The following is a 72089-nucleotide window of genomic DNA, read 5'->3' as shown; positions in this document are numbered from 1 at the left end:
TGGAAAGAAAGACAGTGAGAAGCAAAGGGAGGCTCACCATCAGTATGGTCTTTGTGTACCTCCTCAGGTTCCTTTCCCTAAAGGAGGTCTTGTTGTGTTCACTGCTTATATTTGTTCTCTCCTCTGTTCCTGGACTACCACCAGGGAAATTCCTCTTCAATAAGATTTTCAGCTTTGGAAGATTTTTTTTGGCAACAGTTTTCTCTATTTTGTTCCTTGTGATAGAATGAAAAGGTAGGTGCCACATTGTCAGGACCTCTGCAATCACTTGATCTCCTTGTTTCCAACAACTTTCAGAACTGTTTCTACTTCCTAAAACTGCTAGTTGTGGTGTAAGGCAGAAGAGTGGACCATAAGTGAGTACTTGAAAGCAGGTAATTTAGGTTTAACCTAAAGGCTACATTTTATTGTTAGGTTAGATAGAGGTACACAAGAAAAGAAAAGCCTCCCCTACACCGTTTCCAATCCAAGGCAATGCATGAGGTCACGGTGGATTTATATGCAAGGTATTCTAACAGTACCTGGCTGAACCATGTGGAATTGAGGACAAATGGGGAAAATTCTTGTGGGGTTGGGCACAGATTGATGGGACACCAGTGAAGACCTCCACCTCCCAAGTTAGTTCCTGAACAAAGTGACAGGTCACTCCAATGCAGATACCCTAGATCTTCATGTGCTGATGCCCAGAAACCTTAGCCATTCTTCAGGCCTGAGAACAAAGGTGAAGAGGAAGATGGCCAATAGTTCATTATATTCTAAAGATGTGCTGATGTGCTATCTCTTAATTGCTTACATACAATAAATTTCCTTTCTCTTCCTTCTCTGTGTATCTTTATTTGATAAAATGGGAAAGTGGCCAGATTCAAGTTGGGACTTCAAATTAATAAAAACCCACCCACAACAGCTCTAAAGTATTGAAAGAATGAATTTGTTGCAAGGATTGCCTTGGAAAGACAGTTTTGCTGCTCTGGTTAGCCCAGGAGCCTGGAGAATGGTAGGGCTGAAATTCCTTTCTCATCTGGAATTTTGAAGGCTCGCAGAGGCTATTATAACCACGGTTCAAACAGGAAGAGACTTTAGTGTGAGGGCTAGTTGTGATAATGCCCTCATCAAGGGAAGTTGGCACACTGTTTCCTTTCATGTGTCCCTAAATATGTGTTATGAAAGAGCAGGCTGGAACAGTGATGTGCAAAACAGTCACAATCAGTAAGTGTCATATGTAATTTCTAAATTCCTAATACCTTACTTCAGTAACTTAAACAGAACCAGGAGATATTTATTTAAAATTGTTTTATTAAAACAAAATTATCCAACTTATATCACTTGAACATGTGTCAATTCAAAACAACTATGGAATTTTATATCTTAATTGTGTATCACATTGTTATTTTTGGATTTAACTGAATATATTGTGTGTATTTTATCACTCTATTAAATCTTCATTTCACTACCTCATTCTATATTTTTTTACATTTTCTGATTTAATAGTATGTTTTTGTAATAATTTTATTGTATTTTTATATGTTTGCTCATTATGGCATTAAATACACAAAGAATAAAATTTATTCTTACTAGGATAGGACTCAGTGTCTTTTGGAAAATACAGACTTAAGGATGTAAAATCATGAAGTGTGCAACAATGTGAATCACTTTAAAATCACTTTCTAAAACAATTATTCAACAAAACTCTTTCTATCTTTCCCAGATTCCATTGCAAAAAACTTTTGCTTTTGTTGTAGCCCTTATCATGGACCCCTCCTTTCAAATGTGCAGCTTTAATCAATTTGCCATTGTTTAGCTTTTATTTTGGTATTCAATAAGGAATCTCACTGTATAATTTGAACACAAAGGGAAATTCCAGTTTTTGATAAAGAGTCCAATTTTCTGTGACAAAGGGAGACCCATGAGTAAACTGCCATAAAATACTCAATAATATTCATATAAAATATAAACTTATTCAACAAGTTTATATAATTACCACATAAATGTACTTCATAATATTTTTAAAACACAATACAATTACACATCTATGTCATAAAATAATTCAGATCACAAGTATAGGATACTAATCTAAATCTATTGCATCATCCTCAATATATCCTTATAAAAATTTTTGTTTTTTCATTACCCTTCACCTTGGGCCACTTTTTTCTCTTGCAAATAATGGTCTGGTGATGCCCCTAGAGTTTGGCCACCTCTCAATAGCCTCTTCCCTTTTCTGCCTCTAGGTAGTCACTCACTTATAAGACCTGAAGGAATGTTCTCAGTTGACTTGTCCCAATGTGTCTGTCCCAATGCCTCAATTTGACTGACTGTGCCCACTCTTGCTTCGGCTGGTTGGGGTCTGTGGTAAGAGCAAAAAGGGTGACAGGGACAGGCTAGAACTGTGGTATTATGAATTAATGGTAGCAGAAGAGAGTAATTGAAACTAGACTACCAAGGAAAGGATATAGGTGACTGAGACACAGGCTTGGAGGGGCATGGAATTGGGTGGCAGAATTATATGTGCAGGGATTGGGGTTGCAAATACAGGCATCTGGAGCAGTTTATCAAAGAAAGGGTAGCAGAGACAGAGTGGCAGTGAATAAGTTGTCAGGGATTGAGGTAGCACAATCAGGGTAACAAGGACATGGGTGTGGGATCAGTGTAGCCAGTACAAGGGTACCAGTGATTGGCATGGCAGTGAATAGTGTGGTGCAGAGCTCTGGGCTTGCTCTCTAGTATTGGATATTAGAACTTTTGAGACCTCCAACAGCTCATCATCAGCTCTTTGGAAGTGAGCATGTGTCATCTATCAATGCACATGCTAGGTGTTTCAGGTTCTTGGGAACCAGCTGTAGGATCTTGCCCTTATGACCTTGAGAATCCAAACCCCACAATGCTGCAAAACAGGCTCCACATAGTGAGCTCTAATCACCTCTTGCAAGCCATACTACTCCAATCTAATGTCAATTATCATGGTTGCACTATGTGCCCTGAGATGTGCTCAGGGCACATTGTGCTCTGGGCAGCTACCAGCTTCTCACCCATTCTGGGGTTCCCTGGCAAAGGACAAAAACAGATCCTGCTACTTCTCCATTCTCTCACTGTTGTCCTGGACAAGCAGTCTGTGCTACTTTGATCTCCATATCCTCTTCAAGCCTCAGACCTTGCTCTGTATTTTCTCTTTAGGCACTCATTTGTTCAAACTGCCCCTCCTTTTCCTTCCAGGTGGTGCCCTCCATGTTCCCATCTTTGTTTTCATCTTGCAATCAACCTGTGGCTTTTGCACCAAATCCTTGAAGTTCCTCAGCTCCCCCTTCAGTTGTGACTGATGCATGAAAAGCTTCATCTCCCTTTTATGTCTGTTTGTCAAGGTTTGTTCTGGAATCCAAGGCAGTACTAGGTAACTAAGAATGTGGGTGGAGCCTAAATACTCCCCTACTATTGGTTGTAGAGAAAGATGCAAATGAGGTGTCATCACTCTCACCTACTCAACCCTTAGCTCAGCAGAATAAAGTGATGTCACAATGGAGACACCACCCAGCAGCTATAACAGTATGTGACCCAACCATAGATAATTTAGTTAGTAGAGAGTAGTCAAATCTAGTGGAGTACATGCACAGATTTATAGAACACTACTAAGGGCATCATAAATGAAGTTAGTTTATAGACAAAGTGGCAGGCCAATCTTAGGCTTTGCTCTACATCTTCCTGTTTGGCAGGACCCCTAGACACACCTCAGACCTAACGACATGGGTGAATAGAAAAGGAGGTGAGTATTGCTTAGTATTCTGAACGTGTGCTGAGGTGCTGTCTTGTCATGGCTGCCATCTAATAAATGTCCTTTCCCTGACCTTCATGATGTCGCTTTATTTGGCATAAGAGGAAAACTAGAAGATCTAACAAGAATACCTTGATTTTGGGCCAGGGGTTGTATACTCCATTTTGAGATCATGATAATCCCACCACTTACTGAGCCAGGAAGTTGGGTTAGGAATTCACAAGCTGATAATTGACTCCAATTTCCCTACCTAAAAACATCCCTCAGCACCCCTCATAATCCCACTTCCCAAATGTGTGGACAGCCTTAAACTCTGTTCTCCTGGAGAAGGATTTGAGTATGGGATATCATCAACTTCTCATGTGGCTGCCTTATAAATGCAGATTTTCTCAGGCTCAAAACAACTTCAGTGGTGGGGATACTCTGTAACAGGTTATACAGAATTTGGTCAATGGTTCATACCCCTAGGTACAACTGTCAAGTGCTAAGGACTACTGAGGGCTCACTTGCTGTCCATGGTATTGCACCAAGGACTTCACTGTCAATGTTGCCCACAGTGCCTAGGCCAAGGCCTCTCAAAGACTCCAAGCCCACGCTGCCATGGCTGAGTCTGTGTGAGTTAATTATCATTGAACAACTATGTTTCACAGTCTGTGAGCCACTCACTTCTATAGGCATATGCATTTTAGGGCCTAAGTATAACTCTTTAGAACTCCTTTTACTTCCTCCTTTGTTCTGAGAGCAACAGTTAGTACAGTGCATCTGTCTCCCAGGGGCTGCTTTTCTCTTCACAAATTTCTTAGAATAAACAATAGGTGGAAGCTGCCATTAAAGCAAACAAGTATGAAATAGCACACAATGCTTCCCCTGCATTCCTTGACCTAAGAAGTTCCCAATTCTGAGCACAAACTGTTCAGGGTTGAGTTCTAAAAACTTCACTGATTGGTGAACTTAAAACACTTTTCACAAGGCAGGTATCATCCAGTACAATAGTTGCCACCTATAATCCTAGTTAGAATAGCTGAGATCTATTAGATCAATGAACTTACAGACAAATCAACACGGAAAATTCTAAGATATTAATCCCAAAAGAAGAAACTGAGACAAGGAGAGACAAGTGGAAATGGTGGAAGTCTTAACTAGGAGAATGTTTGTCTGAGAAGAGACATGGATAGTTATTCCAACAAAGTTCTAGAGTTGTAGCTCATCAGTAGAGACTATCAGGTCAAGCCTGATTAAAGCCAATAATAAAACATATAAAAATAGAAACTTAGCTGGGTGCTCACACCTGTAATCCTAGATAATCAGGAGGCTGAGATCTGAGGATAGCACTATGATATCCTCTTTTAACACACTATGTGCTTTATCTAAGACTTAGTTAAGGTTCCTGTGTGCAAATCTCACTCTCACAAGTAAATGTTTGTCTGTCAAAAATAACAAAGTCTACAAAATCTACCTAATGTATCATCAGTAAGTTTACAATAAATATTTGTTAAGTGTGAGTGTTCAGGATTTAGACTAATTCTTTAAAAAATTATGTTGTCCTTCTTTCCATTTCAACAATTGAGTAGAAAATAGAGGCATCTCTGAATTCCTTTGGTTCTTTCTAAGTCTATATTTTCCAGATTGTTTTCCATTGATGCAGAAAACTCCAAAACTGTTGTTACTATTATGTATCGTATTGCTAGCATGTAGAGTAATTTTAAGCATTGAAAATGGATCTAAAGGATTTCAAACTTCATTTTTTGAAAAACTTCCATTCATTATCTAAATTCAAAAAACAACAATTACTAAAGGAACTATTGCTTTGGTGAAAAGAAGAACATGCTAGTCAGAGATGGTCTCTTCCATGTAGGAATCTTGGAGGAGTTGAGTTTATAGTGTGCTGACTTTGAGAAGGAGGTTGCCATGATGTGTCTTTTTTAACACTTACTTTTTGTTTGGCAGTAGAGGCCTGGTTGAAAAACACATTTGTCTCTGATTGATTCTCTTTCAGAAAATCCATGGCTAAAATTGATTGCATAAGATAATAATTGTCCTCCTACCATTTCCTTCTTAGTAATTGTACTTATATTTGTTATTTTGGAACTTTTACCTGCTTATATGTAAGAGTCTTCTGTGGAGCGATTTAAAAAGATAAATGTCAGTATCTCTGTTATAAGGTAGTGATATGGGTGTTTCTTATACTTTACAATATAAGGTCAGTAACAATGATTATTTTAACAAATCTAGTTTAATTATGTAATCATTATGGTCTGGGAAGGTGGCTCAGTGGTAGAGCACTTGCCTTGCATGCATGAGGCCCTGGGTTCAATTCCACAGCACCACATAAGCAAAAAAGAAAAAAGCCGGAAGTGGTGCTGAGGCTCAAGTGGTAGAGTGCTAGCCTTGAGCTGAAAAGCTGAGGGACAGCACCCAGGCTCAGAGTTCAGGCCCCACGACCTGACCCCCCCACCAAAAAAAATTATGTAATCATTACACATTATGTTAATAGTGTATGAGAAAATTCAAGGTCACTTTATTTTCAAGAGAAAGTCAAAGTAATCAGAATATTGATATTTTTGAAATGTATACAATGAGGCATGTATATTTCCAAAGGCAATGTTACCCACAAGACATTTCCAGAGTTTCTTATTTTGTCATGTATTTCATATAATTTTACTTTTTGTCTAAATTAAAACTTACTATGTATTTTTCTGCTATTTATTTGTATTTATCATTAAATTGTATGCAAAGAAGTTTCAATTCAATGAGTTTGGTTATTAGTACAATAAATCTTGATTATTGTTGACTCTTCCATTGTTTTTCCCATCTTTCCCACTACTACCCATCCTCTCAAGTAATCTGGTTCCATTTTACATATGTACCATCAATGTAACGATTGTATTTGGTATCCAGTCTTTTCATTAATCAGTCCCCTTTTTTCTTAAACGTCTTCCCCAGCCAAATATGATTTCCCTTTGTGCTATTTATTTTCTTGCACTCTTCATTTCTTGTTATTCAAAGAACTTCCATCACTGAAATACTCTCATGAGTATACCAAGTTTTGTGTTTTTTAATTTTGTATTTATTTCAACTTGTACACAGGAGCTGACATTCAATACATTAGTGCATGTGTACAGTGGATTTTGATCATTGTCTTCTCTTTCATAATTTCCCCAACCTTCTCAATCCCACCTTTTCCTCAAGTTTCTTCATTTGGTAGAATATGCATTAAGTCATATAACTGCATTTTCTCCCACTTTATTGCTTCATTTATCTTTTTCTCCCCATCTTGATCCCAGCCCTACCTCTGAGTACCTGGTTCCTTGTGTTTATTTTGTTGGAATATGAGTTAGCTTTTCTAAGGAATTATATCATTTGAATTCCTCCCCAAATCTACCACATTTCAGTCCATATCTATTGTATACTTGAAATCCACCCAAGTGTGTATGTTGTATCATTATAGATTATATCTAACTTCCTGGGCTTGACTTTCTTCTCTTAGTTCACTTAACATGATTTTTCCCCAGGTCCTTCCCTTTCTTTGCAAATGATAGAATATCATTGTAATGCATGAGTAAAATTCAACTGTGTGTATACATATAGATATGCATTTATATCCATATACCTATCACATTTTCCTGATCTACCTGCCAATTGAGTGGAATAATCCATGTCTAAATGTGATTTCTTGCAGTTACTGATGTAAAACAGTAGTTCACTGCAGCATTTAACTTTGTGCAGTTCTTGTCTCTTCTTACTTATAGCCATGTGTTTTATGTTTTGGTTTTGTTTTTATTTTGGTTGCCATTTGTGGGACTTAAATTTAGGGCCCTTTACTCTTGCTTGACTTTTATTCAATCAAGGCCAGCATTGTACCCCATGAACCACAGGTTGATTCCTAGATTTTTGCTAATTAGTTGGAGATAAGTGCCTTATGAACTTTCTCTTCTTTTTTTTTCTTTGTGACAGTCGTGGGGCTTGAACCTTGGGCCTGGGTATTGTCCCTCAGCTCTTCAGCTCAAAGCTAGCACTCTACCACTTGAGCCACAGCACTGCTTCCTGTTTTCTGGTGGTTTATTGGAGATAAGAGTCTCATGGATTTTCCTGCCTGGGCTGGCTTTGAACTCTGATCCTGACATCTCAGCCTCTCCAGTAGCTAGGATTATACGAATGATCCACCAGTGCCCAGCCTTATGAACTTTCTGCTAGGCTGGAGTTGTACCTGGATCCTCACATGTCAACATCCAAAAATACCTTGGATTAGACACAAGTGCAACCAGTACTTGGCTACTTCTCATTATTTTATGCTTTTGTTTTCAATGTTTTAGGAACTAACAATATCATCTGTATAATCTTGTGTATACAGTCTATTTTCTAACAAAAATCATTCATTTTGTCGTCTGATACTTTACATTTTTATATATGTCGACTCCTATAAATGAAATAGTTTCATAATTGTATATGAATCTGTTTCTAACAGAAAGACTAAACATGTGCTTATATATATTACACTTTGTAATATTTTAATATATAACTATATACATATATATGCATAATAATTTATGTATAATATATTAAATATATATCTTTATACATTTATGTACATATATATGTGTATATATGGTATATTTGTGCTAGTATTAGGACTTAAATTCAGCGCCTATGTGCTTTTGCTTTTCTTTTTTGTTCAAGGCTGGCACTATTCCAATTGAGCCACAGTTCCACTTTTAGCTTTTTGGCTCTTAGTTTGAGATAAGAGCCTTATGGTTTATTATACTTGGTCTAGCTTGAAACTATGATCCTCATCTTTCAGCCTCCTAAATAGGTAGGTTTAAAGGCATGAACTACTAGCACCAGTCCTATTATACTTGAAATGAAAAATATATTTAAAGAACAAAGATTTGTAGTATTTTCAAATTAGTATCTTTTCATTTACATTAAAACACATTGCTTTCAAATTGATTTGTTTTTGTTATTCCAACTCACTTACCAAGGAAGGAAAGGAAATGGAAAAGGAAACATTAAAAACCAAGGAACCTCTGAATATACCAAGGCTCATGCCTGCTAGCTATTATTTCTTTGCTAGAAAATATAACAAGATGATATAGTCTACAGGTAAAGAAGAAGAACAAGCTCTCCACTGAGGCTGCAGAAAGGCTGTTGAGGATGAGGCAAACAACTTTATCTAGGAAGTTTCACAAAGTGTTTGCTGTGGTAGGTTGAGTCTAGTAGGTAAATGTAGCCAATCTTAGAGGAAATTCATTGTAAAAGGACATATAGAGATGAGGAGAATAACTGAAGGTCAATATGCGATTAGAGGGGCTTGCTTTCTTGAAGATAGATGTTTATAGAGTAGGTTTTAGACTGTTGAAAATGAGACAGTTAAGGAAGGGATGCTTGTTTATTTTTTAGGTTCAGGAATTAGAAATATTATAACATTATCTTTGAAAATTGATAGTAAAGTAAGTGTATTTACAATTTCTATTGCAACATATAGTTTTACCCAATAAGTGGTTGTTTATTCTGAATGGGTTTAGAAATGAAACATCATAGTATATTTGAACACACAAAAATAATGACATACAACTTGCCATGCATGGGATTAAAAAATATGTAACAAGGCTCATGTCTGAAATCCCAGGTGCTCAGGAGGCTGAGATCTGAGGATAGCTGTTTGAAGCCAGCCCACGCAGAAAAAAATTGTGAGACTCACACTACCAATTAGCCTCCAAAAAAAAGTAGGAGATTGATGTGTGGATCAAGTGGTAGAGTACAAGACCTGAGCAATGCAGCTCAGGGACAGCACCTGGGTCCTAGTTCAAGCCTCAGGACTCATACAAAACAATAAATTATGTGACTAAGGCATGTTGTGCATATTAAATAGAGTTCTCATTCCTTATGCCCTTCATAGTATACATAACACAAAATTCAGTTTTGTACATGTATTAATTATAGTTACTATAGTAGTATCAATTGTTATAAACATATTATACATATATTACTTATATTATATATTACATAACATTAATGATATTATACATATATTATTCCTACATTATTTATAGTAATTATAGTAATATCAGTAATATAGATGTATGTTTTAGAAAAGCGAATACATTTTCTTTGTTATAACGAGGAAGTAACAGTCACAAAAATTATTCCTTTTGGATTACATATATATGTATATATATAAATATTTCTTTTGCCTTCAAGATACTGAATGATAAAAGCATGTTCATATGCACTGGTGTCATTGGCATGGAGTTGTTCTCCTAAAGCATTTACTCCAGGCAGAATAAACAGTGAAAGCCTGAATAATTGTCATGCAGGAATTTCTTTTTTTTTTTTTAATTTTTTTTAAAATTTAATTTAATTTTATTTGTGAACATACTGTACAGAGGAGTTACAGTTACATGGGCAGGATAATGCGTACATTTCTTATCAAGCATTGCAGCCTCCTCCTTTGTTTACCCTTCACATCCCTTCCCAGCCTCCCCCCTCCCCCCCTAATCCCAATCCTTTTCCTTCCCCCCCTTCCCCCCCTTCCCCCCCCCCCCCCGCACCAACGTTGTAAAGCTCGTTTTGGACATGACAACTTGTGGACCTGTTGCAACAATAAGAAGGAATTTCTTTAGAAAATTAACCAATCTTGTTTTGATTATTAACAAATTTGTGCCCAATAAATTCCAATTTTATTGCCATTATAACTATAATTAGAAAGATAGTGTGGATTCATCTGCTCCATATCTCTTAAAAGGTAAAGTGACATTCACAGAATATCCTCTGATAAGCAAGATGGAAAACTGGATTGGAATTCTAGGTCTACAACTGGTCAGTCTTAGGTACTTGGGAAATTTGTTTGGCCTTGCCTGCCTAGTTCTTTAGGTAGGTAGGTAGGTAGATAGATAGATAGATAGATAGATAGATAGATAGATAGATAGATAGATAGATAGATAGATAGATAGATAGATAGATAGATAGATATAGATATAATGAAGTACTGAATAAAAAGAACAGAATCTTTTCTCAAGTATGTATATTTACATTTTGAAAAGGTAATTTAAAAAGTGTAGCCATTATTGTGTATTTCTTTGAACAAACGAGTGCATTTCAGGAGTATTTTTACTTCGGCTTCTATAAGAAGATGGGAAATTGTATCTTTTGTATGTTTGCCACTTGGTTTTGCATGTGTTTTCAAAAATACATACACATTTTAAATAATGGTATTTATTTCATAGGTCACAAACCAAATAATTGGAGTGGATGACCCTAATGTCTTATTTCAGTTGCCTGAATCAGACTCACAAGAGTCTAAATTTCCTAGTTATGAACATTTCACCATGCAAACTTAACAACATAGAATGGAGTGTGAAGGTAGAGCCTTCACATACCTCTAAAGCTTTATATATATATTAGAGTCATATGCACCTACACTAGTCAGCATTCATGAAACACTGATATATTATAATTATGTTCATATCAGAAATATGCTTTAACTTAAAGTAAAATGAGATGGGTTGTATACTCTCAATCAAAGAGCAATGATCTCCCACTGCAATTTTTCTCAGTGGGAAAACTCTCCCATGCATTTTACTGACTTAACTTCTATTTTGTGCTTTTCCATTATTGGAGAGGTCCCATTGTGTCTACATAACAATGCTGTAACAGCCTGAGCTGCCTTTCAGTTATACCTCCATTCTTGTGATCATGGTCAACTCTGCAGCTGTGATCACATATTTAGTGGACACTTGATCTTGTCAAGTCCTGATTTAAAATCCAGCTTTCACTTCTCATTGTCACAGTGTTAAAGATATCACTCCTCTAGATTTATTTTTTATCTTCTTATATTTCAGACACTGCCTTGGATGTTAGATTTTGAAGTAGAATTTTTGTATGTTTTTATTGTAAAAATACTGTACAGAGGGGTTACAATTAAATTAGCAAGGTAATGAGTACAATTCCTATCGAACATTGTTGCCTCCTCCTTTGTTTTTCCCCTACCATCTCTTCCCTCCCACCTCCACAACTACTCCCTCCTCCCCACCAGTTTTAAAGTTCATTTTCAATATAGTGTCTTGTACATCTCATTGTTACAATGGGTCTACCTGTATCCCTATTTAAGCATTTACTTAACATCATCTTATATGGTCATATGTACATAGCTTTTGACCTTTTCTGCTAGTCCTAGAAAGAAGTAAAAATTTTACTTTGCATTTGATCTGTTGAGGTGTTAGTGAAACCTGATGAACTGCATATATAATAATGTTAATAAGGTGATGTTTGGGCATATATTTGTTTAATTTTTACAATTGAGGAAGTAAATACACATCACTTACAAAACTGTTTTCATGCACTTTGGTATTGCTTTATTGTGACCTTCCTAAATGCCAGGCATGGCAGCACATATTCAAAATCTCATCACTCTGTGGCTGAGACAAGGCTGGAAAGTTCCAGGCCATCTGGACTACATAGCAAAAAGAACAAAAGAACCTTTCAAAGGTTTTATTACATACTTTTTACACTTAGCCATTATGACCACCATAATGGAACTCCACTTCTTCACTAATAACTCACAGGATGACTGCTGATGATTGGTATCTTGCTAGGTGCTCATATATGTTTGTGTGTCTTCTTTGATAAAGTGTGTTTCCACAGTTTGTATTGAGGAGTTCAGAATATCAGGTCTGTCCATAACCACAACTCTGGAACATCACAGATGATGGGATACCTGGCCAAAGAACTGAGAAATCACAGAGAGGAATAGGAAAGAGGGACACCGGGGGACCCAAAAGTTCATCTCAATTTTTGGTGGTCTTGCTTAACAAGCTTTTTATTCAATTAAATATAGGGGTGTGGCCAAAGGTATGTCACAAACTAGGTCATCCATCTATCGTGGTTACAACCACTAACATGAGGTATACTTTGTATACATAGTGACAATTAACTCTCTTACTGTTTGGGAGCAGAAGGGAGGAATACATATTTTAGCCATAAAATATCTCGTCTCATCTCCAAGGTCTTACTATTTTACTGTCCTAACAGCTCTAACTTAACCACACTTAAGGTAGTAACTTATACCTCTATCTTGCATGACCGGTTGACCTTTCCAGGGTACAGATCTCAGCCTTCTGAGTCCTGTTTGAGATGGCTTTCTAATCTTTTATCCCTCTCCAGATCTCACAACTCAGCTCTAGAATCCTTCACAAGTACTCTTACAGTTGTACTTTTTTGGAAATGATATTTTTTTCGAGGACAGGCTTCACTTTTTAAACTCTTAATATTCCCTCTTCCTCTCCCTGTTCCTGTCTCTCCCCTTTGTGCTTGTGTTTGTGTGTAGGTTGTGTGTGTGTGGGGGTGGTGTAGTAATGAGATTTGACTTCGAGCCTCGAATTCTTTCTTGGTGTTTTCACTCATGCCTGATGCTGTACCATGTGAGCAAATGTCCCACTATGCCTTTGACTGATCAATGGAACATCAATGTCTCATGGATCTGGTTACCCCAGCAAGCTGTGAGCCATGGTCCTCCAATCTCAGCCTTCTGGGCATTTAGGAATAGGGATGAGCCACTGGCATCCAGATCTATTGCCAAGTGGTTTTTGGTTTGTATTGTATTGTTGTTGTTGTTTGTGTTCTTCCAAAATCTGTAAGGGAAACAAATCATTTATCATCAGGACTATTCACATAAAATGTGCAGTGTTGAAGGATTAATTATGTTTGTCATCCTGTATGAGTTTTATCCGTTTGCAACTACAGTATGTAATTTGAATTTTTGAATTCTTTTGTTGGAAACAGTTGAGTCACATATAAAATTTGATTCTTCTTGACTTAGTTTTATAATGTGTTGTTTCAGAACAGAATGTATCAAGATCTAATTTTTCATTTCTGAAACAAGATTTTATGTTTATTCAATGTCTTGTAAATCAGAAGTTCATCGTTTCTTGGCATCATGTGAGTGCTGGGTAGTTTCCTGTAATCTCTCCATGTGTTTTAGGCACAGTGTCAGACATTTTTCTGAACGCATTTGAATTTACTGTTCTGACAAATATGCAAGGTTGTCCTTTGTAATTCTGGTATTTTCACTGTACTTCTCTGAATTCTGCAGTGATAAGTCATGTGACAGTTACGTTGATTTTCTCCCATGTTACATTCGTCATTGCATCTTGGGAACTACTTATATGCACTATTGTACTTCATTCCATTCAGGCCTTGGCCCGTACCCCTCTCACAGCAGAGAGCCAGAGATTTGAAATATTTTCTTCACTGTTTATCTTGGACATCTGTCTTTACTTTCTAGCAATACATTAATTGAATTCACTCTCTAAAGCCTAATAATGCTTTGAAAATGATTACTGTATTTTCATGGCTTTTTTTTTCTTATTTGGCTTCAGGGAAGAACTTAGGTCAGCAACTGTAACTTAGGTTAAAGAAGATTGCAATCATGCCTCAATAAATGTTATGCATTAGATAATGATTACTTCATGGTCTGACTGCCTGCTTCTTTTTCATTTTTGATTTTTCAACATAGCATTTTCTTCTGGAAAATATTTCTGTGCCAATTGAATATCAATTCCTACTGTAAGCAGTAATTAATTTTATTCCAACATAAGTTCACAGTACCCTGTGAGTTTCTTCAGGGTATTCTTTTAGGGTACTTCACATTCTTGGCTATCTTTTAACCATCAATGTATCCAATGATAAAGGCATATTGCTTAAATCATCATTTTAATCACTGAAAAGGAAACCATACTGCAATCTCAGTATATGGCAAACAATTTTCTGGTTTTAAGTTATTTTAGATTAAAATTGATGCTGCAAGAATGAACATTCTGTGTATAATTTTATTATATTTTCCTATTTATTTTGTTTTAGTATAGGTTCCAATATAGAAGTATAAAGTTAAAGCATTACTATTACTTAGTTTAGATTAATATTTCCAAAAAGTTCAAGAAAAATTTCTATTTATTCACAATTTTCAGTCAATAGAGTGTCCATTATGACCAACGGAGAGAGTTTAAAATTTTTGTGTTCCTTAAAGGTGTTGCTGGGTAATCAAATCCAGTGCTTCATGTGTCAGTCTACTGTGTGCCTATGAGCCTGACGTGGCCTGTGGTTTTATTCTCACTCAATTAATACAAAGAAAAAGTTCAGTAGGAAGGAATTATTACTTGGTTACTTTATCTAATATCTCTCTCATATATATAGAAATTGAATTAATTATACACTGACTGAAAATGGTATTCTTGTATTAAATTTATTAGTAGTAGCTGTTTTTTATAGCCTCTCCCTTCACCCTCGAAGTCCTGCCTCTATCCTACCTCCTCTCACAAGCACAACTTGACCCACTTCCAGTCAGCCTCCTCCTTCGAAACCCTGTCCTGCTCCACCTGAAATCTCACCCTCAAATAACCTACACTCTAGTAGCCCTGCTATAAACTTTGAAAGCCCTGCATGCAAACAGCCTCCTTCCTCAAATCCTTGCACTGCTACTTGGAAATCCCTCTTCCACTCCATCTCCTCCCTTCTCTGCCACACCAGAAACCTATCTCCTCCCTCAATGCCCAACTTGCTCCACCCAGAACCTCACCTCCATTCAGCTCTTCCCTTGAATGCCCACTCTTATTCTCTGGATGCCCTGCCACTAACCCTCGAACCCCACCCTTCCCTCAACCAGTCTTCTCCTTCAAGCTCCCTAGAGGCTCCAGGGGAACATCCCCTCTTTCTTCTCCCCCCCATAACTAGCTACTCCTACAACCCAGCCAATCCTCTTAAAACTCTTCCCTGAACTAAACTCCTCCCATGAAGCCCTGTCCTGCTACATCAAAATCCATCCACCACCCTATACTTGCCCTTGAAGCCCGGCCTTGTTTCACTAGAAGCTATGCATACAGCCCACCTCCTCCCTGGAAAGCCTGCTGTGCTCCACAAGATACCTTCCCACCTCCCCATCCACTCACTCCACGTCCTGCCTTTCTCCCCCATTAACCCAACCCTCAGCTGGGCTCCTCATCCAACCCCTAGTTGGGCTCCTCTGGAGAATCCACACTCCATTCCATAGGATACCCTGCATATAATTATCCTAAACCCTTGTAGCCCTACCACCTTCTGAAAGCCCCACCTTAAACTAGCCTCTAGGCTCCAAGTCCTGTCCTTCTCCACCAGAAAACCCCATCATCCTTGCTCATTCTGGAAGCCCACATTGCTCCACTGGAAACCATTCCACCAGTTGGCCTCCTTCTTGAAGCCTACCAGGCTCGACTGGACACCCATGTCCTTCCTTATTCCCTTCTTTGAAGGTTTGCCTTGCCCTACTGGAAACCCTGCCCACAGTAGGCTCCTTAAATATCCTGCCTCATAACTGAAATCCCCAATGAATTTTACTCCACCTTTCCAAGTCCTGGCTGGATTCACCGAAAACCTTGCTCTAACTAGTCTGGTCCTTTGGATCCTCACCCTGCTTTCTCAAAGCCCTGTACTGACAAGGCTCATTCATTCATTGCTGCCCCCTTCTGCTCTGTCAGAAACCCTTCCACTATACCACATGCCAGAAAATACAGGGTTTTCCACCAGAAACCCTGCTCTTTACTAGCCCACTTCTTCATAACATGCCCTTCCCTCTCAAAGCCACACCCCTCAAAAACCTCCCCATCAGCCCAGCCTTCCTCCACCAGAAACCCTGCCTTCCATCAGCCTCTTACCTCAAATTTCCCACCCTGCTAGACAGAAATCCCACCCTGCCTCTCCCACAGCGCTCCACCATTAAACCCTCCTCTATGTAACCTCTGTGATAGCTTGAGGGGCCAGGATGTCCTGCCCCATGCTGATGCCACCCTCATGTATGCCAGGCCACTTGGGGTAGCAGTGTCAAAGGGTGGCTTGGGGGACAGGCCACCGGATATAGGAAGAGGGGCTTCCAAGGGGATGGAAAGAAGGAGATGCCATAAGAGACACGTGACAAGAGACATGGCTCCTGGAGCAGAGCAGTGCCCGGCTCTCCTAAGGCTTGAGAAGAGCCCGGGATTGCCTGAGGAAGCTGGATCAAGGAGAGGTCTGGGAAATCCCAGGCTGCCAGAGAAGGCCAGAAAAGGTCCAGGCAGGCAGGGAGGCCTGGGGAAGCCTTAGCCAGCTGAGAGGACTGGGCAGAGCTGAGAGGCCTGAGAGAAGCAGAGGCTTGAACAGAGGCCAGAAAGGCCTGCAGAGACCTCAGAAGCCTGTGAAGAGTGGAGAGGAGTTCAGCGAGCCCAGAGGCTTGTGAAGACGTGGAGAGGCCTGTGGCAAGGCAGGAGGCCTGAAAAGAGGTCAGTGGAGAGTGGAGAGGTGAGTCTTGCAAGAAGGAGGAAAAAGGAAAACAACTTGCCCCCTGGAGTTTGCAGTTGCTCCTAATTTTAGTAAACTAGGACAAGGTTGCAGACATATTAGTAAAACACCGTTGACACCTTTAGCTGTGCTTATGTGGATGCTCTCGCTCACAGGTCATTACACCTCCTCACTTGCAGCCCCATTCTTCTCTTAGCCAGGCCCTGCAAACAACATCTTCCCTTTTACCCTGCCGTTTTGCACTGGACACCGGGCTACCTGTCAGCCTCCTTCCTAAAGCCCTGTCCTGCTCCACCAGAAACTCAGCCCCTGACAAATCCATTACTTCCTACCCCCTCCCAAATGTCTCAAAGCCCTACCCAGACTGGCCTCCACTCTCAAAGCCCTACCCTGCTCCACCACAGAGGCTTGGCAGTACAAACTCCTTCCTAGAGAACAGAGAGAGCTTCACGGGAAACCCCACACCACCTCATCCACGAAGGTCTTACCTAGCAATTGTTTTATTCCAAATGTGATTTAAAATTGGTATACAATTCATACTACTCAACACGATAAAATAGTTTTCCAAAAAGGAAACATCCAAGTGTGATAGTTATTAGATGCCTTAGTTTAGTTTGGGGTTATAGTACCAGACAGATACATATTGTGCGAAGGTGTTATCTTATACTGGAAAGCATTCTTTGCAAGTATCAGTAATGTTTATTTCTAAAAAATTTATGCACATTTGTGCCCATTAACTTTAAGAATATTAGCTATTTTGGTTGAGGAAAGAGTATTAGTGTGCAAAAGTATAATTTTAGAGTTCCTTTTCATACATGTACTGGAGTTTTAATAACAGAAGTTCTCTAAGTACCAGAATGAACTTTCCATTTCCTTCTTCCACTAAGGTGCCCTTTGGAAAAAAATGAATTGAGATTATACAGGTAAAATGTTAGAAAAAAAAAGTATAATCATATAACTACATAATTATATAATTATTGCATAATTATATAATTATTATTGGGTGAAGAACTCACCCAATGTGCTTTTCATTTTCCAACAAAAGGAACTCAGGAATATTTAACTGTAGACTTTCTGAGGGCTAGAAGACAAAAATATAAGAAATGCCCTGTGTATTTCTGAAAAAGAAAAACAAAGAAAGACAAAGACAAAAAACAAAGAAGGGAATCAGGAACTTTGTATGTGTGATATATAACTGGAGACTTTAAGAAATACAACGAATCAGGTAAAAATATCTTTGGTCAAAATATCATGTTGTTCAATCTATTTCATTGTAAATATTACTTTTGGTAACCTCTGACTGAATATTTGTTTCAGCAGTGATATGCCCAGGGAACTATGTGGTTAGGCAATTTCATCATTGCAAGATCATTAGGTTCATTGACTTTACCATACCTGAAATAACACTAGATATGCAATCCTGTTGGTCCTGTAAGCCAGGCCTGTGTTTTACCAAAGCTCTGTATATGTATGCTGTTGTTTTATTTAGGCTTTATTTTTGTTTATTTGGATGTTTTCTGGTCCAGGAGGAGGCAGCAGTAACAGTTCGTGGATGGTGAACACATGCATGTATCCATGGCTGAAATCTGCTCTTGTTTTATCTAGGCTGCCTCTAGAAATAAATGATGACAATTATATCTAACATGGTGTAGTGTCACTATTAACATCTAACACATGTTGACTATATGTTTTTTATATTTCTTTTTACCATTCTCTTTCCCTTTCTCCCTTCTTCCTTTCTTCTTTCCTTCCTTCCTTCCTTCCTTGCCTCCCTCCCTCCTTCCTTCTCACCTTCCTTTCTTCCTTTCTCTTTCTTTTAATTTTAATTTACATATTTTGTTTGCTAGACAGGTATTCTACAAATAAAGACACATCAACAATCTTTTTATTTACTGACTTTGCCAATACATTATCAATTTTGTTGATGGTCAAACAAAGGCTAGGCTAAGCTCATTCTTACTTTGGTCTGCCAAGTATTTTGGATCACGAATGCATTCCAACCTGCCTGGCTTTACGGTGATATGGAAATCTTATTATGTCCCTTCTCAGACTAATTCTGAACTGTGATCCTCTCAAATTCTACTTCTTCAGTTAATGATGTTAACTCCAATAGCCTGCCCTCAGTATAGGTGATCCAAAGGAATGATTAAAGGCAATAATAGTCTCTTTTTCCAGTCTTGGGGATTGAACTCTGGGTCTAGTCAGTGTTCCTAGGCTGCTTTGGCTTGACACTTGAGCCACAGTGACACTTCAGGTTTTTTCTGTGATTAATTTTGGAGATAAGAGTCACAGACTTTCCTTCCCAGGCTGGCTTTGAACCATGATGCTGGGGTCTCTGCCCCCCAAGTAACGAGGATTACAGGTGGAAGCCACAGTTGCATACCTGAAATTTGAGTTTAATCACTGGCATAAATATTAAAATATGTTTTTTATGTTAAAATATAGGGTAAGATTGAAAATATAATTGCAATAGTCAGATTTTTTTTATAAACTTTTTATTTGTGGGTCCGGTCGTGGGGCATGAACTCTGGGACTGGACGCTGTCCCTCAGCTCTTCAGCTCAAGGCTAGTGCTCTACCACTTGGGCCTCAGCACCACTTCCGGCTTTTTGTTTCTTCTGCTTATGTGGTGCTGAGGAATCGAACCCAGGGCCTCATGCATGCAAGGCAAGCGCTCTACCACTGAGCCACCTTCTCCGCCCACAATAGTCAGATATTTTAAAAGGTAATTTTGTTTCACATTAGAAACTCATCTTTACCAGAATTAAGGGATTAATTTTCTGTTTGTCATCTTGTATTTCATTTGAGAAATTAAACTTCATGTCTTCCAAGTGGGATAAAGGACTTTGAATGGCCTTATGTGCCAGCTCACATCTATGATCACCGTCAGAAATCAGAGATCAAGAGTATCACACTTTGAACATAACCTAGACAAAACTTTACAAGACCTAATCTACACAAATAAGTGAAGCATGGTGACTCATGCCATTAATCTCAGCAACACAAGAGGCATAGATAGGAGTAACATGGTCCATGCATTTTCAACACAACAAAGAGATTGAAAGAACTTAAAAGCACAAAAGGCGAGAGGTACAAAAAAACTAGAGTTATAAACAATAAATATATGTAAAATTAAATGCATATTTACAATAATTAATTTTAGTTGCAAATTTGATTTTATAGCGATTTCTCCACATTGTTTTTTTTGTCAGGGGCCTGAACTCTCGGCCTAGGTGCTGTCCCTCAGCTCTCCAGCTCAAGGCTAGTGCTCTACCACTTGAGCCAAAGTGCTACTTTATCTTTTTTCTGCTTATATGGTGCTGAGGAATCGAACCCAGGGCCTCATGCATGCAAGGCAAGCACTCTACCACTGAGCCACCTTTTCAGCCCCTATTTCTTCACCTCTTCATTAATTTGCCTTTTTGCTCTTGATCTCACTCTCACCTATGATTACTTGATTCCTAGTGTTTATTTTGTTGGACTATAAGTTAGTTTTTCTAATAAATTATATCATTTAATTTCTAATATGAATCTATCATATTTCAGTCCTTACACTTATATACACCAAGTGTACCCAATTGTCTATTGTATATTTAGAGATTAATTCTATCTTCCTCAGGTGAGACAAAACACAAATTCTTCGTTTCTCTTGACTTAATCTAGTTTTTACCAGGTCCTACCATTTCCTTAAAATGATGCAGTATCATCCTTTCTAATGGATGAGAAAAATTCAATTGTGTATATACCACCTTATCCTGGTTTATTTTTCAATTGAGTGAAAATGTCATTTCTTGTATTTGGTGTGATCCATCTCTCAATGTAGCATTTAAGTTTGCATAACTTTTGTCTTTTTGTGTTTCCATGTGATTTATGTTTTGGTTTTGATTTTTATTCTTTATGCCATTTCTGGCATTTGCATGAAGGGACTTGCACTCTCCTTTGACATTTTATACTCAAAGCTGGCATTCTATTACTTGAGCCACAATTCCATTTCTGGATTGTTGCTGGTTAATTGGAGATGAGAGTTTTATGAACTTTCTGTCCAGCTTCGCTTCACACATCAATTTTCAGATATCCACATTCGAAATATCTAGGACTATACACAAGTGTCAGCCTCACCAGGGAGATTCTCTGTTTTATGTTATTCTTGTCAGTATGATAACAACTTGTTATCTTACTCATACTAGGTAAATGAAAGCAACCTGTTATCATTTACCTAATATTGTGTATGCAATCTATTCTACAACAAAAGGTGCCTTTATTTACTCCTTGGCCTGATGGCTTACATCTTTAAATATGTCTATATATAAATCATTAGTTCAGTATGATACACGAATCTACTTTAGGAGGAAGGAATAAACATTTGCTTGTATTTAGATGACCTTTTCTAATATATATACATATATATTGTTTTACCGTATATATTTCAAATATATTTAATTATCTTATATATGTAGTATACCATTACTTATTATATAATTGTGTATATCATATGATTAGTATATGTAATATATAATGTATTTATAATATAAATTTATAATATACTATAAAATATATAAAATACATAATAAAATATAATAAATATAATATAACCTAATGAATATATAATGAAAATAAATGATTATAAATCAAATAGATTAATTAATAATAAATATGTTTATAGAATTGTCACATTCATATACTTTTTATACAATATTATTTAGATGACAGTGCATAATATTTTATTTCTCTATAAATTTAATTAATTAATTTTTGCTAGCTTTGGGTTTTGAACCTGGCGTACAGCTGCTTTCCTCAACTTATTTTCTGAAAGCAGGCACTCTACAAATTGATCCATATCTCCACTTCTAGCTGTCTGGTGAAGAGTCTCACAGAATTCCCTGTCAATTCTAGCTTCCAACTGTAATGTTCAGATCTCAAAGTCCTGAGCAGCTGGAATTAAAGGATTGAGACACTGTTAGCCCCCTTCTATTATAATTGAATAGACAAATGAATTAAGAGAGTTGTAATTTTATCAAATTTGTATATTTTCAGTAGTACTAAATCACACTGTTTTTTTTCTATTTTTTTATTATTATGAAAATACCCTACAGAAGAGTTACAATTACATGGGCAAGATAATGAGTACATTTCTTATCAATCATTGTTGCTTCCTCCTTTGTTTCCCCTTCCTATCCCTTCCCATATCCTACCTCCTTACCCCCTCCCCCCGCCCACTCTTATCTCCCCCTCCTCTTCCCTCCCACAACCCCTCCCCCTGCCAAAGTTGTAAAGTTCGTTTTTCGACATAACGACTTGTACATCTCATTGTTGCAATGGGTCCACCTGTATCCCTATTTAAGCAATTTGTTTTTTCCCTTCCCCTGCACGAATTATACCAACATCAAATGCAGTGAAAGCAGGGGTTATATGGTGGGGGAGGGACATACAAAGCAACAAAGAAATCATCTTATAAATATGTTAGAAACAATCGTATGAAAGAAAAAAACATTTGAATAATTATCTTGGGGTTCATTTCACCTAACTTCAACATATCTGACCTTTTCTGCTTGTCTCAGACATATACTAGTTATTGCAAATAAGGGAAACCATGGGGCCTATGGTTCTTTGGGCCTGGCTTACTTCACTTAATATAATTTTTTCCAAGTCTTTCCAATTCCTAACAAATCCCAATTTTGGGCATTTACCCAAAGGATCATAAACAAGATCATACAAAACTACCAGCACAACTATGTTTATTGTAGCATTATTTACCATAGCTAAGATATGGAACCAACCCAGATGTCCCTCAATAGTTGATTAGCTCAAGAAAATGTGGTATATATACACAATAGAATTCTATGCCTCCATCAGAAAGAATGACACTGCCCCGTTTGTTAGGAAATGGAAAGACTTGGGTATTTTTTGTCACTTGTGGGACTAGAAACTGGGCCTGGGCACTGCCTTTCAGCTCTTCAGCACATGGCAAGTGCTCTACTATTTGGGCCACAGTGCCACTTCTCCCTTTTTTTTTCTTTTTGCTTATGTGGTGCTGAGGAATCGAACCCAGGGCCTCATGCATGCAAAGCAAGAGCTCTACCACTGAGCCACCTTCACAGCCCTATGGTTGTTCTTCTTATGGGCAGTGTTTGGATCAATTTTAGTGCTTAATGTGTCAAAGTCTATTCTGTGCCTTCCAAGCCTGACATGACCAGTGGTGTTATACATATTGATCAGGAATGAAAGTAATTAATCTAACTCCTCATGTATACAGAAATAAAATTATTTTAAACACATGCTGAAAGAGAACTTTTTTTGTATTATTGGTAAATGTTTTATTCCAAATTTTATGTTGCTTATAGATTTCAACTAATTGCTAAGACAAATAGTGTTAGAAAAAGGACATCCAAAAGTATGGTAGCAGTGGGGCAATGGAGGATTATGCCTGTAATCTTAGTTACTTAGCAGGCTGAGATCTGAGGATAACAGTACAAAGTATGCCCAGGTAAGGAAAGTCCATGAGACTCTTATCTCCAATTGACCAAAGAAAACCAAAAATGGTGCTGTGGTTCAATTGGTAGAGCCTTTGCCTTTAGCTGAAGAGCTCAGGAACAGGGCCCAGGCCCAGAGTTCAAGCCCCATGACTGACAAAAAAAAGTATGGTAGCAGATACTAGATTCCTTAGCCTAGTTTTGGGTTATGCTACTGGCAGATACATGTATGACATTGGGTGAAGGTGGTGCCTTACACTGCAAATAATTCTTGGAAAAATCTTGGATTATATTTTTAGACCATTTATGTGATTTTTGCACATTAGCTTTAAAATGTTAATTATTTTAAATTCTTTAATTTACTTGAGGGAGGAGCATGAGTGTGTAGAAAGGTGACTTTCAAGACATCTTTCGTTTTTTATTTATTATTTTATTGTGAAAATACTGTACAGAGGGGTTACAATTACATGGGCAAGATAATGAGTACATTTCTTATCAAGCATTGTAGCCTCCTCCTTTGTTTCCCCTTCTCATCCCTTCCCAGCCTCCCCTCCCCCCCACTAAATCCTCCCCCCCACCAAAGTTGTAAAGTTCATTTTTGACATGACAACTTGTACTTCTCATTGTTGCAACGGGTCCACCTGTACCCTTATTTAAATGACTTGTTTTTCCTCTTCTCCTCCACAAATTATACCGACATCAAATACAGTGGAAGCAGGGGTTATACTGTGGGGGAGGGACATACAAAGCAACAAAGAAATAATCTTATAAATGTTAGAAACAAATCAGAAAGAATGACATGACCCCATTCGTTAGGAAATGAAAAGACTTGGAAAAAATTATATTAAGTGAAGTAAGCCAAGCCCAAAGAATCATAGGTCCCATGGTTTCCCTTATTTGCAATATCTATTATATGCATGAGTCAAGCAGAAAAGGTCAGATAAGGTGATGTTAGGAAAATGAACCCTCAGATATGTATTTAAATGTTTTGTTTCTTTCATGCATTTGTTTCTAATGCATTTATAAGACATATTTCTAATGAATAGTTTCAGAATTCCATTTCCATAAGACTTATTGAAGTGGCTAGTAACAGAAGCTCCCAAAATAACAGAATGATCCTTCGTTTTCTCCTTCCAATAAGGTATCATTAGAAAATATCTGTGAGATCTACAGATATAAGTCTAGAGCTGAAAATATACTTGAAATTATAAAACATATTTTGTTGACATATGAAGAGCCAGATTAGACAATATCTTTTTCATTTTGTATTGAAAGGAATTTTACCTAAGTATGTTTAATGGAAGACATTTTGAAGAATAGAAGACAAGAAATACTCAGTGCTCAATGTAAAAAAAAAGCTGAAGGGAATCAGCAAGCATATAAATGTGATATGATGTTGGATACTTTAAGAAATGCATTGAAGCTGGGCGGCAGTGGCTCATGCCTGTAATCTAGCTACTCATGAGGCTGAGATCTGAGGATCACAGTTCAAAGCCAGCTTGGGCAAGAAAAGTCGGTGAGACTCTTATCTCCAATATTCCATTAGAAAACCAGAAGTGGAGCTGTGGCTCAAGTGGTAGAGCACTCGCCTGGAGCTGAAGAGTGCAGGGACAGTGCCCAAGCCCAGTGTTCAAGCCCCACAACTGACAAAATAAAAAAAAAGGAAATGCATTGCTTCAGGTAAAAAGTTATGTGGAAAGGCATCTGTTACTGAATTTATTCATTGGAAAGGTTATTTTCACTTGTGAATCTATATGTATATATGTTCCAGCAGGATCTGCCCAGTGAACTGTATGTTTAGGCAATTTCATCATGACAAGTTCATCAGAAGGATGGACTTCCACAAACCATAACACCCCTGCAATGTGGTTCACTGCACATTCAAATTTAAGTGGCCACCATTGTATGTCACACCTGTGTTTTACCAAAGCTTTGTATTTAGTCTGTTATTTTTCATGTAAGCTTGACACAAAATGTGTCTTCCCCTAGAAACAAATGATGGCATTTATAGCTAAAATAAGTATAAATCTTCACGTTTAACACATGGCTTAATATGGGCTTTCCTTTCCTTTCCTTATTTTATCTTCAGGACATTGATTTGAGTTTAGATGTTGTGTTTGCAAGACAGGTACTCTACATCATTTCTTATTTAAATTAGTTTGCTCATATATTAGCAATTTTTGCTGCCAGCTGTACAGAGGCTATACTCCTACTTACCTATGTCTGCCATGTAGCTGGGATCATGGTTGCATTCCAAAATCCCTACCTTATAGTGTGAAATGGCTGATAATTTCCTTCCTAGACTCTTTTTGAACTGAAATCCTCTCAAATTCTATCTCTTTAGTTAATGGTGTGAGCTCCAGTGGCCTGCCTGCCCCTAGTATATATTACTGAAATGAAATGATTAAAGGCAATTTGAGCTCAGTCACTGGCATAATATATGTGATTTGATATTAAAATATAGGGTAAGTTTGAAAATATAATTATAGTAGTCAGATATTCTGCTAAGTAATTTTGTTTCACATTAGAAACACATCTCTAAACATTTTGGGTTTTTTTCCCCTTACCCTCCCCAAATTATACCAATATCAAATACAGTAAAAACAGGGGTTATACTATGGGGGAGGGACCCATTGCAACCATGAGATGTACAAGATGCTATGTTTAAAAATGAACTTTACAATTTAGGTGGGGGTGTGGCTGGGAAGGTGGCTCAGTGGTAGAGCACTTGTCTTGCATGCACAAGGCCCTGGGTTCGATTCCTCAGCACCACATAAGCAAAAAGAAAAAAGCTGGAAGTGGCACTGTGGCTCAAGTGGCAGCGTGCTAGCCTTGAGCTTAAGAGCTGAGGGACAGCACCCAAGCCCAGAGTTTAGGCCCTATGACCATACCCCCTCCCCCCCAAAAATAAATAAAATAAAATAATAATAATAACTTGCTAAGAAAACCAAATTAGGTGGGGGTGATGGGTGGGGGGTGTAGTTGAGGAGGTGGGAGGGAAGTGATGGTAGGAGAAAAACAAAGGAGGAGGCAACAATGCTGGATAAGAAATGTATTCATTACCTTGTTCTTGTAACTGTAACTCCTCTGTACAGTATTTTCACAATAAAAAACTTATTTTTAAAGAGAAAGAAACACATCTCTACTAGAATTAAGGGATTACTTTTGCTTCTGTTAACTTGTATGTCATCTGGGAAATTAAACTTCATGTCTTGCATGTAGGATCAAGGACTGAATGGCTGGATATGCTGGCTCACTCTATAATCACAGTCAGTAATCAGAAATCAATAGGATCACAATTTGAACATAGCCTAACCAAAAATTAGGAAGTGCCAATCTCAACAAACAAGGGGATCCTGATGAATCATTCCATTAATCTCAGCAACACAAGAGACATAGGTAGGAGTAACATGGTTCAAGCATTGCTTACCTAAAAGCACAACAGGGAAGAGGAGTGACAGAAGTGAGGCTATTTACCTATTAAGATAGAAGGCTTGATCTTATTCTCTGTTACCAAGGAGGAAAAGGTTAAGCAGCCAGCGTTGCATGCACATCCGTAGCTGCACACTACTCAGCCCCAGAGCTGCACATGCACATGGGAGGTGCAAGGTGAGTCCACCTGACACCACAGCACTGACTGGAGAAGGAAGGCTGCCATGGCTCCTCTCCTGGCCTTGGCGCCGGCTTTCTTGGTTCCACCGGTCCATAGCCGTCATGGGACTGGGGCCGATGTCCTTTCCGCTTTGCCCAGCTGGTGCTGCACCCTAGGCGGCGACATGGCACCGGGCCTCTTGTGTGTCACTGCCAGGGTATTCATGTTTTTGTTTTGCATGGGCCTGCATGCGGGGCCTGCGGAGGATGCACCAGGTAGCAGTAACTTCCGTGCTTAGAGGTAACCACGTCTTGCCTTGTGAGCCTCAGCCCTCTGGTGCCCTCAGGACCACAGCAGCCCCTTCCCTTTTTTCCTTGGGTTGGGTAGCTAGGCTGAGGTCCTCTGTGCTAGTCCTAGGGCTGGGGTTCAACTAGGGATACAGCGCATGTGTTTCTGTAGAAAGCCCTGGGTTTGATCCACAGCAGCTCCCATCAACATAAAGAGCCATACCAATAACTCCTCTGATGTCGGCCTTTCTTTAGCAACATCTCCATGCTTCTCCCTTATTTTTTTCAGCAGTGACCCATGACTTGAATTTGAGTCGAAAGATATATAATTTCTTCAGATGGTGAATATTGTTAATAAGTGACAAATTTTTAATTAAATTCAGAAAAATCAAATCATCCATGCCCCTTTGAATTATTTAGAACTCACAAGTTAGAATTAAATACATGAAAGTGGATGACTTTTCAACAAATATAGAGAAAATCCTTTAAAATATCTTGCTCCTAAACACCATTTTTTTTGCTGTACCCATTTAAAAGAGATAAATAGTTCAAGTCCTTAATAATCTGAACTAAATCTGTTGTGTTGTCATTCTCCTCATTTATCATCAAGTGAAATATTTTTATTGCTTAGATTACATTGTGTTCTGTCCTTTCAAAGTCCATACACATTTTATTATTATCTTTCACATATTTTGTTACCTTAATGACAGCTATTTGCTCTCATCCTTTGATAAATGTGTTTACTATTTTACAACGAGGGTATGATATTGATTACAGTCCTCATTTTATGTGCAAGTGTAAACAAAAGTACCTTCAGACCAAAGAGAAGAATATATAGCTAAATATATCGGTAACTTTGAACTTCTGATTTGGAGAAGTGCTATTAGCATTAGCACAATTCAGAGATATGAGTCTTTCATTAATAAGACCTTTCTAGCTATAGAGAACAGAAACCAATTTGAGGAAAAATAATGAATAATTTAATAATTAGAAATTTGCAGGACATTTATTATACAAATCGACTTGTATTTTATCAACCAAAAGTAGCCATGTAACATTTGACTACTGACTTTCTTGGCCAATTTATTAATTATTTCATTGAAACAATTTAGGTAGGTTCTCAATCCATACAAAATAATATGTCCAGTAATGAATCTAAATTTGCATAAGAAATTTAAAAAACATAAAAAATACAACCTATAGTTACTAATTCCAAATATCTAAAAACTCTGATCAGTCCAAGTTATTATGTCTAGGTTGTAATTGTTTTAGAGTAGTCATATAAAAGATCAAGTTTAGTTTCCAATTTATATTTTAAGTAACTGTATGGGAAATTTGCACTCAGTGTGGAACATATTTTCTGTAATACACAAAATCTATTTAGTTGATCATGGCTTATGTGAAAGAACAGTTTCACTTTTACTTGGGCAATAAAGAAAGATAATTTATAGGTGTCAAGTCCATTTGCACTATATAGCATATTATGATGCTTATTGAAATGTTTGGTTGTGAATGTATTTTTTACCTAGAAGGATTATTATCACTTACATTTCAAAAAATATACTGTTGTATAGATGAACCATCCAGTAGCACAATAGGATGATCTGTAATGAAGCTGCAGACCCTGCCTCACATTCAAATTGCCATAGCTAATTTAGAGCCATTAATCCTTGTCTTTCCATGATTTCTTTTCTCTCTTAAATTTGCAGTTTTTTATTTTATTTCGTTTGAAGTATCACTATGTTATGGAGTGCCTTAGTGTCTAGAATAAGCTCAGAGACTACACTCCCTGTGAGGATACACCACAATCCCTTCATTCGCCACATCTTGCCAAATACTCATTATAAGTGGAGATTAAGTACAGTGTTATAGTGAAAAAAACCACAGTGTAGATTTCTACTTGAAAAATACTTAGGTTTGACTGTTATGTGTGTGTGTGTGTGTGTGTGTGTGTGTGTGTGTGTGTGTTTGTGTATCCATTCATCTACTGAGGGACATCTTGGAACTATGCAGTAAGCATAGTTGTACTGGTAGCTTTAGTGTGGCCTTGTTTGTGATCATTTGGGTCAATGCCTAAAAGTGGGATTGCTGGGTCATAAGGGAACTCTCTGTGTAATATTTTGAGGAATCTCTATAATACTTTCCAGTATGGCTGAAAAAGTTTACACTCCCACCAACAAGGTGGTAGGGTTCCCTTTTGGCCACATCCACTCCAGCATCTGTTATTAGATTTCTTGATTATAGTCATTTTAACTGGGATTCGGTGGAATCTCAATGTTGTTTTGATTTGGATTTCTTTTATGGCTAGAGAAGTTGAACATTTCTTCATGTGTATATTGGCCATTCTTATTTCCTCTTCAGAGAAGTCTCTCTGTAAGTCTTTACTCAACTCTCTCCACAACTCTTCAATTTAGTATTAGAATGCCTAGCTAGAGCAATAAGGCAAGATGCAAACATAAAGGGGATCCAAATAGGGAAAGAGGAAACAAAACTCTCCCTCTTTGGAGATGACATGATCTTGTATTTAAAGAACCCTATGGATTACCCTCCCAAGTTACTTGAACTGAACCAAAACTTTGGCAAATAGCAGGGTATAAAATTAAACCTCAAAAATTAGTAGCTTTCCTGTTTGCCAATAATGAGAAGAACGTGGCTGAAATCAGGAAAACAACTCCTTTTGTAATAACTCTACAAAAAATAAAACACCTAGGAGTTAACTAAAGTGAAGGACCTCCATGATGAAAACGTTAAATATGTGAAAAAGGAAACTTAAGCAGAACTAAGGAAGTAGAAAAACTTCTCATGATCCTGGGTTGGGAGGATTCACATTGTGAAAATGATAATACTGCCAAAGGCTATCTATAAATTCAATGTAATACCTATCAATATCCCACCCTCATTTTTCAATGAAATAGAAGAAGCTATCCAAAAATTCATATGAATTTACATTTTTTTTTGTTTTTTGTCCTTCGTGGGCCTTGAACTCTGGGTTGGACACTGTCCCTAAGCTCCTCAGCTCAAAGTGAGCACTCTACCTGTTGAGCCACAACACCACTTCTGGATTTCTAGTAGTTTTTATTGGAGATCAGAGTTGCATGGACTTTTCTGCCCTGGCTCGCTTTGAACCATGATCCTCAGATCTCAGCCTCCTGAGTAGTTAGGATTACAGGTGTGAGCCACTGGCACCAAGCTTTGAATTTACATTTATAAACAGAAAAATTGTAAAAATCTGATGATTATTCCATTATGCTGTATAATACAAATGATGTCCTTAAAAATGTTTTTAATTGTAAAGTAATAGTTATCCATGAGTGTTTACCATTTTGTAATATACTATTTTGTAAAAAAAAAAAAAAAAAAAAAAACAGAACTTTAAGAACTCAATAAAGCAAATGTTGTTGGTTTGATTGCTTATTGTACCAATCAAATATGCACCTTGGAAAAGAAGGAATATAACATAGCAAGAAGCAATATCATGTTCTGGTTGAAGAGATTGTTAATTCTCTTATTTTATTTTATTTTTCTATGAACATCTAGGGCTGGGAAGATGGCTCCCTGGTAGAGCACTTGCCTTGCATGCCTGAGGCCCTGGGTTCGATTCCTCAGCACCACATAAGCAAAAACAAAAAAGCCGGAAGTGGCACTGTGGCTCAAGTGGTAGAGCGCTAGCCTTGAGCTAAAGAGCTGAGGGACAGCACCCAGGCCCAGAGTTCAGGCCTCACGACCGGACCCAAAAAAAAAAAAAATCATCTAAAGAAAAAAAATAGCATCAGCCATAGTTGTTTTGACAAGGACACTTTAATATGAAAGATGTTTTGATGAAACTCTTTCAATCATGTAAAATACCACATTTTTTACCCCAGAAATCAGTGCATCAGCAATGTCTTAAAAGCAATATTTAAGAGAAAAATGCTTTCTGAATTTTAATTAAAAAGTGTTACAAAATACAATTGTAATATAAATGAGTAAGGGACCTAAAATTTCAGGAATATGTAGAAAAATACCTATGTATTAAGTTTTTAAAAAAATAAGTATATATAAGTTGTAAAAAATATGTGTTTATGTCTGTAGATAAATGAAAGATAAATATCAATAGCTATAGAAAACCCCAAATTATTGACATAACACCAAAGAGAATCTATTCATCAGAAATCCTTTATGAGCAATGGCTTGCTTTTGTACTGTCCGGGGATGAAATGGGATTTAGCCTCTATCCACCAGTTTTCTTGGACTCCAATCAACTTTCAGGCCTGCCTGGACGTAAATGTTCATGAGATGTCTTCATTGAAGGGGAGATGAATGTGATGGCACTCATTGTGGTTCTAGCCATGAGAGAAGCCTCAAATAGGTCCATCCTGAATCAGGCAATTCTCAGGATAGGAAGTGAGACTCTATCCTAAAGTATGGAACCATCCCAGATGCCCCTCAGTAGATGAATGGATCAAGAAAATGTGGTCTATATACACAATGGAATTCTATACCTCCTTCAGAAAGAATGACATTGCCCCATTAGTTAGGAAATGGAAAGACTTGGAAAAAATTATATTAAGTGAAGTAAGCCAAGCCCAAAGAAACATAGGTCCCATGCTTTCCCTTATTTGCAATAAATACAATCTGTCAGACAAGCAGAAAAGGTCAGATAAGTTGAAGTTAGGTGAAATGCACCCCAATATAAGGGCTCAATGGTTTTTCTTTCTTGCGATTGTTTCTAGCATATTTATAAGATTATTTTTGTGTTGCTTTGTATGTCCCTCCACCACGGTATAACCCTGTTTTCACTGTATTTGATGTTGGTATACTTTGTGGAGGGGAAGGGCAAAAACAAATGGTTTAAAAAGGGATACAAGTGGACCCATTGTAACAATGAGATGTACAAGACATTATGTCGAAAAATGAACTTTACAACTTTGGCAGGGGGGAGAGGCGGGGAGGAAGGGGAGTAGGGAGGGAAGAGTGCGCGGGGCACGGTGGGGGGGGGCGTGGGAACAGGGGAGGAGATGGGAAGGAATGGGAAGGGTAAACAAAAGAGGAGGCAACAATGCTTGATAAGAAATGTACTCATTACCTTACTCATGTAATTGTAAACCCTCTGTACAATATTTTTACAATAATAAAAAAGAAAAAGAATCAAGAAATGGACCTAAAACCTGAAAAAAAATACTAATGAAAAACAGGGCGAGTCATCCAGCATTGTCCCAGCCTAACAAGTATGATGCATTGAGTCAAAACATAAATCTTAGATGCTTAGAAAATGCCTTTAGAAATCTAGCTTACTGGGCTACAGGTATGAAGGCATTTATTTTTTAGAATTAGAAATGCTTGATTCAATAGATAAGCTATTTTCCCCCAAGTTATTTCAGTTTCTAGTTAGACAATTAAAATACCTCATATGTAAAAAAAGCAAATAAATGCTAGAAGCACAGCTGAATTTCCTCAGTTTGGTCATAAATTAGAAATTATTAATGAAGTAAAGGATAGGTATAAAAATATAGTCAATACGAAAATAAACAGAAAGCCAAGCACTCATGGCTCATGCCTATAATCCTAGCTGCTCAGCTCCTCAATCTGAGTATTGCTATTCAAAGCCAGCCTGAGCAGGAAAGTCAGTGAGACTCTCCTCTCCAATAAACTACTCAGAAAAAAAAACCAGAAGTGGTAATGTGGCTCAAGTAGTAGAGCGCTAGCTTTGAGCACAAATAAACTCAGGGAAAGCACTGAGGCTCTGAGTTCTAATGGCAGGACCGTAAAGAAATAAACAAAGAAAGGAAGGAAGGAAGGAATAGAGGAAGAGAGAGAGAGAGAAAGAGAGAGAGAGAGGGAGGGAGGGAGGGAGGGAAGGAAGGAAGGAAGCAAGGAAGAAAGGAAGGAAGGAAGCAAGGAAGGAAGCAAGGAAGACAGAAAGGGAGGGAGGGAGAGAAAGAAGGAAGGGATGGAGGGAGCAAGGAAGGAAGGAAGAAAGAAAGGAAGGAAAGAAGGAAGGAAGGAAAGGAGGAAAGAACAGAAAGGAAGGGAGGAGGGAGGAAGTAAAGAAGGAAGGAAGGAAGGAAGGAAGGAAAAAGGAGAGAGAAAATAAATAAACAGAAACTAGCAGACAGGAAATTAATACTGATGTAATAGGCAAGACTCATTAAAATTGATGTATACCATTTTAACCAGCTATTCGGATTTCACTTTAGTGAGTACAGTGTCCTATCTGCTATTCAATGTTACTGCCAATTCATAAAAATTACTGGAAAAAAGAGATCTAGAATAATTTTAGAGGTAGAGATAATCGTGGTGTAGGAAATTTGAATGGACACAACCGTAACAATTATCCACTGTGCTTTTCACCAATAAACCTCCAAATCGATCATCTCTGAAATAAGCATTTTGCCATCACTTGAATGATTCAAATTTCTCTGTCCCACCCATAGGATGAAACTGAACAATCATTTCCAGTACAAATAAGAAAATAATTTCATGTCTTGTTTTGATTCCCTCTTGGTGATAAAGCAAAAAAGAACTAATCATAATTTGCCAGTTAAGTGGAAAGGAAATTACAAATTACTCTGCATTTATTTTGCTTCCTTTTTCAAATACTGTACCTTGACACTTTGATATTACTAATTTACAAACAATTTCCTTATTTCATTTGCATTCTTTTATAACATACTATCATGTATTAATTGTACAAGGGTGTTGAATTGTGATACTTTATATATGGATGCAAATGCACGCCTTTATCTTGATACCTCGTCCTTCTCCCCATTTTACTTAAAACAATTTCAACAAGTTTCATTCTTTTGTTTTCATACATGTTGAAAGGTATTTTGACCAAATTTACCCTCTTTCATCTTCTCCTATCATTCACAATTGTACCTTCCCCTAAGCAAACCTATTTTATATTCTTATTATTCCTTTCATTTTTAATGCATATCAATTAAGGGATTTCATGTGGTATTTCATATGCACTTATACATTAATCTTGTCAATGTATCCACTCTATCGTTCTCTCATTGTCCATCCTTTCCACTCTCCCATTATTTAACAGTTTCCAATAAGTATGCTACTTTCACACATATATTAAGGTAAACCAGTATCATTACTCACACTTGACTGTTCTCCCATTCACCTTTTTCCTCATTCCAGTACCATCCCATGTTTATATTCATCTTTTTTTATAAATCCATATGTAGTAAGAATAAAAATTCAAGTATTTAAATAAAGTCAGAAATGAAAGTGCATCTGAATTACTCCCCCATAAACTTGTATAAAAACAGCTCTCAGCTGGGTGCCAGTGGCTCTTGACTATAATCTTAGCTACTAAGGAGGCTGAGTTTTGATGATTGCAGTTGAAAGCCAACCCTGGAAGAAAACTCTGTGAAACTCTAATCTCCAATGGATGCCACCAAGCCAGAAGTCAAGTGGTTAACTGCCAGCCTGAGCAAAAAATAAATCTCAAGGACAACACCTACGCCAAAAGTTCAAGCCCCAAGACCAGCACACACACACCCACACGCACACACACCCACACACACACACACACACACAAATAGTGTGTGTGGATACAGCCCAGAGGAACCCAAAAGGACGTGCTACAGAGACAAGAGGCTCTTCTACTAAATCCCTTTCACCTCATCCATGGCCTTCTTATATTGCTTCTTCATTTTTTTTCCTCCAGAAACCTATGTATCTTGATGGTTCAATTAGTGAAGATACTCATGGAAATGTAGTGAAAACGAAAACACTGGTGAAATGGACTTTCAGCAAAAACGTGGGCTAGAAGGTGAGAATCTGCGGCATCTATCTTTCTGTGTATGGTTTATTTTTGTTGGCATCATGAACTTTGGTTTTATTCATGTTTTTACAAGTAACAGGAATTTATTCTTCTTTATGGCTGAGTAAAGTTCTCTTATGTATACCTTGGGTATTATATTTATCCTTGAACCCTCTGAAGGGCACTGCACTTTATACCATGGCTTAGCTATTATGCAAAGGCCTTCAATAAATATGGCAGGCAAGTACTTTGTGAATATCATGACTTTCTGTTTTGAGTGAAAAATCAAATTTCACAGTAATGCAATTGCTAGATCATCTGGAAGTTGTATATTTAGGGTTTTTTAAATTTTTTTTTCTTTTGGGTGCCATTTCTGGGGCTTGGATGATGTCCCTGAGATTTTTTTGCACCCAGCTAGCACTCTACCACTTAAGCCCTAGCTCTACTTTCAGCTTTTAGGTGCTTAATTATAGATAATGGATCAAGAAAATGTGATACACACACACACACACACACACACACACACACACACACACACACGCACATGCACATATATTGGAATTCTAGGCCTCCATCAAAAAGAAGGACATTGCCCCATTTTTTAATTTAAAAGACTTGGAAAAAAATATATTAAGTGAAGTAATCCAGACTCAAAGAAACATAAGTCCCATAGGTATTTCTTATCTGCAATAACCAGTATATTCCTAGAACAAGCAGAAGAGGTCAGAAGCTATGTACATATAACCATATAACCTGATGGTAAGTGAAATGAACCTCAAAATAGGGACACAAGTGGTGTTACCTTTGTTGGTGTTCTTCTTTTTTTTTTTTTTAATTTAATTTAATTTTATTTGTGAACATACTGTACAGAGGAGTTACAGTTACATGGGCAGGATAATGCGTACATTTCTTACCAAGCATAGCAGCCTCCTCCTTTGTTTACCCTTCACATCCCTTCCCAGCCTCCCCCCTCCCCCCCTAATCCCAATCCTTCTCCTACACACCCCCCCCCCCCCGCACCAACGTTGTAAAGCTCGTTTTGGACATGACAACTTGTACTTCTCATTGTTGCAACAGGTCCACCTGTATCCTTAAACAACTGGTTTTTCCCCATCTCCTCCACAAGTTATACTGACATCAAATATAGTGAAAGCAGGGGTTATACTGTGGGGGAGGGACATACAAAGCAACAAAGAGATAATCTTATAAATGTGTTAGAAACACATGCATGAAAGAAAAAAACATTAAAATACACATCTAAGGGTTCATTTTCCTGACATCACATTATCTGACCTTTTCCGCTTGACTCATACATATACTAGATATTACAAATAAGGGAAACCATGGGACCTACGTTTCTTTGGGCCTGGCTTACTTCACTTAATATAATTTTTTCCAAGTTTTTCCATTTCCTAACAAATGGGGCAATGTCATTCTTTCGGATGGAGGCATAGAATTCCATTGTGTATATATACCACATTTTCTTGATCCATTCATCTACTGAGGAGCATCTGGTTTAGTTCCATATCTTAGCTATGGTAAATAATGCTGCAATGAACATAGTTGTGCTGGTAGCTTTAGTGTGGTCTTGTTTGTAAACATTAGGGTAAATGCCCAAAAGTGGGATTGCTGGGTCATAGGGGAGCTCTATGTGAAGTCTTTTGAGGAACCTCCATACTGCTTTCCAAAGTGGTTGAACAAGTTTACATTCCCACCAACAATGAAGTAAGGTTCCTTTCTGTCCACATCCCCTCCAGCATCTGTTGTTGTTAGAGTTCTTGATTTTTGCTGTTCTAACTGGAGTGAGGTAATATCTCAATGATATTTTGATTTGCATTTCTTTTATGGCTAGGGATGTTGAACATTTCTTCATGTGTCTATTGGCCATCCTTCTTTCTTCTTCAGAGAAGTTTCTCTTTAAGTCTTTCGCCCACTTATTTATTGGGCAGTTGTTTCTTTGAGTATTTGTTGTTGGGGGGTTTAATTTTTTGAGTTCCAAGTATATTTTAGATATGAGACCCTTGTCCGTTGTATGGCTAGTAAAGATCTTCTCCCAATCCGTGGGCTTTCTATTGATCTTGCTAGCTATGTCATTTGCCCTGCAGAAGCTCTGCAACTTTATGCAATCCCATTTGTCCAACCTTTCTTTGATTTGTTGTGTTTCCGGGTCTCTATTCAGAAAATTTCGGCCTGAGCCAAGGAGACCCAGGGTTTCTCCTATTCCATCCTGTAATGTTTTCAGAGTGTCTGCTTTGAGTTCAAGGTCTTTGATCCATTTGGAGTTGATTCTGGTGCAGGGTGATATATAAGGATCTAGCTTAAGTTTTCTACATGTAGTTAACCAATTTTGCCAGCACCATTTACTGAAGAGGTTGTCTTTCTTCCATTCTATTGCTTTAGCTCCCTTATCGAAGATTAGATGGCTATAGGTCTGTGAGTTCATTTCTGGGTTTTCAATTCTATTCCATTGGTCCTGAGGTCTGTTCTTATGCGAATACCAAGCTGTTTTGATTACTATGGCTTTATAGTAGAGTTTGAAGTTTGGTATTGATATTCCTCCAGCAGTGTTCTTTCTATTCAGGAGTGTTTTTGCTATTCGGGGTCTTTTATTGTTCCATATGAATTTTTGGATTGCCTCTTCTATTTCCTTGAAGAATGAGGGTGGAATTTGATAGGTATTGCGTTGAATTTGTAGATAGCCTTGGGAAGTATTGCCATTTTCACTATGTTAATATTTCCAATCCAGGAGCATGGGAGGTTTTGCCATTTTTTAAGTTCTGTGTTGATTTCCTTTTTCAAGATTTTAAAGTTTTCATCATAGAGGTCCTTCACTTCTTTAGTTAAGTTAATTCCTAGGTATTTTATTTTTTGTGGGGCTATTACAAATGGAGTTGCTTTCCTAATTTCAGCCACACTTTTCTCATTGTTGGCATACAGAAAAGCCATTGATTTTTGGGGGTTAATTTTATAACCTGCTACTTTGCCAAAGTTTTGAATCAGGTTGAGTAATTTGGGAGTGGAGTCTATGGGATTCTTTAAATACAAGATCATGTCATCTGCAAAGAGGGAGAGTTTTATTTCTTCTTTCCCTATTTGGATCCCCTTTATGTCTGCATCTTGTCTTATTGCTGCAGCTAGGCATTCTAATACTAGATTGAAGAGAAGTGGAGAGAGTGGGCATCCTTGTCTTGTTCCTGAGTTAAGAGGAAATGGCTTTAGTTTTTCAACATTGAGTATAATGCTGGCTGTAGGTTTGTCGTATACAGCCTTTATTGTATTGAGGAATGTTCCATGGATTCCTAATTTTTCCAAAACCTTCATCATAAAGGGGTGTTGGATCTTGTCGAATGCTTTTTCTGCATCTATTGAGATAACCATGTGGTTCTTATTCTTGCTCCTGTTGATGTGATGAATAATATTAATTGATTTGCGTATATTGAACCAGCTTTGCATCCCTGAAATGAATCCTGTTTGATCGTGGTGTATGATTTTTTGGATGAATTGTTGAAGTCGATTGGCCAAAATTTTGTTGAGAAGTTTTGCATCAATGTTCATCAAAGAAATGGGTCTATAGTTCTCTTTCTTTGATGAGTCCCTATCTGGTTTTGGGATGAGGGTTATCATGGCTTCATAGAATGTGTTCGGTAGTAAGCTTTCTCTTTCAATTTCATTGAAGAGTTGGAGGAGTATTGGTGTGTGCTCTGCTTTGAAGGCCTTGTAAAATTCCGCTGTAAAACCATCTGGTCCTGGACTTTTCTTAGCTGGGAGGTCTCTTATTGCTGTTTCTATTTCAATGCTTGATATGGGCCTGTTAAGCTGGTTTAACTCATCTTGGTTTAGTTTTGGCATGTCAATATTTGCTAGGAGGAGGTCCATTTCTGTCAAGTTCTCAAACTTATTAGCATAAAGTTTTGAGAAGTATTCCCTTATAATGTTCTGAATCTTGGTTGTCTCCGTGGTGATGTTTCCATTCTCATCTCTGAGTTTATTACTTTGGGTGTGTTCTCTTCTTTTTCTGATAAGATTTGCTAAGGGTCTGTCAATTTTGTTAAGTTTTTCGAAGAACCAACTCTTTGTTTTGTTGATCCTTTCTATAGTTTTTTTGGATTCTAATTCATTTAATTCTGATTTAATTTTGATTATTTCTTTCCGTCTACTGGATTGGGGTTTATCTTGCTGCTCTTTTTCAAGGAGGTTTAGGTGTGTCATTAAATTGCTAGTTTCAGATCTCTCCAATTTGTTGATGTAGGAGCTGAGAGCTATAAACTTGCCTCTGAGTACTGCCTTTGCTGTGTCCCAGAGGAGCTGGTAATTTGTGTGTTCATTTTTGTTGAATAGCATGAACATTTGAATTTCCTTTCTAATCTCTTCCATGACCCACTCTTGATTCAACAGTGTGTTGTTCAGCCTCCACGTGATACCGGACTTTCTTTGGTGGCTTTTGGTGTTGAGTTCTAATTTTATTCCCTTGTGGTCAGAGAGAATGCAAGGTATAACTTCAATGTTTCTGAATTTAGACAAGTTTGCTTTGTGGCCTAAAATGTGGTCTATTTTAGAAAACGTTCCATGTGCTGCTGAGAAAAACGTGTATTCTGATGCTGCTGGGTGAAATGTTCGGTAGATATCTGTTAAGTCTAGTTGATCTATGCATCTGTTTAGATCTGCGGTTTCTCTGTTGAGTTTTTGCCGAGTTGATCTATCTAGTGGGGAGAGTGGTGTGTTAAAATCCCCAACAATTAATGTCTTTGGATCTATATGGGATTTGAGGGAAAGTAGTGTTTCTTTGATAAATTTAGGTGCTCCATTGTTTGGCGAATAAATATTTAGAATTGTAATATACTCCTGAAGGAGAGATCCTTTAATTAGTATGTAGAGACCTTCTTTATCTCTTCTCACGAATTTTAATTTGAAGTCTATTTTATCTGATATTAAGATTGCAACTCCCGCCTGTTTGTGGGGCCCGTTTGCTTGGTAGATTTTGTTCCAGCCTTTAACATTGAAAATGTGTTTGTTTTTACGGGCAAGATGTGACTCCTGCAGGCAGCAGATAGAAGGGTCTTGTTTTTTAATCCAACTAGACAGTCTATGTCGCTTAATTGGAGAGTTCAGTCCATTAACGTTAAGAGATAGGACTGAGAGGTATTTGGGAGTTCCTGCCATGTTATCTACCTTCTTGGGGGCTGCGAAAACTGGGTTCTTCCTATGGTTCTTGGATTCTCAGTTTGGGTGCAGTTTCTTGGCCTTTATTGTGGTCTTGTTGGTTTTCTATGTGTAGGACATCTTTAAGAATCTGTTGTAGGGCTGGTTTGGTGGAGATGTATTGTTTCAATTTTTCTTTGCTATGGAAGGTTTTTATTTGGCCTTCAGTTATGAAGGAGAGTTTAGCTGGGTACAGTATTTTTGGTTGATAGTTGTTTGTTTTTAGGTCATGGCATACATCATTCCAGGCTCTTCTTGCTTTGATTGTCTCTGCTGAGAAATCTGAGGTGATTCTAATTGGTTTCCCTTTATAGGTGATTAACCTTTTCTCCTTGACAGCTTTAAGGATCTTTTCCTTGGTCTGAGTTGATCCTGTGTGGATTATAATGTGACGGTGGGATGTCCTATTCTGGTCTGGTCTATTTGGGGTTCTAATGGCTTCTTGTATCTGAATAGGCCTATCTTTTTGTATGTTTGGGAAGTTCTCTGCTAGAATCCTGTTAAACAAATTTCCTAGACCATTAACTTTTGTTTCTAGGTGCTCCTCTACACACATTATCCTTAGATTAGGCCTTCTGATGGTGTCTTCCAGGTGTTGGATAGATCTATCATACTTCCTGGACTTGTCTTGGATGGTTGTATGTTCTTTCTCTATAATATCTAGGCTGTCTTCAATCCCTGAGATTCTATCTTCTGCATGGTCTAACCTGCTGTCAAGACTCTCTACTTTGTTTTTTATCTCTTTTCCTTCTAATTGATCAGCTTTGATGGCTTCAAGTTCTTTGTTGAAGCTCTGTTTTAGGTCTTGTATGAATTTCTTTACTTCCTTAATTTGGTGTTCAGTGTTTGTTCTCAAATCACTTAATTGATTGGTTATGGTTTCTTTGGACTCCCATTCCTTCTGTTGGGTTCCATTCAGCATTCCCTTTGTGGTCTCCCTGACTTCCTTCAGCTCTTTGTTATTGGATTCCATGAATGCCTTTAGTGATCTTTGTGTGTTCTCTACCTGGTCTCTCAATTTCTGAATTACTCTTTGATTAGCTTCCTCCCCTTTGTGGGATTCCTGCAGTTCTCTTTCCTCCAGTTCGTGGGATTCCTGCAGTTCTCTTTGAGTGTTCTCAGCCTGCTCACGCCATTCCTCCCTTTCTCTTTGAGTATTCTCAAGTTGTTCACGCAAATCCTGTATCAGTTTTTGAGTAGCTTCCTCACACTTATGATATTCCTGTATAAACTTTTGGGATGCCTCCTCTCTCTCCCTATCACGCTCATACAGAGTCCTTTGTAAGTTGTCAAACTTCTCATTTATCATGTTTGCCACCAGTGTTTGTAGAGCTATTTGGGAACTCTCCTCTGGATTGTTCATTATCTGATCTGACCCCTGATTATCAAGATTGGGAATTGAGATACCCGGATTTGCCATTTTTCTTGTGTTTTTTCGGCTTACTCTGCCCATTTGAGATGAAAATAGCACCAGTTTTGTGCTAGAACACTATCTTAAGGCAACCATCAACCAACGTTTGCATTTATACAGTCAATAGTCTACAGATACAATCTAGTTCAACAGATACATCTATTCAACATCAAACAACTATATGTTAATGGGCTTCGAACCGCAGAGAAGAATTTGGAAAACCAGAAATTTTTAGGGTTAGGGGAGATGTGGGTAAAAATTAGGAATAGATTGGTGTGGGGAGGCACAGGGAGAGTTAACTATGTCCTAATCTCAATGCAGGAAATAGGTTGGGTAGGATGCAAGTAGAGAGGGAGAGAAAAAGAAGAAAGGGAAAGGGAAATGAAAAGAGACCAGAAAAAAAATTAGAAACGTAAAAATTAATATAGTTATGGAGATTGAAAGACCATCTATTTAGAGAGGAATGTGAATATAATGAGAAAACAGGAGGGAGATAGAGGAGATGTGAAAAACTTAAAAAATGCTTAAAATATTATATAGGTATAAAGAGGTAGTACTGCTATTAAGGAATTTAAGTCTCAGAGGTTTCAGATTGAGTAATAAATTTGTGGATTAAGTGTGTACACAATGGGGGATAGGGTCTACTAGTTAACTATGGGTTTATCTGAGGATGTGCAGGAGAAGAGTTAAGTCACATACAGAAGAACAAAAGAAAGGAAAAGGTGAAAAGGATAAGAAAGGGAGAAAAAAAAAGATCAGAATTCAGTAGAGCTAGACAAAAAACAAAAAGATAATTAAGAAAGAAAGAAAAAGAGAGAGAAGACAAGAAAAGAAAGGAAAACGTACATTCACGTATTTCTAAAATAAAAATTATAAGAGGGAAAAAAAAGTTACTGGAAAACAATTATTTTTCAAAAAAGGCAAAAATTAAAGATTAATAAAAGTTTTAGAAAAGGAAAAAAAAATTTTTTATATATATAAGGTACCAAAAAAAAAAAAAAAAAAAGAAAAGAAGAAAAAAAAAAAGTTCTTTGATTTTTTTTTTGATTTTTTTGGGAGGGGTGGTAAGAATCCTGTATCTCCCTTTTGTCTGTAACCAGCCTCTTGTTGGAGTCTCTGGTCAGCTTGAGGTCCTGTGGCTTGATTGGTTTCTTAAGTCAGTTTGTTCGAACAGGCAGAAAAATGCTCTGCTTTACCCAAGATTTTGAGATCCCCCTCCCAGGTTAGTTTAATGGGAGGGTGATCTCCTTTGAGAATCACAAAAGAGGGGTGATGAGGCTAGGTTCTGGTAGAGTTGAGGCCTTTCAACAAACAGCAGCTTTTCCCTGGGGCTATTTTGTGAAAAATTCACAGAGCCCACCCTGGAGCCATTCTCAGGGTTTCTGTTTTTCAATTGATTGTGGAGGCTGCTAGAGGGAGGGGCAGCCTCTGGCTCTGGTTCCCCAGTGAGGAAAGCCACTCCAATGGCTGGTGCCTGAGCTGGGTGACTTTTCCCTGGATGGAGCTGAGTCTGGCAGGTCACTTCGCCGTTAAGTTCTTGTGACCTGTTAAATGACTTGTTTTATTCCAAGGCCTGAGTTGGAGCTAGCAGCTCCTCCGAGCTTTGTCGGTATCCAAGATGGAGATCACCGGTGCTGGGGGTGGAGGGGTGGCCTTCCCTCCTCTGCTCCCTGAGAAGGAGTGAGGACGTCGGGCTTCTACTCACGCCGAGTCTTGGATCCTGGGTCGTCTCTGGTCTGCAAACTGCAGGATGAAGATGTCCGCTCCTTGTCGGTTCTTGCTGGTGTTGAGTAGAATCCTCTCGCCCACTGCGTCTGGCTCCTTCGTCCCGGACTCTCTGTGTGAGCGCTCAGGTATGGCCGCGGCTGCGGTCGCCGCTGCGACCCTGCCTCCGCCGCGGCGGCTGCTGGCAGGCGCTCAGATGTGTCTCCTTGTCTTGGCTTCCCCTCTCTTGTCTAACTCTCTGTCCTGTGATGGCTCACTTGGTGTGATTCTCTGGCTTAGGACTGTTCACTGGAACTCTAAAACTGCTTTCTATGCGAGAGCTTGTTCAGATTCCAGCTTCTCCTCTGCCATCTTCCCGGAACCTGTTGGTGTTCTTCTTAATGTACTTATAATGTATTATGTGATGTTTTTGTTACTTTTGTATGTTCCTCCCCCATGGTACAACCCCATTGTCACTGTATTTGATTCTGGTGCCCTGCATTGTGTATATACATTTTTTTTCTAATTTGGGGAGAGGAAAGGAAATAAAAAAATGCTGAAATAAAGATATAGGATGACCCATTGTAACAATGAGATGTACAAGACACTATGTTGAAAACAAACTACAACTTTTTGGAGTAGAGGGAAGAGTTAGTGAGGTGGGAAGGAAAGGAATGGTAGGGGAAATAAAAAGGAGAGGGAACAATGCTCAATAGGAAATGGACTCTTTACCTTGCTCAGGTAACTGTAACGCCTCTGTACAGTATCTTTACAATAAAATATATAATAAAAAACAAAAATTAAATAACTTTTTTTGGGGGTCAAGTTGTGGGGCCTGAACTCTGGGCCTGGATACTGTCCCTCAGCTCTTCAGCTCAAGGCTAGTGATCTACCACTTGAGCCGCAGCGCCACTTCCAGCTTTTTTCTTTTTGCTTATGTGGTACGGAGGAATCGAGCCCAGGGCTTCATGCATGCAAGGCAAGCATTCTACAACTGAGCCAACTTCGCAGCCCCAAATTAAATAATTTCTAATGAGAAAAAAAAGATTCCTGGCCCTAGCTTTGAACCTGACCCTTAGATCTTAGCCTCTTGAGTCCTAGGATTACAGGACTAACCCACTGATGTCTACTTGTATTTTTAGTTTGTTATAGGAATCTCCATGATACTTATTTTGGGGGGAAAGGTCCAGTCATGGGGCCAGAACTCTGGGCCTGGGCGCTGTCCCTCAGCTTTTCAGCTTAAAAATAGAACTCTACCACGTGAACCATAGCACCACTTCCAGCTTTTTTTTTCTGCTTATGTGGTGCTGAGGAATCGAACCCAGGGCCTCATGCATGCAAGGCAAGTGCTCTACCACTGAGCCACCTTCCCAGCCCTCCATGATACTTTTAATAATTCTTTTAATAATATATGATTCTATCATCATTAATAATAGTTTCTCTTTTTCCTCAATCTTTCAACACTTCTTTTTTCTTATTCAAGGAAGGCTGCTACTCCAAGTAGTGAGTTTTTTCTATTTTCTTAAACATGGCTTGGGGGAAAATATCCTTTTAATTTAGTTGCTTTCTAGAGATGAGAAATCTAGTATAAATACCTGATTACTGTTTCATTAAAACTATGTGAACTCTCAAGTTGGAATTTTCCAACTGTGCTAATTGTTCTATGTGAGTATGATTCTGAGAAGGAAAAAAAATTCTATTTTTTAGTTTTAATAATTTTATGCTATCTATGAAATGCAGTCTGCTTTGTACTACCACATCTATTAAGAAATAGAAATTGGATCAAAGAAAGTCATTAGGATAATATCAGAATCAAATTAAAATTTACTTCTGTTAGATATGAAGTTTCTGCTTAGATGGATAGTAATCAGGCAGGAGTATTCTAACTAGTAAAAACCATGCATTTATTTTTCTCTCATATGTGGCCCTTAAAATTATTACTCTTGCAAACATACTGTCATATAACTCATCTGAGTTACTAGAGTTTAAATAGTGAAAGGTACAGAAGAACTAAATGACACTTTATAGTTGTTGTGTTGCTATGGTATGTCATCATTCTGTGTGTGTGTGTGTGTGTGTGTGTGTGTGTGTGTGTGTGTGTGTGTGTGTGTATGCTGATTGTGAGTCTCAAACTCAGTGCCTAAGTGCTCTTCCTTAGCATTTCACTCAAGTCTGGTGCTCTATGAGTTCAACCACAGTTCTCACTCAGTTTGCCGCTTAATTACAGTTGAGTCTCCTGGGACTTTACTGTCTGGGCTGGCTTTGCAATTCCTAAGTAACTAAGATTAGAAGTATGAGCCATTAAAACCTGACTCACAAAAAATTATTTCTACCTAGAAAAGTGTTAAAAGGGTTAATACATACACAGTATCTGTGGAAGCATATTCTGCCACGCCTACTCCGGTGGAGTCTGCTTAGCATGGAAGACCTGCTTTCAGACCTGAGAATGGGGCTTCACAGAGACCTATCTCTGAGAATGGGACTTCACCGAAGTCTACCTCAGAGAATGGGGTTTCCAAGAGGCCTACCTCCTGGAAAGGCTGGCAAGCCCCTGGGAAAGATGTGTTTCTGTTCCTGTTTTTCTTTTCTTCATTGTATAAGAGTGCCTATTAATCTTTTACTGTTCCTGCTGCTCATTGTACTTACTCATGCTCAACGTTCCCTTATTCAAGGCTCTTTCTTAAGAGTGTTGACGACTCCAACATCTGATGAGTGTCTTAAAAATATGACTAACTCACCAGAGTTAAGTGCTACCCTGAAAGCCCCTCTTATGGAGGCTAGTAGACAAGTCATAAGTAAATATAAAAGTATTGGGGGTTTCATGACGTCACTTCAGCAGAAGGAATTGTTTGTAAGAGATTTACAAGAAGCTGTAGGCGCGGCTAGAGCAGAAAGAGTGTATAACTACTAGGGACTTTCCTTTAGTCCTAGAAACATATACAATAGATTCACATAGATATCCTGTAGATAAGAAAGATGTAGTGGGATATTTAGACCAAAAGCTAAATAAGATTCCTAAAAGGTTGGTAGATAAAAGATGACAATGGCTTATCAGAGGAAAATGGTGGGATCCTCCATTATCTAGAGGACCCCAGAGACTTCCCCTAAATCCATAGCCTTTTACAGGTGTGTATGATAAGGATGGCAATTGCTGGGAAAACTACTTAGGAGAAAGAACTTCCTGTTACTTTCTTTCATTTACTAAGAGACTTGCTAGACCTAGACCTCGTTGGTGCTTACTATTAAAGAAGGAACAAGAAAGATCTTATGGGACAGTTAAGGCCTCTATAGAAAAAAGTAAACGATTATGTGAAAGGGTTACAGAAAAGACACTATGAGCTTAAATTTGATATATGGCCAGATTTAACTAAGTATACTGAATATCATGATTTTTGGCCACAAATTGGGAACCCTCTAAGCACAATTGCTTAGAAAAGATTTAAAACATATAAAGTACAAAACTAAACAAAAGTAACTATGAAGTACTAGAGTTCATGCCTTTCTATTCAGCACCTTGCCCATATGCTCTGGTTAATGGTTAATTGGTGATAAATATCGAAACCCATTGTATTTCTTAAAAATAGAGGTAAAGCCAAAAACAAGTGCCTATCGTTATAGCTCGTCATCAAAAAAAAAAAAAAAAGATCAGGCAACCAGCTGGTGACCACCCAAGAACGAAGCCCTGCAGCAAGATTGTGTAAACTTTTGCCCTTTTTCATGGAGACTTTTGCTATAAAAGCTTGTTATCCTCTGCATTAAATCGCACTCAGCATCCACTCCTCTTGTGTGTGAGTTGTCTGTTTGCCATCTCCTCACCTATACCAATTCCTCCACTAGGTGTCCTCCGTTGTCCCGACAGAGCCAGTCCACAGCAATATTCATATTAAATATCATAAGTAGTAGTTTTCTACATATATTTTTCATTTACTTAATAGTATCTTTTTTTTGTTAAAATCTAGGTAAATAGAAACCATCCTGTTCTCTTTATCTTATTGATCAGCTTCATAGAATTATGAAATGATTATCATGGGAGTCAAGTGATAGTCTTAGCATGCTTAGAGGTAATTTAGAGTTATATGAATCTGTAATATACTCAAGGGATCTGTGCAAACTATAAAGAAACTATACAAAAATATGTAAGCATATTTAGGAAGGTGCTAATGATTCTGATTTTACTTTTAGATCTATGACCTTCTCTCCTTTTAATTCTTAACAGTAATTCTTACAGCAAGATTATTAGGCTCAGTGCTGGAAGTGACACTCTCAATACCTCCCATGGGCTCAGTAGAGCTTAATTTGTGAATTTCAGTGGTAGCAGTACCTTATATGACAAAAATATTAGTTGCTAAATTGATCCCTAGTGCATTGCAATGTTGCTACCTTTTCAAACTATGCACAGGAAGCCACATTAGTTATTCAGAGTAATTTTTTCTCAAATCAATGACCATGAGACCCAAAAAAGTTCTGTGTCAAGCCACAGTACCACTCAGCATAAGATCTATACACTCTCTCTATTCACACCTGTTGACTGAGCATCTGACAGAAATGACATTTCAGCTCTCATAGTATAAATGACACAAAAAGAAATTTCCTGCAGGTTGTAATCATTATCTTGAAAACAGCAATAGTAAAATGAGTGATTGTTGCCTGGTATTGTGGTACATACTTTTAATCCTAGTTACTCAGGTGGTAAGGTTTGAGTTTAAAACTCTGAGGCCAACTGGGCCAAAAAAAATCATGAAATGGTGGCTCAGTCTTGTAATCAGAAGACAGAAATTAGGAATATCCCAGTTTGAGACCAAGTTGAGAAACAGTGACACTTTTCATTTCAACCTATATAATGAGAATTGTGGCATTCTAGCTATGCAAAGGGAATGCATAGCAATTTCCTCCAGTTTCATTATTTTTCCTATGGAGTTACTGTAAATTTAAAAACATTAACATCTTGGAACTGTGAGTAAATTGCATTGGTTTCTATTGTTACAGAGAGTAATGGATATACACTAAGCTATTCAGGAGGCTGAGATCTGAGGATCACGGTTCAAAGCCAGCTTGGGCAGGAAAAGCCCTGAAACCCTTATCTCCAATTAACCACCAGAAAACCGGAAGTGGTGCTGTAGAGCACTAACCTTCAGCTGAAGAGCTGAGATACAGCACTCAGGCCCAGAGTTCAAGCCTCATGACAGAGAGAGAGAGAGAGAGAGAGAGAGAGAGAGAGAGAGAGAGAGAGAGAGAGAGACAGAGAGAGAGACAGAGAGAGAGACAGAGAGAGAGACAGAGAGACAGAGAGACACAGAGAGAGAGAGAGAGTCGAAGAAGAGAGGAAGAGAGGGAGGAAGGAAGGGAGGGAGGGAGAGGGAGGAAGGAAGGTAAGAAAGAAAGAAAGAAAGAAAGAAAGAAAGAAAGAAAGAAAGAAAGAAAGAAAGAAAGAAAGAAAGAAAGAAAGAAAGAAAGAAAGAAAGAAAGAGAGAGAGAGCGAGCATTCTGGAAGTGTGGCTCAAAGGACACCTGACACTAAATTCAGTTCCCAGCAATACACATAAATACACACACACACACACACACACATACACACACAGAGAGAGAGAGAGAGAGAGAGAGAGAGAGAGAGAGAGAGAGAGAGAGATTTACAAGAAAATCCCAGCAAAAATCCAACTCCAACACCAACCCCATTTCAACAGAAAAGGCTTATTCAGGCAGCATGTATGTGTCATTCAAGGTACAACAAAAAGGGAGAATAGGATTAGGGTCCAGGCTGGATGACCCCGGCAAACAGCAAGATTGTGTCTCAAAATTATCAGAATAAAAACTGGAGTCATGCGCAAGAAGTCAAACACCCACCTAACAACTGCAAAGCCTCAACTTTAGAACTCTGGTTCTACCAATTAACAATGTTAAACTAGTTCTGTTTAAATTCTACAGTGAGATCCACATTGTTTCCCCTTAGGTTAAAACAATGGAAATTAAAGAAAAATGGAAGATGGTAGAAATTGTCACACCTATGCCTCATTGGTTTTACAACACTCGCTATTACAAAGCTAAGTTTTCTAGGGACAGCTACTGGGCATTTAGAATTTCCATATGATATCATCTGACTAATGGCCAGGCATGCACGGACATATCCATCTGCTTTTTTAAGGTTATTATTGTTTCATTCAATGGTTTCTTGGCCTGACAGCTTCATTGTTTCCTTTCTGTACTCCTTTTTTTTTTTGTCTGTCATGGGGCTTGAACTATGGGCCTGGGCACTTTCTCTGCACTCTTCAGCTCAAGGCAAGTGCTCTACCACTTGAGCCACAGCGCCACTTCCTCTGTACTCTTCTCTTAATATGAATCACAGAACAGAGATGCATTGCCAATATTCAACCAACATGTTGCTAGAGTTTTTAATCATTTTGAGATTGATTCTAATACTAATAGAGAGACCAGCAGAGCCAATGCCAACACAACTATCATAAATTAATTGTTCTTCAGCTTATATCTGCAGGATCCTTCAATACCTTAGTGTATATTCATTACTCTCTGTAACAAAAGAAACCAGAGCAATTTACTCACAGTTCCAAGATGTTAATATGTTTTTAAATTTGCAGTAACTCCATAGGAAAAATAATGAAACTGGAGAAAACTGCTATTTTGATTTTAAAGAATATCAAAGGAGATAGTGTTTTTTTGAAACCATACAATGGTGCTGAAAAAGTCTATTAAAATAGCAGCAGGTTATAGAGCTAATATTTTATAGAATTATTATTTAAGTTACGAAGAAAGAAAACACCTATATGGTATCTATTATACTTGAGGCATTCTAAAATTGAAAATATAGCCGAAATATTAATTTTCACCAAAGCTAGCCTTATTATTACTTTGTCACTTACTGCATTAGTGTGTAATTGTATTTTTGTGGAAGAAAAAGAATGACTGCTAATATGGCAGAATTGGGATTTAACCTACTGATAATGCTACTAAATGTGCTTGAATATTAAGATTAATTTGTAAGACCTTTTTGAAAATTTCAATCAGAAAATTATACAAAATCATTTATACAATTCCTTTCAACACATTTAATCAACAAAACTGCTCTCATGGAGGGCACTCTTAACTAGGCATCTGCCTGTGAATATAATATATATATATATATTATATATATAAATAGATTATAATATATATATGTATATATAAACAAAGAGACATGGCTGAATAGAAAAGTTTTTCCCCCTTTTTTCTTATGTGTCTGTTTCTGTGTCAGTCCTGGGGCTTAAACTTCAGGCCTGGGAGCTGTACCTGAGTTTTTGTGCTGAGGCTAATATTCTACCACTTGAACCACATCTCCACTTCCAGCTATTTAGCAAGTGTCTCAGAAACTTCTCTGCCTGGGTTGGCTTCAAATCACGATTCTCAGATCACAACCTCCTGAGTAGCTAGGATTACAGGTGTGAGCCATCAGGTCCCATTTATTTTTTCCTTTACTTTTCTTAGTTTTGATGTGTGAGGACATGCAAACAAAACTGACAAAAGATTAAGATGAGAAAGCCAAATATATGTAGCCCTCATGACCTCCTGGAGATGTAGCTCAAAGGACAATGAGATAATAGATTTGTAGGGTAACAAGTGGGGAATAAAAAAGACTGCTAGGGTTCCTGGTTAGGTATATTTGAATATATATAATATGTGTATCCATGCATATGTATATATGCATATGTATATATACACTTATAGATGGACAAAAGATTAATGAAGTCATCTTTCTTTGTGATGATCAGGATTATCTATCTTGGAAGAGGGGATTTTTGACAACCTTCATTAAGCTTCTGATTTCAGTCCAATAAAGGTTTCCTTTGCATCTGTTACATCTCATTTGGCTACAGATCAGCATAACAGGTATGTGAATTCCCATATTCTGTGGTGGCATGTGTGGATCTCAAGCACAATGCAATGTGCATCTATTTAAAAACCTTTAATCTGCCCTGCTCACCCACTGGCTCAGTAACTTCTTATCACTCACAAAATGCTTGCTCCCAAATGGAAAGCCAGTGCAGTTTGTCAGAGGCTGAGTTGTGACCTTACAAAAGTGAAATTCTTCTGAAGAACCAATGAACTTTTGACAAATATCAGGAAGCAGATATATGTTTGGGCAGAAGAGGGCAATAAGCATACAAATAGAGAAAGGAAGGGTGAACAAATACAGCCATTAGATTCAATGTATATTATGTAAAAATTGAACTACATGATCCGAGTATAGGAATGGAAACTAGGAAAGAGAGAATGACAGCAGAAGTGACTTTGAGCAAGACGCATTGTAGACATAACTTGACCTATGGAACTGTAACATCTTTGTATAACGAATTTTTTTGAGTATAGATCACTTTAGAAGTAGAACATAAACATTATGGAAACTTTCTGGTGGTGGCAAATGTTTGTATCCTAACTTGCCCACCACCCAACATTTATTAGCATCAATTTGTACAAGAACCTTTCACTCTGACATGTCAAAATACATGCACAATGTATGTGCACCAGCCTCCTATCACTGGTTCCCTCCCTCATCTCTTTCTACCCTTTTCACAAATCATTTCAATACATGCCATTGTTATTGGCTTTGTTTGTTCCTTTGTTTGGATGGGACTGGGAGCTCAGTGCCTCACATTTTCTTGTGTGATTTGTTAAGCTGGTGCTCTACTACTTGAGCCACATCTCCAGATAAGTTTTGGTACGTTGTTTTGGAGATTGAAGCTCTCAGACTTTGAACCACAATCCTCAGATCTCAGCCTCCTGTGCAGGTAGATTACAGTCATGAGCAACAGGTGCCGGACAAAGCTTGTTTTCTTTAAACTAACTGAGCTTTTAATTACTGGTTTTGAATAAGTGAGTGCTTAATGCCAAGGTGTCTCCATAGCATGATAAGATCAATGTGTCTCATTAATATTATGTTCTGGTCCTTAGGACATGAGTATTAGCACTTTTCTTGTTCATTGTCATTCCTGTCCCAGTTTTTATGGGATAACTTGTCTTTTTCATGTTATTCCAAGAAGAATTTCAATAGAAAGAAGTGTATTTCAATGGGAAAACTAGTGACCTCTTTGTTTTAAAAGGAATTCATAGAAAACATTCAAGACACTCTTGGAAACAACCTTGTTGATTGACATAGAATAGATGAATTAGAAAAAGAAAATGAAGAATATAGTCAAGACAGTAGATGTTCTGGTAAAAGATTAGCATGTACGTAAGGTTTGAAGTTCTTATTGCTTCCAGGTAGTGGCTATCAACAGAATGTTAAAATAAAATAAAACTCATGAAACAGGTTTGATATTTTTAGCAAAACTATTTTGAATTTTTCTTTGGTTTCCTTTTAATTCATCATTCATTGAAGCATATCTATTTAAATTTATTAATATCAATCAAATATTTCTTACTTGAAATTTATCTATTTATCTCCACCACTGTACAGATACTCTTGTTTGAAAGAATTTAGCTTCTATATATTATGCTGTGTAAAAATATTTCCTGTAAATTCTGGCCTTTTTATTCTAGATTTTAATGAGTACAATTCTTCACAAAGTTCTGTAAATTATTAAAACTTCTTGGTTAATTAAGTTGAATGATTATTTGAAAATATCTCTAGATCTTCATCTTTGAAGAGAGATTTTTAAATGACTGGCAATTAGATGAAACATCATGTATACCTTTAATAGAATGTATTAAATTTGGGATATATATCATGTTAAAGTCATAAAACTGTCATTTTGATAAGCTTTCTGTTGTATGCAGTTGTTAATTGTTTCAGTATTACATTATTTCATTGCAAAAAAAGAAAACAACAAAGCCCTAAACACAACTTTTCAACATTTTCACAGTTTTAATGTTTGTGACTATTAAAAGTAAGTATTTCTTTACAGAATTTTCCACAGACACTTGAGTTATTAAAGAAATCCTCCCCTTACCTCAGTAAAACATTTGTCTCTGGTTGTCTTACTCTTTTTTCCTTTAGTATTAGGAACAGATGGAGAATCTAATAGTGGTTCAAAAACATAAGCAATGCTCACTAAAATGATGCCACACACACTTTATTCTTTCTGAAAATATAATGTGTAATGCAATAAATAAATGCAATCATTTCCATAAATATTTGACAATGTTTGTTCATGTTTTATAATTATAGATTTATAAGTGGTATTACCAATGGAGTAAAGATGAACTACTTTTTCTTAATTGACTTTAAGTTGAGATATTTATCATATTTGTAAACCGTAGGTACCAAGTCAATAGGGTTGAAAGTCCAAAATATGATTTCTTGGTTAACTTGTTGGTGGAATGAATGAGTCCCTGTTGTTGGTATAGGTGTTGAGTGAAAGGCAGCACCTCTATTTTTGCTAACTACATTGTGTGTGCGTGTGTGTGTGTGTGTGTGTGTGTGTGTGTGTGTGTGTGTTGTTGTTGTTGTTGTTGTTTTATAAGTAGAATCATTGGGGAAACTAGGGCAGAAGATGAAATGAAATTTAAGTACAACTTTCCATTGTTGTACTAATCTTCTGAGACAAGGAAGAAAGATTTCTTTTGGCTTATAAGAGGCTTTTGCCCAAGATCTGTTTGGTTTCTTTTAGGCCTACAACTATGTTGAGGTAAGCAATGATTGTAATGACTATGGAAGAGAAGACTGATCACCTCGTGGCTGTCAGAAGGCAATGGAGTTACAGAAAGAGAAAAGAGAGACTTGCTATAACTCCCAAAGCCATGCTTTAAGGAGCCATTCTCTTTAAATAAATATACAACTCAAGTTCCCATCAACTCCTAATATGCCATCAGGTTAAAATTGACTATTAATTAATGCAACAATGAGGTCAAAATGCTCATGATCCAATAACTTCCCTAATATGTCAGCTTTAAACATCGATGCATTGAGAATCAACTATTCAACATTGGATGCTTTAGTGAGCACTTAAACTTCTAAACTATCACATATATATGGTCTAACCTGATTAAATTCTGTTCAGATACAATGTCAAGATATTACCCCAGAGAAATCACACCAAGTAAATACATTAATTTTTTTTTCTTAAAATGTCATTTTCTCCAAAGAAAGTCACAAACACCCTTTAAAAGTCACATTGGTAGTGAGAATCATCAAACATAGATAACAATTATCCTAAGAGAAACAGAGCATAAAATTCACACAGAAATTAGAGAACAACTGAGTTTGACCACTTCATAAGCCATATCTACAATTCATTCAAGAGCTAACATTCTCCTTTTATAGGCCTTTGGTTTTTCACCAAGAAAATTTTATAGCGTTGTTGAATTAATTAAATGAGCCATGAGTTAAAGAAGTTAGTACTGAGCAAATAGAATCGGTATTCAGATAACACTTAAAAACACTTAAGAATTTTGTCAGAAAAGAAAATAACATATATTTACATTCTGGCCATAATATCTTTATATTCAGAAAGAAAAAAAAATGTGTGCACCAACTTTGTTAAAGTTAAGCTTATCTTTATAGTGTATGTTTTCCTATACATAATTGCCATATTCTTTTTTTTTTTTTTTAAATTTTATTTTATTTTATTTGAGAACATACTGTACAGAGGGGTTACAATTACATGGGCAGGATAATGCATACATTTCTTACCAAGCATTGCAGCCTCCTCCTTTGTTTACCCTTCACCTCCCTTCCCAGCCTCCCTCCTCCCTCCCACCCAATCATACCCCCCCCCCACCGACATTGTAAAGCTGGTTTTGACATGACATTTTGTACTTCTCATTGTTGCAACAGGTCCACCTGAATCCTTAAACGACTTGTTTGTCCCCATCTCCTCCACATGTTATACTGACATCAAATATAGTGAAAGCGGGGATTACACTGTGGGGGAGGGACATACAAAGCAACAAAGAAATAATCTTATAAATGCGTTAGAAATACATGCATGAAAGAAACAAAAACATTAAAATACATATTTGAGGTTTCGTTTTCCTAACATCACATTATCTGACTTTTTCCGCTTGACTCATACCTATACTAGATATTGCAAATAAGGGAAACCATGGGACCTATGTTTCTTTGGGCCTGGCTTACTTCACTTAATATAATTTTTTCCAAGCCTTTCCATTTCCTAACAAATGGGGAAATGTCATTCTTTCTGATGGAAGCATAGAATTCCATTGTGTATATATACCACATCTTCTTGATCCATTCATCTACTGAGGGGCATCTGGGTTGGTTCCATGTCTTAGCTATGGTAAATAATGCTATAATTGCCATATTCTTAAATCTCAATTGAAATTCGTGACCAATTTGCTCTATATTTTCTATTTTTGTTGACTTTTTCTCTTTTTATGTAATTCTTACACTGAGGATTTATTCAGGAAAATAATTTTTAATGAGCCTGTTAGCCCATATTAAAAATAAAAGAACATTGCTTTAGTTATTATTTACCTTTGCTCTTGTAACTCTTATAATATAGGATCTCTCCACTTGGAAGTATTAATATGGCATGTTTTATGATTGGATTTTAAGTCTAACCTTTTAGTAGGCTTGGTACTGCTGTCTAGCAAGTACTAGAAAATAATATTTGTCCTCAATTGTTATCTTTACAATTTATGAACTGTACTGTAAAATTTACAACTATTTTATACATGTTTTTATTATGAACAGTAAATTTACTTTATAGCAGGAAGTAAATGAAAAATGTTATGAAGATATAGCTATACTTATAAACTTTTGTTGATAACAGTCATAGTAATTGTACTGCTGAAGTATTTTATGCTCATTTCACCTCAACTTCACAAAGATATGTTTTAAATTAGAAATTCAGGTACCTACACAAATAACAGAGCAATGTCAATTCAAAATATATTCTACGCATTTCAGAAAATGTTGATAAATATTTTCTACTCAATATTATTTTCAAAATATCATAATACTAAAAAATGTCAATGCCTTATTTTCTCTTACCTGGTATTCCATACCAATACAATATGATCTCCATTATAATAACCAACTTTATGAAGATTAAATGCTTTTGCAATTCAAACATGGCAAAATTTTCTTAAAGCAAAATCACACTAGCTTGCTGGTTCAGGATTTGAATAGTGCAATGAGAAATCTCTCTTATATTGCTATTGTGCGCTGGTCAGCTAAGAAGTAATTGCTTTTAATAAGACAAATTTGCTTTTACTTTTCTAAGGTAATGAAATGAACCTGAAACATTTTCTTGGAAATCAAAGTCACTATCCCTGAAATGTCACCAGACAAATTTCATCATATAGGTTCAGCAAGCACATAATGAGAAAGTTGGGCTACGAGTTGATTGACAGTATTCTATTAGGAAGCCTTCTCACACATTCATCCATAATTATCTGTGTTGTAAATCAATATCTATTTGATTTCTTCATATTTCTGTGCTGTTAACATGGAGAAGAAACCAAATCATATGTATTTCAAGGAGGAAAAAAAAGTGCAAAAAATATGCAGCTGTGTTAAGATGCCTAAAATGAGATTCTTGACCTATTTTTAGGTAATCTATCCAGTACTATAGTTGTTTGAAAAACCTATTAGCAACAAGCATACATGTTTGCATAAACAGCATACACACATATATACATTCATATATATACATGTATATGTATATAATTTATATACATATATTATGGTGTGTAAAGAAAGGTTAATTCTATAGCACTAATATTGATATAGTGCTGCCACCAAAACATGTTACTTATCAAACAAATGTTCAGTTCACCTTGATTAAATTATCACTTTATAAGTCAGGCACCAGTTGTTCATGCCTGCAAATCCTATCTATTCAGGAGGGTAATATCTGAGGTTGGCAGAAAGTCAACGAGACTTTGACCTCCTAACCACCAAAAAGCCAGAAATAGAGCTGTGCCTTAAGTAGTAGAGTGCTAGCCTTGAGCAACAAAGCTTAGGGATGACACCTAGGCCCCAAGTTCAAGCCCCAAGATATGCACATGCGTGTGAATGTGCATGCGCACGTGCACACACACACACACACACACAGTTTGACTTGCTAAAAGTCAACTAATAGTTGAAAATATTCATATAGAAATTCTACAAATACATGAATTATGGTTTACAGAGATATTCACTGGGGTAGGAGTCTGAAATATGAATGTTAATAATAACAGGATAGCATTTGTGTGTTGAATATACCTAAATAAATGACAGTTAAATGAAAAAACTTAGGCATGCAATGCATCTAAATATTTCAATGCTATATTGTCTAGGTAGTATCTACTTGGGCTTTGGTACAAGTCATACATGCACTATGATATTTCCATTTCCCTCCTAGTTATACTTTCTCTAAAAGCAAGTTACTACATGAGTTGATTTTATGAGCAAGTTAGGAGCTTTCCCTTGGCAGTTTGCAAAGTTCCAGTCTTGTGAACTGTTTTATAAAAATATGGCATTCTTATGAAAGAAACTTGTGAACAGAATATAATAAATCACTATAACAGTAAAGGCAGTACAAAAGTATATAATATAAGGCAATGCAAATTTATATTTAGTATCAAGCCATTTACTCCCATTACAGTTTGTGTCACTAATTTTCTTTTTTTTTTTTTAATTGTGAAAATACTATACAGAAGGGTTACAATTAAAAACTTGAAAAAGGAAATCAAAACAGAACTTAGAAAGTGGCAAAAACTCCCATGCTCCTGGATTGGAAAGATCAACATCGTGAAAATGGCAATACTTCCCAAGGCTATCTACAAATTCAATGCGATACCTCTCAAAATTCCAACCTCATTTTTCAAGGAAATAGAAGAGGCAATCCAAAAATTCACATGGAACAATAAAAGACCCCGAATAGCAAAAACGTTCCTCAACAGAAAGAACAGTGCTGGAGGAATATCAATACCAAATTTCAAACTCTACTATAAAGCCATGGTAATCAAAACAGCTTGGTACTGGCAGAAGAACAGACCTCAGGACCAATGGAATAGAATTGAAAACCCAGAAATTTTATTCTGCCTGACTCAGGATGCCTTTGGGATTTAAAAAGTTGTGCCTTATTGTTTGAATTCACATCTTGAGATGCAAATAACCTCTTCTATTTTTGGCTGCCTCGAAACTAAATGTATTTCTCCCTCATTCATCTATCCATTAAGTGTATAATCCAATTATTTCCTTGCTGTATTTATTTCATATCAACTATTATACATATATGCAACAGTATCCGAAATAGTTCGTGCATATTAAGGATTGATTCCCAGGAAAATTTATCAAGCAGTTCCTTCAAACCTGATTGTACATAATTTTGTCTTATCTTCCTAATGTCAATTTTTTGAAGATAATTTAACTGGAATGAGAAGTTTTGTCGGAGAAAAACCCTGCTAGAAAGGTTGAAAGCTGGTGCTAGTGACTCTCGCTTATAATCATAGCTACTCTGGAGGCTAGGAACAGAGAATCATGATTCCAAGTCAGTCTAATCAGAAACTCTTATCTTCAATTAACCAGCAAAGAAGCCAGTAGAGCTGTGGTTCAAGTGGTAGACTACATTTTCCAAAATAATTTTTTTACCTTCCTTGTATAGCTTTATTGGCTATAAGTATATAGTTCAAAAGTAACAGATACAATTGGAGTTCTTTTTGGTTTCTGAAGGGAGTGAAAATAAATAATCTGTAAGATACCTTGTAAATCATCTGTACTGATAATGTAAAATCTGATATCATGATAACATTTCAGCAAAAATGAGGTAATAATATTTAGTCTTAATTAATGGGAATTTTCATGACAATATCTGTTGTTCATATAAAATCTATAGAAAGGTATAAGATTTTATTTCCCAGAATTTAATGCTCCTAAAAAATGAAAAAGATGGCACCAAAATGGGTTATACTCAAGAGTTGACATTGAATTAAATTGTACGTTACTTAAACATAATAAAAATGAAAAAATATATAAAGCAATTGATGTTATATATAATCATAAATTACAAAAATAGAAAATGGTAAATAACAGACTCTCAAAACACGATGGTTTACCCTCAGAAACAAGTTGGAAAGCAATTGCTAGACAGTCAGGAGTGTTTTCACCCCCCCTCATTTCAATTGCATTATTTAGCGGCTTGATTCCTATTAACAAAAGGGACACTCACACAACACGGGTTTAGGCCAGGCCACGTTCACATACTTCGATTTTCACGTCCAGCACCCATGGCAGGGTGTTGGGGTAGGATATGGAGGGGAATCCATGGCACTGGGGTGCTGACCAAAGTGTGGGATACCTCTCAACTCAGCCCCTAAATCCAATAGCTAGAATGGGATCTTTTGGACAACCCCACTGATATTTAGCCCAGCCACGTTGTGCTGCTCAACCTCCAGATGAGGGCCATCCCAGGTCTGAGAGGAGCCCTGGAAATGTGAAGTCTCTGTTGGTGGAGAGCTAGTGAGCCCCATCAAGAAGGCAGATAGCAGCCAAGATTACAAATGCAAGAATGGCCTCTGTCTTCTGAAGCCTCAGAGGTCAGGAAGGAGACCTCTCTAAAGGCATAACAGATTTGGAGCCATATCACCAATGAGCCATCATATGTATCACTGGCTGTTGTTTTAATAAAGAAAAAGAAAAGAACCAAGGATATCTGATTGGCACAAACCACTCTCTCCACCCACCTCAGGGCAGCTGATAACTTTGTGTTTGAACCACAGTGATAGTGTTTGAGAAACACTTGATTTATGGATCAGTAGCGACAGAGACATAGGTTCAAAGTACTAGGCTGCTGTGAGGGAGAGTATGGGAGCAGAGGCATGGAGCACAAGGAAAACTCATAGCCTGTGCCCAGTATCTCTCTCCCCCACTCTCACACACACACATACACACACACGTTTGCATGCATAGCACATTTTCACACCCCAGAACCCAAGACTGACTTCCACTTCTCTCTGCCCAGTCCTCACCTTCGTGCCAGCGTTCAGGGCAGCAGGCCATTGGACCTAGAGAAAAATCCCAGCATTCCTTTGACCTCACCCCCAAAATAAAGCCACTCCTGCCTCTGGGAACAACTGGCACCCTGGCTCCCACTTCAGTTTCTTTTTCGTATTTAAAATTCTACTATGGGAACGGTATGATGGATATCCAGAGATCAAACAGCCCCAACTTTTGAGCCAGGCTCTGCTGAGATGGTGTTGATTGAGACAAGAATTTGCAGCTAAGATTTTCCTGTGATATGGAGTTTTTCTGCAAGGTTTTCTGCTGTCCTTCCCATGTACATAAATACAGTCTTTTCCAAAGTTCTGCCTGAACTTACTTTGTAATGCCGTTTTTGGGACTTAGAGATGAACAGAGCCAGATGAGAACTATAAACAATTATTAGACTGCCTTTACAAAAAAAGAAAATGTGCATTACAGTATAAGCAAATCAGCAAATGTACTTTAAAATTGGAGAAGGAAAAACTTTCTAATGAGGTTTCCACTGGCCCTTCACTTGTATACACATTATAGAAACTATATCATTTAATCTTTAATTCTTAGTAGCATATGCTAGCTCCCTAGAAGGTTTATTTATATATATACATGTATCCATGCAATGAACTTCAGTTTCACAAGGTAGTGGTGTTGATTCATATCCTCAATCTATTTATAGTTTCTTGAGGAAACTACATATATTTCCATGAAATGACATTCTCATGAATTGTGTATAAGTGTTCACTTTACTTCATTTTGCTAGTATTTCTTATTTGTGCTCTTGATGATAGACATTCTCACTGGAATGTGATAAAATTCAACCACTTTTGGCTTTATGTTTCCTTTGTGCCAAGGATGTTGAAAACCTATTTTTGTTTTTATGTGTTTGTTTTTTGTTTTTTTTTTTGGTCGGTCGTGGGGTTTGAACTCTGGGCCTGGGCGCTGTCCCTCAGCTCTTCAGCTCAAGGAGAGTGCTCTACCACTTGAGCCACAGCGCCACTTCCGGTTTTCTGGTGGTTTATTGGAGATAGGAGTCTCACAGTCTCTCCTGCCCGGGCTGGCTTTGAACTGCGATCCTCAGATCTCAGCCTCCTGAGTAGCTAAGATTACAGGCGTGAGCCACCAGCGCCCGGCTGAACACCTATTTTTGTATTTTCAGTAGCCTCTTTTACTTCTTGATTTGAGGAGCATCTTTACCTTTGCTTGAGGTATGGGCTTTGTCTACAGGAGGAAGAAGATACAGGATGGTGTGTTGTTTCTAAGCTCCATTTTAGCCCATGACTCAGAGATGAGCCCTTTCACAACCTATTCTCATGACAGTGAAAGGAGGGCATGGAACTTTCATACAAAGATAGAGCTGATGACTTCTTTTTATCCCTTAATTCCTCCTTGGATGTTATCCTTAGTACCTATTTGGGTTTCCTATAATGGCACTGCCAAGGCAGAAAAGGGACTTAGCTTTCGTTGTGCTAGTCTTTGAACTGATAGCAACAATCACTGATGCCAGCAACCATAGGGTGATGAGGGAGAATGAGTGGAATTTCAGGCCTTCTTTGGGGTCAGGTTCTCTCCTATCTCCCTTAAGTGTCATCGGCTCCATCTTTGATGCATAGCTGGGTTGAATACTCAGAGGCCTAACAATCCCCACAGTATACCTGCTCCAAAATCTCCTTACTCACCTGATATTCTATAAGCCTAGGTCAGACCTGAAATGCTGTGTCCATCTTCTACTAGTCCAGATGGAGTTCCAAGAGCCCTACAAAGCCAAGCATGATGGTTCAGATCCTGGAGCTGGCCAGGATATTTGGGCATGGATGATGCAGGGCACCACTAGGAAGAGGCTTCAACACTGGTGTTGATCCAGGAGTAACTAAGAGCCTGAAATCCAAAAGAGTGATTTTGAAGAGTTTTCTCTATGAAAGGTTGCAGATTGAGTATTATGAGTCTTTTCTTTGTCTTTTCAAAGACTCAGGAAATAGCCATAATGTTAGCACCATGTCACCTCATGTAGCCCTATCCACAACACAGTATACACTCTCAATGCAAAGATAGAGCTGGATTTAGCTCCATCACTGACACTGACACTTATCCTAGTGGGAAAACCATGATCAGTGACATCTTCACACTCATTTTGATGTCCAGTCAACTGAGGTATTCATATTCTCATGCAGACAAAAAGAAATTTTAGACTCTTCCTGGTGCCCACTCTAGTGGGAACACTAGCATTAGTTCAAGAGCTAAAGCCAGAGCCAGCTATAACACCTTGTCTTGGCTTACAGGCTGAAACTGTGCAATTAATGTAGTGCACTAATCATCCACAGTACCTGTTTGATAGCCAAAGCAGATTTTCTGACTTTATTTATTATCTGAAACCAATCCAACACCAGTTCTGTCAGAAGAAGCATATGGGCTGAGTAAGGAGAAGCCTCATCATTTGTCTTGCTTTCCCTATCTAATATCACATATTAGTGTATATGGTGAAGGACAAGACAGGGAACGATGGGTCAGAGATTCCTCTTATTCTTGTGTCCTCTTACTTTGCCTAGGATGAGTTTCCTTTGAAAATGTTTTTAGTGATATTGTAAAGGTAATTCACAGAGGTGTTACAAGTACACAAGTTAGGACAAATTCTGAAAGATTAAACATTAAAGTAGAGAGATGAGACCTTTTTCACTCCCAGTAGCTGTCAACAGTCAAGCAGAGGAACAGAGCCAGGCAACCACTCAGATTCATCTGCTGGGGGATTTTTCCAATCTCAGCATTGGTTGTGTCCCTGATATGTAGTGTAGCCCAGGGCACACACAAGGCTATCTGCTAGTAATAGGAAATATATACACAGACCAGGAGATCGACAAGTGCTTGATGGGCAAGGGCAGAAGTTTCTTCCATGGCCAAGAAGTCACATCTCCTCCCTGTGTTAGGATCGAGATTAGGGAATGAAAGTTTTGTTGTTCCTTTCCTATTTGCATTTCCTTCTGGGTACTCTTTTGCTGGGAACACTCTGTAGTTGAAATAATCTTGGCCAAGGAGGCACAGTGAGCATTGACAAAGGAGTCTTTATTGGAGTGCTAGTGGTGTGCATGTGGCCAATTACAAAGACCTGCAGCCATCAAATACACATAACTCAGGAAACAGACCAGGGGGAAACATAGGACAAAACAATACTAACAAACCCATTCAGCTCCAATGGAGAGCTGAATTGGGATGCCATGGTGACTGGAGAACAGACAGGAAACAGAAGACAGGAAATGAACATGGAGATACATGACATGGTGTAATGGCACCTGAGCTGGTCCACACCTAAATACAGTCAGGGGGCAGGGTCAAGAAAATTCCCAGTACCAGGCACTGGACTGACCCAGAATTTCAAATTCTGCCATTACCAGTTTACTGTCTTATCAGTAAATTTTATAGATTCTTTGTATTTTCCTTGTTTATTAATGTGTGTTTCTTTTGGACTAAAAGACTTACTTCAGTTTTTTTTTCTTTGTCAGTTGTGGGGCTTGACTTCTGGGCCTTGGCGCAGCCCTTCAGCTCTTCAGCTGAAGGCTAGTGCTCTACTACTTGAGTCACAGCACCACTTCCAGTTTTCTGAGTGGTTTATTGGAGATAAGAGTCTCATGGACTTTCCTGCCCAGGCTGGCTTTGAACCATGATCTCAGCTTCCTGAATAGTTAGGATTACAAGTGTGAGCCACTGGCGCCAGGCTTACTTCAGTATTTTTCGTAGAATAGGTACAGTGAAGATGTATTCTCTTAACTGCACCTGTCTGGAAATATCTTTGTGTATTTGTCCTTTATCCTTCACTTGTGAAAGATATCTTTGCAAGGTAAAATAACTTTGGTGAATAGAATGCATTTTTTTCAAAAAGGACTCCCTGCCAACTGTTAGAGAAACAGAGGCACACCTAAGTGTTAGTTCCATTTCTTTTCTAGTCTAGAGAATCTTCCATACAAAATTCACTTTTGACAGTGATCATACATAGCTTGCTGTAGATGTGTAGATGTCATTGTCAAAAATTTGATTAACCTTTTAATTTTAAGTATCTTGGTATCATATTTTTTTATCCTTGTGTATGTAGGAATTTTAAATTCTGTCATTACTTATTAGAATAAACATCTTAACTAGTTGGCACCCTCAAACATTTACTGAATCCACAAAACACTAATACTCTTATATATACTTTGTCAGCTTTTGAAAAAAACTTTGTCATATGACCTCATTCTTGCTTTTAACTTAGTCCTCCATATTTACATATTTGATTAGATTTTCTTCAAGGTACCTAATTTCTTCTGTTTAGAAGACATAACTAATCTGACAGGCATAAATTGAGAAAATTTAACTTTATATATACACTATATGTTGAAAAAGTTAATATTCTCATTTGAATTTTCATGTTGCCTCTAATGTTTTCTTTGAACAATTCATTTTGACTTCCTTATATTAATTCCCTTAGAATGTGCACACACACATACATACCTACCAATGCATGCATAAACATGACAGAAGAGAAAGAAATGTAATTGAATCCTCTCTACTCTTCTGCTTGCTTTCCTATGCACTTTCTCAAATTAAAAATATTGTGAAGATTATAATGATTACTACCTTTTATTATAGTGGCCTTGTAATTGGGATTTCAATGTAGAGTTTGCTCACAATTCTTTCCTCAGCCCCTAGGTTGGATGTTCCTCTGTTCAAAATGAATTTCTTATGGTTGAATGTTTCCCTTTGTTTGTGTTACATGAATGAAAATAAAATTCCCTCACCTGATACTTGAGTTCTTGTTCTGGTTGATATTGCAGGAAATGTTGGTCACTATGTTGGGTCTGTGCAGAGAGCTTGCTATAAAATCATCCTTAAATGATACTCTGCTTCTGAAAAAAATGCTCTTAAATTGAAAATTTGTTACTTAGCCTGAGCTCCCATATAACCACATAACCGAAACTGGGTGACTAAAACACATGCTTTTCTTTTCTTTACTTTTCTTTTCTTTTTCAATACCTTGGCTTGAACTCAGGGCCTGGGTGTTGTCCATGAGCCTCTTTGTATTCAAAGCTAGCTATCACTAGAAACACGGCATCACTTCTGGCTTGTGAGTGGTTAATTGGAGATTAATATCCCAGGGGACTTTCCTACTCCTCCTGAGTAGTAGAATTACAAGTGTGAAACAATGGTGCCAGGCAAAACAAATTTTTTTCACACACATGGAAATTGTTACCCTGAAATAAAGAGAACTGAATACTTGATGTCTCAAGAAAGTCTCTTCCATATTTAAGAGACTGGTTTGTGCTGTGGTGCATAGGGAAATGGAGATAAAGCAAGCTCCCTCACAGCTTAAGTTTCTGAATCTCATTCATGACAAATTCCCTTCATGTCCTTACCTATTCCTATTTACAAATATAGGTACACTATTTGCATTCCATCCTTATTGGGGGTAATGTTTTAATATATTCATTGGCAGAGAAGTAAGCATTTAATCCATCAAAATCTTAAGTTTGAAATATTCCTAAATTTCAGTGCTCATTATGCAGGTTTATTTTCAAGAATTACAATTTGTTTTTGGCTTGGTTTTTGCTAGTCATGAAATTAAAAATAAAGTATAATCTTTTACATAACTTGATTCTGGGATTTGATATCTATGAGGTTCAATATGGAAGTTGCACAGCATTTAAAGATTCCCTTCATTTGCCTCTTTAGGAAGTACAAGATCTCTAATTACTCTTGTATGGAAGAATGTAAGACTGTAGCATTATTTACAGGACTATCGGGATTAAAAGTTGCCCAGACTGGTATACTACTGGACCTCTACAAGTTTCCATAGGTGTAAGTGGGATGAGTGAAGTGATATTTTAAAATGTCTAACTTGGTGCCCTTTCAGGTGTTAGAAAAGAATGAAAGGAGGCTGAGAAAACAGCACTGCTATGGAGAGGCAGCACACATCACAGCCATTAAGCCTCAAAAGCATGGCTTAAAACAATTTATTGGACCAGAGCCTCAACTCCTGGCCAGTTTCCTTACCAGTGAACCATTCACGGGTGAGTGATACCTGAGCTCGACCACCTCCACAGCCCTCGCGGGCTGAACGCAGGGCTACAATGAGGATTACAAAAGGAAGAACCTAGCAGCTGATCAGAATTATTCATTTTTCAGCAATAGTTGGATTTATCTAGGTGTACATGACCAAACAGTTCAGGTGGGCAGTCTATAATTACAGCTGGATTTGCTTTTTTGTGTTTGGTGACAATTCCTCCATGGCCCATCTATTGACAACATCCTCTCAAATGGTTACGTATTCAAGACTCAGGAACAGAAGACAAGAAAACAGAGGGCAGAAAAATTAAGAAGCATGCTAAAAATAATTGATTGGGGTTTTCATGACTCAATGCTTAATTTTGTTTTCTCTGAAGTGAGTTAAATTGCTATCACAACCAAATCATGAGCTTAAAACTCCCTATGCTCATAATGTTTTCTTTATGTTTCAAAGGCATTTAGATCTAAGTCAGTTGTGTTTGATTTAGAAATTCTTAGACCGGGCTGGGAAGATGGCTCAGTGGTATAGCATTTGCCTTGCATGCATGAGGCCCTGGGTTCGATTCCTCAGAACCACATAAGCAAAAAGAAAAAAAGCCGGAAGTGGCTCTGTGGCTCTAAGTGCTAGCCTTGAGCTGAAAAGCTGAGGGACAGCACCCAGGCCCAGAGTTCAGGCCCCACGACCGGACCCCCCCCCCCAAAAAAAAAAGAAAAGAAATTCTTTAGGCCAACTCTTCATTATCTTGTTATGAAATGGAAAACAAAAAACACAAGTATGTAATGTTTCTTCCAGGTATAAATAATAAATGCTGCATAAATGACAGCAAAATAAAGAAAAGAAAGGAAAAGGGTTTATTTACAATCACTTCAAAGTCTGTGATATCAAAGAATATGAATTCAAAGATAATAAGATATCTATAATCTAATGGGCTTGGAAAACAAAATGGAAAAGTTACAGCACAGTACAGCAGATTATTTGGAGTTTTATGCCTTATCAATAATTTCCTTTAAAAATTGGGAAGTTGTAAATGACTTTGAAGTTTTTGATAATATGATGAACTGGATGGTTCATACGTGTTAATACTAGCTACTCAGGAGAATTATCTATAATTAACCAGCAAAATGCAGGAATAATCTATAGTTGAAGTGGTAAATTGTTAACCTTGAGGGAAAAGGCAAAAAAAGTGAATGAGGCTCTGAGTTTGAAACTTGAACTAACACACACACAGATACCCACACAAATACACATTCATGCTCATGTGCAAGGTATGTTGAATGAAGTAAGTCACTCTCAGAAAGAGAAATGGAGTGTGTGTCATTTCACATGTAATATTAGCTCTAAGATATGAACATGAAATATGAAAAATTAAAACACATATCTATCTTCCTAAAGTATAGTTCACATGGTGGTAAAATTTTATGATGTAACCTCTTTGAACAACTATCAAAATCAAAATGTGAACAGTACAAAGATGAAGCATATCTTGTCTGAGCAGGGTGTTAAAGGAGATGTGGAAAGAGGTAAAGGAATAGGGAGTAAATGTCTAGGAAAATACAACGTAAGATTCAATGTGCATATGTGGAAATGAAACTAGGAAAGTAAGGGGATGGGTGCAGTTTTATAGATTAGAAGAGTTGATGGAAACTGCGACAAATTCTGAGAGGCGTTGTACAAACCGATTGATACATTGTACAACTGTTTAAAAAATTATTCCAGGTGCCAGTAATCCTAGTTACTCAAGAGGCTGAGAACTGAGGATTGTGGTTTAAGACAGCCATGGCAGAAAAGTTCATGAGACTCTTATCTCTAGCAAACTACTCAGAAAAGGCTGGAAATAGTGCTGTGGCTCAAGTTGTACAGGGCTAACCTTCAGCACAAAGAGGTTCTTGAAAAGCACTCAGATTTTGATTTGAAGTGCCAGGACAGGCACAAAAAGAAAACAAAACAAAAGAAATAAAGAAACTCAAACCAAAAACAAAAAAAAATCTTAATTTTTACATTTTTGAAAATTACAAGAAAAACCTATGTTCCACCTACTTCAAATAGTTATATAATATACATTATGATTGTGATTATGATGGATGGAAATTTTCTCATTTATGTAGCCATCCAATATTCATTCCCTTTAGCTTATTTTGGAACTTTTTATCATGCCCTGAACAACAATAATATGTTTCCTGTTCTCTATCATATTGCTTAAAAGGACTCACCAATAGCCACTGCCCCGGTCTCATTATTTCGTCACTTCAGCTGGGTGGGACTATTGTACAAGATGAGAATGGTTTGTGGATTCTTCCTGAATTGAAAGAAGAGGTGACTAAGAAATGAATTTTTATAACCTTTGAGATAGATAGAATTCCCAAACTCTGACATTTTATATATTTTCAAAATCATAGAATGTTGTAACTACATTAACACATCTTCATCAAATATCCTCATCATATATGGGAATAATGAATTCCTGCAATATTTAATGGTGTGTTTTGAGCAATTTTTAATAAAATGCAAAGTTTGCATTATGAACTCACATTGGGATTTAACGATGAGAAGGAAGTATTTCATGCTAGGTTCATTGCATGTACCTCATTTTTTTTTGCACCATCACCCAGATATTTCTGGATTCAGAGATTTTCTTAAGGCAGTTATTCCTTCCAAACAGAATTTTTTTTTCCTTTCTGGGCTATGGTTTCTCTTCTGATTGTGCAGATTCTAAGCCTGACTGTTTAATGTTTGAGAAATGTCCTACTGATAACTCCTTTGACATAACTATGTGTGGACACAGTTACAATATATACAATGCTGTTCATGCTGTGGCCCAGGCTCTCCAGGAGATGATTCTTTATCAAACAGAGTACAAACAATGGGAAACAGAAAAGGGAGCATTCCTTTCCCCGTAAATGTATGACCTTCTGTTGTGGATAGTACAAACTGACAGGAAAGTCACTTCCTAGAGAGGTTTCTTAGTGTGTAAAATTTAAAAACTTATGGTATTTTTCCAAAACCTAACAAATTATACTTATTTAAATTTCTCTGAGATACTCTAGACATGGGTTCATGTGCTCAAGTAAAAACAGAACTTTAACAAGGACAAAATGTATTCAATCTTTCCATAATTCCTTTTAGCTACAAATAAGCTCAACATGCCCATAGCTAATGTTTTGAAAAGTAGTAACTCACCCTTTCCCTATGAGTGTGATAAGTAAAAGCCAAAGACAACCTGCTAAAACTAATTATCCATATTTTTTAAAAGTGATCTAGATTCGTTCTATTATATGTATTAAAATTTTACAAATCTCACACTGTAGACATACATAAATTAGTTATTGTGGAAAAGTACAGCTGTGAATGGTCTCATTCATGATTCTTTACATGGAATTGGCTTTTCTTGAAGAGAATCTTTTTACTTCTTGGCTGAGTGACCAGGAATTCAAAAGATTATTTTGATTATTCTCCCTAGAATTTCTTATTTTATTAATAAGTTTTTTATTGTGAAATTACCATACAGAGAAGTTAACAATTACATGAGAAAGGAAAAGTGTACATTTCTTTTCAAGCATTGTTGCTTCCTCCTTTGTTCCCCTTACCATTCCTCTTGATCATCTTACCCCCCCACCAAAGTTTTAAAGTTCTTTTTTCAACATAACGTCTTGTACATTTCATTGTTACAATGGGTCCACCTGTATCCCTATTTAGACAATTTGTTTTTTCTCTTCCCCTCCACAAATTATACCAACATCAAATACAGTGAAAACAGGGGTGATACAGTGGGGGAGGGACATACAAAGCAACAAAGAAATTATCTCATAAGGGGAGCTTGGAAGGTGGCTCAGTGATAGAGTGCTTGCCTTGCATGCATGAGGCCTTGGGTTTAATTCCTCAGCACCACATAAGCAAAAAGAATAAAGCCAGAAGTGCCGCTGTGGCTCAAGTTGTAGAGTGCTAGCCTTGAGCAAAAGAGCTGAGGGACAGCGCCTAGGCCCAGAGTTCAGGCCCCAAGACCAGACTTCCCCAAAAAAGAAACCATCTTATAAATATGTTAGAAACAATAGCAAGAAAGAAAAAACAACCCAGATGCCCCTCAGTAGATAAATGGATCAAGAAAATGTGGTATATATACACGATGGAATTCTATGCCTCCATCAGAAGAAATGACATTGCCCCATTTGTTAGGAAATGGAAAGACGGAAAAAATTATATTACGTGAAGTAAGCCAGGCCCATAGAAACATAGGTCCCATGATTTCCCTTATTTTCAATAACTAGTATATGTCTGAGACAAGCAGAAATGGTCAGACAAGTTGATGTTAGGCGAAATGTACACCAAGATAAGGACTCCCTAGAATTTCTTTCTTTCTTTCTTTCTTTCTTTCTTTCTTTCTTTCTTTCTTTCTTTCTTTCTTTCTTTCTTTCTTTCTTTCTTTCTTTCTTTCTTTCTTTCTTTCTTTCTTTCTTTTGGGTCCGGTTGTGGGCCCTGAACTCTGGGACTGGGCGCTGTCCCTCAGCTCTTCAGTTCAAGGCTAACACTCTACCACTTGAGCCACAGAGCTACTTCTGCATTTTTTCTTTTTGCATATGTGGTGTTGAGGAATCGAACCCAGGGCCTCAGGCATGTAAGGCAAGCATTTTACCACTGAGCCACCTTCCCAGCCCTCCCTAGAAATTCTTACATGACAATTCATTAGAGATCTCTGCTATTTTCAAATTATGAATCTGAAATTAAACACAATCAGATTTTCTCTAGGATGTACTTCAATGTAAGATGGTATAACTCTTTTAGCTACACCCTTTCTGCTGAATATCCAATTTTACAATCCTGTGGGAGATCAAGAGATTTTTGCATGAGAAAAGTAAGTTAGAGGCAGAGTATGACATTGTGAACATTTGGATTTTTCTAGGTCTTCAACTTGAGGTGAAAGTAGGAAAGTTTTCTCTGTATGCACTACGTGGTCATGACCTGTCTTTATTTGAAGATACGATAGAATGGGCCATTGGACCTAGAGCATGTGTTGGATCTAACTCTAATGACGCAAAATTCACCCTTAAAATTTATTCTTGGTTGGTTTCCAGTAAACTACTCCTGTAATACAAGCGATTTAGATCACTGAGATAGTAATATGATTTAAAATCATTAATAGCAGGGGAGCCTGTAAGATTCTTATCGCCAATTAATCACCAGAAGCATGGAAATGGAGCTGTGGATCAAGTTGTTCAGGTGGTGCTGCCTTGGACAGGACTCATAGCCTGGCCCGGACCGGAACAGGCGGTGCTGTCTTGGACAAGAATCTGTGAACCTGGCCTGTGCCGGTCCAAGTGGCACTGTATTGGACAGGGCTTGTGAAGCTAACCCCGGGCTGGTCAAGGAGGAGCTGCCTTGGACAGGGCTCTGTGAGGTTGGCCTGGTCCAGACCAGGCAGCGCTTTCTTGGACAGGCCTCTGTGAGCCTGGCACAGGCCAATGGAAGAGGAGCTGGCTTGGACAGGGCTCTGTTAGCCTGGCTCTGGCCATACCAGGGGGTGCTGGCTTGGACAGAGTTCTGTGAGTCTGGCCCACACTGGTCCAGGTGCCACTGGCTTGGACAGGGCTCGTGAGGCTGGCCCAGTCCTGTCCAGGCAGCCCTGGCATGGACAGGGCTCTGTGAGCCTGGCTGGGGCCGGTCCAGGCAGCGCT

This window comes from Dipodomys spectabilis, unplaced genomic scaffold, assembly GCF_019054845.1.
Source record: "Dipodomys spectabilis isolate Male_0828 unplaced genomic scaffold, ASM1905484v1 ptg000312l, whole genome shotgun sequence".
Classification (NCBI taxonomy): domain Eukaryota; kingdom Metazoa; phylum Chordata; class Mammalia; order Rodentia; family Heteromyidae; genus Dipodomys; species Dipodomys spectabilis.
Note: the sequence above shows the minus strand (reverse complement) of the source record.